The following is a 72089-nucleotide window of genomic DNA, read 5'->3' on the forward strand; positions in this document are numbered from 1 at the left end:
TCCAAAATTTATCTTCACATGCCTCATTGATAGTTAATGGTTCAATTTGAGAAATAAGACATACCTCTTCATTTTCCAATCTTCCTCTTGTCATAACTCCTTTAAATTTGCTTCCAATTATCTGATCTTCAGAATGATTCAGTCTTACATACCGGGGTGTCTTAGCCTGTTGTTGTTCTTCAATTACTGTGGAATCCTCTGATGATACCAGAGTAACTGGATCATCATTATGTACCGGTGGATTTATTGTAGGTTCATTTGTCATAATTTCTGTTTCCGGTTCAGAGTCTATATATCTTGAAGTTCCTCTGAATTGTTCATCAATCTTTACATTTGTACTCTCAACAATTTTCTGTAATCTTTTATTAAAACATCTATATGCCTTGCTCTTAGATGAATAACCAATAAATATTCCTTCATCACTTCTAGGATCAAACTTGCCAATATACTCATCTCTTCTAATATAACATTTACTTCCAAAATTTTTGAAGTACTTAAGAGTAGGAATATTACCAAACCATAGTTCATGAGGGGTCTTACTGCTTTCACCTTTGATGTGAACTTTGTTGAATGTATAGACAACAGTGCTTACTACCTCTCTCCAGTACACATGTGGTAGATTTGCTTCTGATAACATACTTCTTGCTGCATCCAAGATAGTTCTGTTTTTCCTTTCAACAACTCCATTCTGTTGTGGTGTTCGAGGTGTTGATAACTATCTTTTGATTCCATTCACTTCACAAAATGTATTAAAATCTTTAGATGTGAATTCTCCTCCTTGATTTGATCTTAAACATTTGATTTTCTTATGGGTTTCATTTTCAACCATTGCTTTGAATAGTTTGAACTTCTCAAGTGCTTCTGATTTTTCTTTGAGAAAAGTAACCCAACACATTCTAGAATAATCATCAATAATTAGCATGAAATATCTATCACCTTGTAAGCTTTTAGTTCTAGCTGGACCACATAAATCAGTGTGAATTAAATCAAGAGCATTATTGGATTTTTCTGGAATACTTTTGAAACTAGCTCTAACTTGTTTTCCAAATTGACATTCCTTGCAAACTGTATTATGAGGTTTCACAATTTTAGGTAGATCTCTAACTGCCTTATAAGTACTGATTTTTACCATGCAATCAAAATTTACATGACATAGTCTTTTATGCCATAACCAACTTTCATCTATATGTGCAATTAAGCATGCCTTTTCACTTTTATTCAAATGAAAGATATTACCTCTAGTCTGATTACCTGTTGCAATTTCGAAACCAATTCTATTCATGATTTTGCATTTTCCATTTTTGAATTGTAACTGAAAACCTTTCTCAACTAATTGGCCAACACTTAAAAGATTATGTTTTAATCCTTCAACATAGTAGACATTGTCAGTGTTATGCTTACCATCAAGAGATATTGAACCCTTACCTTTGATTGAACAGGCTTTGTCATCTCCAAATCTTACTAAACCTCCATTGTATTCTTGAAAGTTCAAGAATTTACCTTTGTCTCCAGTCATGTGATGTGAGCATCCTGAGTCAATAATCCATTCATCCTCTGATTCAACTTTAGCTACTAGGGCTTGTTCTACCGGTTGAACAATAGGTGCCGGTTGATCTTCTGTTATAGCAACAAAGACCCATCCATTGTGTACTGGATCCTCATCAGAATCATCAGTCACACCTTCATCAGCAATGTAACAAGATTTATCTTTGTTTTTCTTAAATCTGTATCTCTGATATTTAGGATTAGGTTTGTATGTTCTTCTGGCTTCTTCTCTTAGTCTAGCATGTCTATCAGGACATCTTGAAGCCATATGACCAATATTATTGCAGTTAAAACATTTAAAGGGTGCTTTACCTTCATACTTACTTCCAATTGGGCCTTTTGGCATTTTTCTTGCAAATAGTGCTTCAAGTTCTTCAAGCTCTTCATTCTCCTTCCTGGTTTCTTCAAGTTCTCTTGCATAAAAGGCTCTCCAGTCTGATTTGTCAAAAGATGGAGCAGATGATGTTGATGCTTTGAAGGCCAAATCAATTTTTATAGTAGCAACAAGACCAAATTCCTCAATTTCAAAAGTTGAAAGTTTTCCAATCAATGTATCCCTAGTTACTGATGTATTAGGCATTGTTCTCAACTCATTTATAGCAGTAACCTTCATTTTATATGTTGGTGGCAAACCTCTTAAATTTTTTGAAACAATCTCATCCTCACTCAAGGTTCCTCCACAACATTTGATACCCAAAACAATTTCATTTACTCTTTCCATAAAAGCAGAAATCCTTTCATCTTCTTCCATTTTTAGATGTTCATACCTGACTCAGAAGCTTTCAAGTTTTGCAATTTTGACTGTGGAATCTCCTTCATTCAGTGTTTCCAAATGATCCCAAATAGCTTTAGCAGTAGATCTATCTGATAATCCCATGATTTGTTGATCTGATAATGCGCTCAAGAGTGCTTCTCTTGCTTTGCAATCATTTTCTTCATCTTTAGCTAAAGTAGTTGGAGCAAGCTGACCAGCTACAACAATAGTATAACCATTCTTAGTAACTTCCCAGATGTCTTAACCAATGCAATTCAGATGTGTCTCCATTCTGATCTTCCATATCCCATAGTTGGTTCCATCAACTTTAGGACTATCCTTTCTGAAATAATTAGTAGACATTGGATCTCCTCAAGTTGTTAAACTTCTGCAAAAAGAGGACTAAGCTCTGATACCAATTGTTAGGTCCTGGAGACAACTGAGAGGGGGGGGGGGGGGGTGAATCAGTTGTCTAATAAATTCTAACCAAAAAATTATTAACCAACTTAATGCTTAATACCGGTAAACCAGTTAAGTATGCCGGTAGATAGTGTTAATAGTAAATTGCCATACCGGTAAGAATTAATGCATGAAACATAAACACAAAGTCATCCACAACATATGACACCAATATTTGTACGTGGAAACCCTGTAAGGGGAAAAACCATGGTGGGAAACCTTACCCACAATCAGATGATACTACTATAGATAGTAAGTGTACAAAGAGGGGTCTGCACATGCAGAAAGGCCAACAGCCTAGAGCTCACTGCTCAATCACAAATGGGAGTCACACTGACTACAGTTGGATGGTTAAATCCAATAAGAATGTACTGTACAAAATCGCATCTTCGTATGCTAAATTTAGTACTGGTGTAATGTTGATATGCTTCTACAAAAACCTAACTTCACCTTCAGATGATGTCTTTGTGTATGCCTCTGCTTGATCTCGCATATACCTTCACTCAAATCTTTTTCGTATTTCACACTTGATCTTACAAATAAGATCTTACATTTATACCATACCTTAAGACCAATTTTAGTAGGTCGACTCTACAAGATATTACAATAAAACATTTTACAAATAATATAATATCCGATGCAATAACTGATAAAACATGTCAGCTTAATGCATTTATAACAATAATAAATCATCTCCATAGCATGCCATGCTGATCTGGAAAGGATAAACCTGCCAGTGTAACCCTAGATAACCTGGACCTATTTGCCGGTAAAGGCAAATATGCAAATAAGAATATATCAATGATTAGTACTTCAAAATAAAGTGTCCACATGATGTCTTCGACATTACCAAGTGTCTTCCATATCATTCCAGGTACCGGTGAACATTATATCTTGCCGGTTGATCATATACCAGTAACTGTTGCACAGATTACTACTTGCCGGTGAATGTTGCTGGATCTCCAAAGTAGGTGTATTTAGTAGGTGTTGACATCAATGACAAAACCATACCAAAATACCAACAATATGGGAATAGAAAAGTAAGACACATGGCTGACTCAGAACTAAACCCGAAGGGGCTTCCAGGGCTAATGGCCAGATGCCATGTGGCATTTGTTAACCGATGAACTATGTAGTACTCGGATAAAGGTCCCATTTAAAAGGTGTTCATCTCAAGATCGATCCAACGCTTCTCATTGTTTTGTGGCCCAAAGATGGAAGTAGATTAACCCCTGTGAAATAGCGAAAACCATTAGCTATCAAGATGAGGCGCGGTTAGTGAAAAGGGTTGACGGTCCCGGTTGGAGTTAAAGGCCGGGTGGTTAGAGTTCCATCTAACACTTGGCATAGCTTCGCGAAAGAAAAATGGTCGAGGGTTAAAGCTTGGGAAGTGGCGAAAAGGAAATAGGGCCCGACACTAAGGTAAAGAGGTTAAACGGAGATAAAGAAAGATCAAGTTCCATCCGATTGGACGGCTAGCGCGGCTTCGCTGGGTTAAAGTGCACGTTGGCTACTCTCTGCGAAGTAGCGAAAGGATTTTTAGCTCATTGCTGGATGAGGAAAATAAAAGGGTAGAAGTAGTGCAAGTTTGATGTGATCTAACGGCTAGCATAGTTTCACTAGATGAACGTGCAAGGATGTTATGCTCTGCGAAATGGAAAAAGAGCGAAAAGGAAAAAGGAAAATACATAGGTGTGTTATGACCCGTTGGAGCAAAATTTTTGAATTCTTCTATGAATTCAATTATGAAGGGATGGCCGAAACATGTGGTATCAATGTCGCAGTTAAGAGTTTGACTACCATATATGATCTTGTATCAATTGAATGAAGAGATAATTTTGAAGAGTTGTTATAGAGGAGCGAGTGCAGAGTAGATTTTTTCAGGTGCAGAACAAAATTCTTTGAGCCAAGAACAGGTTCTCTTGTACTCTTGCTTAGCAATTACTTGATAGTTTGTTTCAATTGGGGTTTGAATTTGTTACAAGATTGTGTGGTTAGTAATTAAGTGCTTGCCTAGTAGTTTTAAGATGGCACCTAAAAGGGAGTTCTCAGGAAAGGTTAATTACCAGGAGAGGGCAATCTGTGATGATTTCCTAGAACAGTTGACCATGTCAACTAATGTGGCAGCTAGGGTAAAATAGTTAGTGCCAAGAGCTCCTCGCCTGAAAATAGGAGAAGGATTGTACGACAAAGGCAATTGGTTGAGAGACCCTCAGATAGGATTGTCTAGGTTGGGTCTTTTCAAGGTCGGTTTCGGCATGAGACACTCCCCGACCCCCATGAATAGTATTTGGGAGTTGGATGTAGGCAAATTGGTTGTCCCCGGAGTATTCATGGATATGGATCTCCTAACTCAGATTGCACACAACTATGAACCAATTACAAGGAGTGTTAGAGATATAAATGGAAAAACCCTCATTGAAATAAATAATGAGGAGTTCAGAAATGCTTTTGGGCTTAGTGAATTTTCCAATTTTTTAGAACCCATCAATTTTAAAACACTAGTTCAGGTTTACAGTGTATAGAGGAATCACCTTAGGGATGGGCCTCTTAAAGAATTCTTTGTGAAGATAGGTGGATTAACAGTTGTAGGACCCAACACTATGGAGCCTTTCTCCTTAAATCTATTCACCCTTAGAGCCAAGGGATTATACTGGTCACTCTGCCAAATTTTAGGAGAGGATGCTGAAGCAAACATGCCAACTCATTACATGTTAATGATTGCTCAAATTTTGAATCCTTCTCTGGCCGTGACCTTTGATTATGCTTCCTATGTTACTGATGCCATCCATGAAGGCTTGATAGGGATAAAGAATGGGAAAGTGGATAGACCTTTTGGATGGTATTCCCTCCTCATGCACTTATTTTTTTTCAAGGGTGGTGTCTATTTTGCAAATGGAATGGATCTTGTGAAAGAAAAGGTTGGAGAGAAGATGCCAGTTCAATTATGGAGTACAGTGCTTTCATGGGATAGAGAGGATGCTATTTACTTGAGATTTGATAAGTGCTTTGCATCCAAGATTAGGACTCTTATATGTTCAGAGAATACAAGAGTCCCTAAGGTTCTTTTGGAATTCATTAGGCCAAAAAAGTTTGCTGAAAACATTAAAATTATCCACAATTGGGGTGATATGTACTTATACCCTGTCTCCATAGTTTTCAGAGTCTATGGTTTCAGAGGCACTCCATTTTTGTTGCCATATCAGGTCCCTCTCAAAGTAGGAATTATAGAAGTTCTCAGGCAGATTGGTGGAGTGCAAGAGGCAGAGCTAACAGGTAGAGGTAAAGGGACCATTTTCCCTAAAATAACTATAGCACATCAATTTGTGATAACTAAAGGAGGTTGGAAGTGTTTTGAAGATTTCCTTCAACCCTACCACTTATCAACAACAGTATCAAGGTGTGCCGACCCTGAAGATTTCTTCAACGACATTTTCAGAAAGAGGGCAGTATGCAGAGGTAGACCTCACCAATTCCAATTCCCCAAAGACCTCATCAGGAATGAGTTTGATTTGGATGAGCAAGAGCTCAGGAAAGAAAAATGGGTGGCTTACAAAAAGGCCCTAGATTTTGTGCACCAATTTGACACTAGCTATGACCCTTTGTCCAGCTTTCACCCCTTTGAAGAAAAGGTAAAATTCTTAATTCTTTGTTTTGAAGATGTGATGCAGACATTAAAAGAGAAGAGGGAGGTTGTGATTAAGAACAACCCTTAGAAAGCAAGACTAGTTTTAACTAGGTCTGCAGCTACCAAAGCAATCCCTCCAAGTGATTACATGTTACATAAGAAGTCCAATTATAGTGTGTTGATGCCAACAACAGGGGAGCCTTCTACCTCAAAAGGGAAGAGGAAGATATAGGATGTCATTGACATTCAGGAGAGCCCAAAGAGGCAAAGAATGGGAAAGGAAGTACAATCTGATGAACCCTTGTATTCCCCATCTCAATCCCCTATTCATATAGGAGATGAACAGGCAGCGGTTGAGCAATTTTTACAATTAGGCAGTCTTGGAGAGATAGCCTACACCTATGATGAAGTAGAAGAGGGAATGTTAGAAGAGCCCCTTAATGCTGAAATGAATATAACTATTGATGAGTTCAAAGGCCAGGAGTTGGATCCTGAGATCAAGCAAGCCAGTGAGGATCTCTTGGCTGATAATAACTTTGTCACATCAGGAGGTTTCATGCAATTCATGTGGAAGTAGAATATTGATTAATTTAATGCTAGGTGTGAAAAGAGGAAAGGGGAACAACCCCACAAGGATCCAACTGTGGTGGAGGAAGGAATAAAGCAAGAAATGGTCACTGAGTTCAAGACCTTCACTCCTGAGCAAGGAAGAGACATGGTAGCAAAGGCTGGTGTACTCATTCTCCCTAGATGGGACATAACAGATGCCTTGGTTTTAGAGGTAGTAAGGAAGGAGACTAAACCTATGGAGGGAGTCACTTTCAGCAAGGATAATACTACCCTGGTCATGTGGTCTCTGAAAAGAGATGAAAATAGAGAGAATAAGGACACCCCAGGGTCAAGCTACCTTGGAGGTATGGTGGTGAAAAGAGTACAAAGCACTGGGGTGGTAGAAGATGCAAGCACAGTCCTAGAGACTGCAAAATTCAGTGTTGCAGTAGCAGAAAGAGAGGCAAAGGAAAGGGTAGATCTCCAAGCTAAGTTGGAGATAGTTCTAAAAGCTTATAACAGTGCCAAGGAAGAGGTAAGGGGTAAAGATAGCATCATTGCCAAGTTACAAAGCCAGTTGGCAGGACAATACCATCAACGTGAGTCCTCAACATTGATGATCTCCTCTTCTCCTGCAAGGACTCCACCTACCAGCCCCATTATTGAATTCCCACCATCTCCAGCACCTTCTAGTTGCCAGTTGATTGAAATCACTCCCCATGAATTGGAGAAGCTAAAACAAGCTCAGGCCCTGTATGCAAAGAAATATGAAGATAGAGTAAAGGCTACAATTTTGAGTTTTGCTGACACCATAGGGTCCTCACTAATGTACAATAACATGAATAAGATTTTGGAAATGTGGAATGAGCTAAATGGAGACAAGGCTGTTCTAATGCCTATTTTTGACAAATGGAAGCCCAGAGAGCAGGATATAGAGCTTATTTGTGTATCCTATGATGAGGCAAGGGCTGACCCCATTATTAAATCTACCAATGATATGACAAAGGATTTAGTAAAGTTGGTAGAAGAAGTTGATAATGCAGATAGAAAGATCAATTTGTACAAGAAAGAGTATACTGATCAAGTTTTTGAATTACTCCCAGGGGGTTTTACCAGTCCAACACAATTAAAGGACAAACAAATATGGCTTAAGGAATTAGAAGCCAAATTGTCATTGAGAATAAAAGGAATTATTAATTCAGAGGATGCCTCCATATTTATCAAAACCATTGAGGAGATTGAGAAAAACAAATCTCATTATGGTTTTTTTAAACTCAGAGGTCAACAAAATGAGGAACTCTTGGAAAAGATTAGCCAAGACAAAAGGAAAAGTGTTTAACTTCTCGTGGCCTACTGATGATGTATACCAGGAATGGACAAGAAAATATGCGGTATTGGATGTGGAACAGTTAGAAGATGTTGCAAAAGAACAACAACTAGAAGAAGCTGCGGATGTTGAAAAAGACTTGTAACCACATTTGGAAAAGGTTTTGTAACTACTTCTTAAGAGAAGTAATGATTGTAACAAACTCTCCTAGGAAAGTCCGAAGCTTTGTATGCATCCATGTTATTATAAATGGATACTAGGACTAGTAAAAGAGGGATCACAAGGAATTGTAAGAAAACGCGGCAGAAATTTATCTAAGCTTTTTTCTAAGTCTTAATGGAGAATATTCAAATGTTTTTGTAATACTTTCTGAAATAATATCAATACACAGACCAAGGGTTTTGAGCTTAAACTTTGTGTTGTCTTCAAGTATGTTTGCAAGTATTTACTGTTTCATTCTGAGTAATCTAGGGTTATTCCTTTTGAATATGGGTTGTAAGGCGACTTCAAGTAGATGTGCTTTTTAGCTTTTCTCTTCAGGAGGGGAATTAAATACGTGGGAATCACTTCTACCAGTAAATTCTTTGTGGGATACTTTGAATTTGATAAATGCAATTTAGTTTTGGTATGAATAAATTCTTATGTATGTCAAGCATATGTGGGGATCTACAAAAGCCAAGCTAAATAGGATGTGTGGGGATATTTGATTGTGGGAGTATTGTTTAAACTAAGATGACTCTGTGGCCTGGATAAGGCACTGGTATTAATTGTGGTTATCTTTTTACATAGCTTGTAGGTCAATACTGAACATGAGTACAAGTTTTATTTCTTTATTTCAGTTGGTTTTAAGGTGATAAGATCCACTGGTTTTTGGACTGGTTTACTGTGGATTTGTCTTTTAAAAGTGTGAATTCAGTTCACAAAAGGTATACCCACCTGAACTTTGGACAAGTTTGAAGTGTAGAAGGTTAATCAAACCTTGTCATATGTTGTTCTGGAATTTCTTTCTCCTTGTTCTCTCTCTCACACACAGAGTTATTATTTTATTACCAAGGGACTAAAAAGGGAATCAGATTTTGAGAACAAAAGTTACTACATAGGAAATTGCATTTTAAAGATTTTGTATGATTTTAAGGAAGAATATCCAATGAAATAACTTCTATATTTATTCATTCAATAAAACATGTTTGTATGATCGAAGCATGAACAGATCATCATCTCAGAGATCTATATAAACAAAATGATTTGAGTACATGAACATAAGGTGACATGTAAGGTCAATCAAGAGTAGAGAGATGAAGGAATGATTAAGTCAAGCATGAAGGAATAAGATTGACAAAGATAATCACAGGTTACCGAAAAGGTTTCAGAGAACAGTTTTAGGAACAGAGAATACAGAAGTGGTTACCGAGTTGATTTATCAATTACCAAGGAATGCTATGAGAAAGGTAATTCTATATTGAGCACATAGAATCTGCTATAACATTTCAGATGTGAAGTTGCAGATATTTTGTAAAGATTTTGATTGAAATATTAAGTTGTAATAGAAACCTTTAACAGGGTGAAAGACTCTAATAAAGTCTATAAATTGTAAAGCCTTTAACCAGGTACAACATTTTGTAGAAGTGTTTGTAAAATCCTTTAGCAAGGTAGATCTAAAGATCTTTATACTCCTAACAGGGTAAGCTATCATAAATGGCTAAACATGTAGCTCTAACCGGGCAATCTTGATTACTACAGTAGTGAAGTTGTGGGTGCCATCCCCACCGTAGTTTTTCTCTCTAACCAAGAGTTTCTGCGTGACCAAAAATTATTTTGTTATGGAGTGATATTTTGATGCATGTTATCTTTATGATTATGTTTCAGTATTTCATATCTTTGAGATCAACAATACACAATTTGTGTTTATCAGTAAAATTGTTTTTCAAGAAAATTTTTGCAGTACTGATTCACCCCTCCCCTCTCAGTACATCAGCCTTCCAAGTAAGACCTAACAACACTGTAGGAACAACTACACCCAAGGCTATAGCTTTTGCTCTCACCTGATTTCTATAGCGGCTCGAAGGTTTTACCACCCAAGGTCGTCCCAAGACTGACATGTCTCTTGGCAGGCCTCTCTTAAAAATAGAAAATTTACAGCATTACTAACACTTTTCTCTTGCACCTAGGACCACGAGAGCCAAGGGAGAGGATAGTGTGTGTTAGAACTGGGACAACTCTACAAATTTGCACTAGCCTGCCAAACACAAAAGACACCTTTTCTTTTTAACCTTTTTATTGCAATGTGATGTATTTGCTATTTGGAGATGTTGTTGCAACAGATATGGTATTTTTTTATCCCACAAAGCAATTTGTTTGTTTAACTAGGAATGAAAATCCGGGTCAACAAAATGAAAGCACGTTGCATGAAAGTAAATCACTTTGTAAGTAAATGGACAAGTTGATTGTTCTTTTTATAGCCCAAACTTGAAGTGTGAACCTAACTTAAATGTGGAAGTTGTTGTAAATTTTAGTTTTGCAAGTGATATTTTTTTGAGCCCAAAAGACAAGTTTTGATTTGTTTTAAAGCACCAAAACTAAATTGTGAGGTTCTTTTTACCAAAAAAAGAGGAAATATGAATTCTTTTTAACCAATCTATTTAAAAAAACTAAAAGGAAATCAAAATCCTAAATTTGACTCCTCCAACCTGCAAGAAATTGTTAGAAACCTGCAAAGAAAGAGATTAGTGAAAATCTAAAACCTTATGTGGGCTTCCACAAGCCTAAATTCAGTTTTTTGGTTACAATATTGAACTCTCTGGAACAAAAGCGCTACTCTATGAGAAAAAATAAGTGCTAATTTTGACAGCAACGCCAAAGTATTAAATAAAATACAATACTATTAACAAAAGTGCTATATTATTAACAAAAGCGCTATAATATTAACAAAAGCACTATAATAATTTTTTTAGACAGAATTAAAACTGACATATAGGAAAACAAAAGTGCCACATCGGTGCAAAAGCAATAAATAATATGTAAAAGTGCTAAATCCTTAAGCAAAGTGCCAAAACTGTCAGACAAAGGTGCCAAACTACGGAACAAAAGTGCTAAAGCGCAACCTGTGCGTGAAAATTCTGGAAAATCACCCAAAAAGTGACCAGAAGGTTGCATGTTCGATTCACGTTGGGCTCACCAAATGATGCAAGGAAAGAGGGGCACAAGGCACAAACACAAGTTCAAACGTTAATAGATTAGTTCCAACCAAAACTAAACACAAATGAACTCAAAAACCTTAAGATGCATACCAAGAGAGATATAAAGCAAACAATGAAAAGCATACACAAATGAAAGAGAGAAAGAAGACTCCCCAAGATGCTCCCAAAGAGGCTCATAGATGTTTCTCCCTTGTTATTCTCCTCTCCAAGATCCAAATGGGTGATTGTAAGTAGCTCTCATCTTTTAGCACAAAACCATGGATGACATGAAGATTTGAAAGTGGTTGAAAGATGATCTAAAATCTATTATTATGCAAATGAATAAGATTGCTATGAAAAATCCCTATGAACGTACAAGTATAATAACAATGCAAAATGATTCCTCCTTTTCTTGAGAAATGAGGTCCTTTTATAGGGAAAAATATTGATTGATTAGTCCAGATTGAGTGAGCTTGTGAAGGGCTAGGATTGATGGGTTTGTGATCCATGTGATGGCTTTCAACCCAATCCCATGATGGAAAATGTCAACATGAGATCGCTTGAGAGGAGAGGTAAGAAGCATTAAATGCTTGAGATGACATGAGGATTACCCTAGGAGGGTTTGGTTAGTCTTGAGTTAGTGGATAAAGCTATTATCCAAGGGTAATGCTTTTATTCAATGGATAAACTCTTGTGCAAGAGTTAATGGAGATAACCATGGTCAAAGAAATGAATGCTTGAAGAGACCCACGAGTTAAATAAGGGTTGAGTTAGAGGGAAAGTCTCTAACCATGTGGGTAAGTTGAGTTAACCATTAATGGTTATGTAAGAGCCATAAAGGCTTTGAAAGACTTTGGGGGTTAACTTGTTGAAGAATAAAAACCTTTAATGCATTTCAAAGGCTTTGAGGCATTTTTGAGAAGTGACCTTTGTTTGGGAATGTGTAAATGATTAGAGAGGGGGATTAGGCTAATAAGAGGGGGGTTAGAAGAATTTAGAAGGAAGTTAGTGGGCAAGTGGGTTTGGTGGGTGAGAGAAAATACGATTTTATTTAGAAATAAAATCTATTTATTGGTGCAACTTGTATTTGCAGGAAAATGCAAGTGGGGTGGGATTTAAATAAATATTGATTTATTTAAAAAGGGAATTTGTTTTGTGTTTTTAAATAAATGTTTATTTATTTAAATAAGAGGAATGAGGGAAATTAAATAAATTAGATGTATTTAATAACTGGGTTATAGATAGGGATTTTAATTTAAACAAACTTATGTAATTTATTTAATTAAAATAGCAGAATGAGGGTTGAATGAATTAATTAAATGTGAATTTAATTAATAGAGGAATATTATGTTCGGTGTGGAGCCTGATCAGTCTCCAAGTGGGAGATTGTTGAAATGTGGCGACTGATCAGCAAAGTACTGTACACTCAGCACGTATCCTCAGCGGGGTCCGGGGCCGGGCCCCGGGCAGGGGTTCGGGGGCGGTAGCCCCCAAGAAAGCGGGGGTTCAGGGGCGGCAGCCCCCGAGAAAATTTTTTTTTGCCGTTTTTTTGTTGATAAAAACCGACATTGTAATAAAACCCTAAAAAAGGCCGACTTTGTTTGTTGCCCTAAAAACACATGTTATAAGCGGCTGGGATGCTTAAGGCATGGTAAGGTTGATGTACTGTTTTTGCTGGATAATAAGAAAGATTGGACGGCTGTGTATGGTGGACGTAACCCATTATGGGTGAACCACGTTAAATCTCTGTGTTATCTGTGTCCTGTTTTATTTCTTTATCTTTTGTATTTAAATCTGCATATAATTGTTAGTTCATATTTGCTTCGGATCTGCTTGAAACCCTAACAATTAGTATCAGAGCGAGGTTTTCTATAAATTGGCAGGACTTTCAGATTTGAGTGGGAGCAATGGAGGATTCCAAATTCAAGGTCGAAAAGTTTAATGGCCATAATTATCAGTTATGGAAAATGCAGATGGAGGATTACCTGTATCAAAAGGATTTGTGGCGGCCATTGGAAGGAAAGGCAAAGAAACCGACCACAATATCAGATGAAGAGTGGGACATTTTAGATAGAAAGGCACTGGGATCCATTCGATTGTGCCTTGCGGCGTCTGTAGCATTCAATATAACAGAAGCAAAAATGACTATAGATTTGATGGCAACATTGGCTAAGCTGTATGAGAAACCCTCGGCTTCGAATAAGGTATTTCTTATGAAGCGTTTGTTTAATTTGAAAATGAGTGAGGGAGGATCTATAGCGGAGCACTTAAATGAATTTAATACAATTACCAGTCAATTGTCTTCGGTAAAAATTACCTTTGTAGAAGAGGTTAGGGCTCTCTTGATTTTATGTTCTTTGCCAGAAAGCTAGAATAGCTTGGTTATGGCTGTAAGTAACTCTGTCTCTGGTAAAAATACTTTGGTATTTGATGATATTGTTGGTGTTATCCTAAGCGAGGAAATGCGAAGGAAAAGCACAGGTGAGACTCCAACATCATCGGGTAGTGTTTTGAATGTGGAGAACAGAGGAAGATCAAAGGAAAGAGGAAAAGGCCCTGGGAATGAGAAGTCATGAGGGAAGTCAAAGAAAGGACGCTCTCAATCTAGAGGAAAGAAAGATTGCTAGTACTGCGGAAAGCTTGGTCATCTAAAGAAAGACTGTTGGTCTCGGAAAAACAAAGAAGGAGACAAAAATGAAAATGACAGTAAGGAAGCTAATATTGCAAGTAATACTTTACAAGATGCTTTAATCTTATGTTTGGACAATGTTAATGATTCCTGGGTAATAGATTCTGGGGCTTCATTTCATGCTACACCCCATAGAAAATATTTTCTAGATTATGTTCAAGGTGATTTTGGACAAGTATATTTGGGTGATGATGAGCCCTGTCAAATTGTTGGAAAAGGAAAGATAAAGATCAAGTTGTAGAATGGTAATGACTGGTTTCTGCAGGAGGTAAGACATGTTCCTAATTTAAGAAGAAATTTAATTTCTGCAGGGCAACTAGGTAGTGAAGGTTGCATAGTTACCTTCTCAGACAGTATGTGGAAGGTCACTAAAGAATCATTAGTAGTAGCTAAAGGTGCGAAGGTAGGCACATTATATCTGTGTACTGGTAACACTTACTCTACCTTAGCTGCTACAGATAAAGTTACTGCAGGGACAACAACAATAAATGTTGCAAGAACAGATTCGATAATGTGGCACCATAGGCTTGGGCACATGAGTGAGAAAGGGATGAAAATCCTTCACTCCAAAAATCTATTTCTAGGACTAAAGAAGATTGATTTAGAGTTCTATGAAAACTGTGTTTATGGTAAATAGAAAAGAGTCAGATTTCTCAAGGTTGGGAAAGAGAAGAAGAGTGAGAAGTTAGAGCTTGTACATTCAGATGTATGGGGACCGGCTCAGGTATCATCTCTTGGTGGCTCTTGTTATTATGTTATTTTTATTGATGACTCAACTAGAAAAACATGGGTATATTTCCTAAAACAAAAATCAGATGTTTTTGAAACTTTTAAGAAATGGAAAGCTTTGGTTGAGAATGAGACAGGAAAAAAGTTGAAGTGTCTCAGATCGGGTAATGGAGGTGAGTATTGCAGCAAAGCATTTGAAGATTATTGTTCCTTAAATGGGATTCGAAAGCAGAAGACAGTTCCAGGAACTCCACAGGAAAATGGTGTGTCAGAGAGAATGAATAGGACCATCATGGAATGTGCGAGGAGCATGAGATTGCATGCTGGATTGCCCTTACATTTTTGGGCAGATGCTATACATACTGCTGTCTATTTGATAAATAGAGGACCTTCAACCCTTTTGGATGGTGGTATTCCAGAGAAGGCATGGACTGGTAAAAAGGTAAATTATTCTTTTCTAAAAACTTTTGGTTGCGAAGCTTTTGTCCATGTTGATAAAGAAAACAGAACCAAGCTTGATGCTAAATCTCAGAAATGTACCTTCATTGGATATGGGATAGATGAATATGGCGACCGGTTATGGGATTTTGAAAATAAGAAAATAATTAGAAGTAGAGATGTTATATTCAATGAGAAGGTTATGTATAAATAACAGATGCAGGAAAAGAAGCATGAACAGGACAAACAAGAATATGTGGTGTTGGATGAGATTCCTGAAAATGAAATGCCACAGGTACCTGATGCTCAGCAACAACAGATTGTCCCACAAACTCCTGCAAGTGTTAGACGTTCTACGAGGACAAGTAGACCCCCTGAAAGATTTTCTCCTTCTTTGTATTCTATTTTATTAACAGATTCTGGTGAACTAGAAGAATATGAAGAAGCAATGCAGGTGGATGCCAAACAACAGTGGCAGCTAGGCATGAAAGAGGAGATGGACTCCCTGATGAAAAATAAGACTTGGGACTTAGTTCCTTTACCTGCAGAAAAAAGAGCCTTGCCTAACAAATGGGTTTATCGACTGAAGGAGGAGGAAGGAGGTCAGAAAAGATATAAGGCCAGACTTGTGGTAAAAGGTTTTGCACAGAAAAAGGGTATAGATTATGATGAAATATTTTCTCCAGTTGTAAAAATGACTTCAATTAGAATTGTACTTAGTCTTGTGGCTACAGATGATTTACATCTTGAACAATTAGATGTCAAAACAGCTTTTCTCCATGGAGATTTGGAGGAGGAAATTTACATGTTGCAACCACAGGGATATGAGGTCAAAGGTAAGGAGAACTTGGTGTGCAAGTTGAAGAAAAGTTTGTATGGCCTAAAGCAAGCACCTCGACAATGGTATTTAAAATTTGATAGTTTCATGGCTGAACACTGTTATCATAGATGTCATTCTGATCATTGTGTATATTTTAAGAGATTTGATAATGGCAGTTATATTATCCTGTTGCTTTATGTTGATGACATGCTTGTTGCTGGGTCTAACATGCAACATATAAATGATCTTAAACAGAAATTAGCCAAGTCATTTGCTATGAAGGATTTGGGTGCAGCTAAGCAAATTCTCGGTATGAGGATTACACGGGACAGGAAAAATAGAACCTTGAATTTGTCCCAAAGTGAGTATATAAAGAAGGTGTTGAAAAGATTTAACATGCAGGATGCAAAAGCAGTTAGTACACCTTTGGCTAGTCATTTCAAATTGACTAAGGAGATGTGCCCAAAGGCATAGGAAGAGGTTAATAAAATGTCTAACATCCCGTATTCATCAGCTGTTGGTAGTCTGATGTATGCAATGGTATGCACAAGGCCAGATATTGCACATCCAGTGGGAGTTGTGAGCAGGTTTATGAGTAATCCGGGTATGGAACATTGGAATGCTGTGAAATGGATTCTTCGGTATTTGAAAGGAACTACTACGAAGGCATTATGTTTCAAAGGATCTAATGCTGCTTTAAGTGGATTTGTTGACTCTGATCTGGCAGGTGATATTGATTCACGGAGGAGTACTATAGGGTATGTTTTTACTATAGGGGGAACTGCAGTCAGTTGGATTTCTAGGCTGCAAAACGTTGTTGCACTTTCAACCACTGAAGCTGAGTATGTTGCTGCTACAGAAGCCAGCAAAGAGATGATTTGGTTGCAATGTTTTCTGAAGGAATTGGGTCAGACACAAGAGGATAGCCCATTGTATACTGATAGCCAAAGTGCCATTCATCTTGCGAAGAACTCTGCTTTTCATTCAAGGACAAAGCACATTCAGCTCAGGTACCACTTCATCCAGACTATTTTGGAGGAGGGTCAGTTACGGCTTGAGAAGATTCACACAAGTGAGAATCCTGCCGATATGTTCACAAAGGCAGTTCCACAGGAGAAACTGATTTCTTCATCAGTTTCTATTGGTCTTCTTGATTGATAATTGTGGAATTTATACCAGTCAAGTCCTAGTGTTTTATCCAGCGGATGTTGCATGTACAGTGGTGTCGTGTAGTATCAGTCTCCAAGTGGGAGATTGTTGAAATGTGGCGACTGATCAGCAAAGTACTGTACACTCAGCACGTATCCTTGCTGGGGTCTGGGGCCGGGCCGGGCCTTGGGCAGGGGTTCGGGGGCGGCAGCCCCCGAGAAAGCGGGGGTTCAGGGGTGGCAGCCCCCGAGAAAATTTTTTTTTGCCATTTTTTTGTTGATGAAAACCGACATTGTAATAAAACCCTAAAAAAGGCCGACTTTGTTTGTTGCCCTAAAAACACATGTTATAAGCGGCTGGGATGCTTAAGGCATGGTAAGGTTGATGTACTATTTTTGCTGGATAATAAGAAAGATTGGACGGCTGTGTATGGTGGACGTAACCCATTCTGGGTGAACCACGTTAAATCTTTGTGTTATCTGTGTCCTGTTTTATTTCTTTATCTTTTGTATTTAAATCTGCATATAATTGTTAGTTCATATTTGCTTCGGATCTGCTTGAAACCCTAACATATTAGTGTATCAATTAAATATTAAATATTTATTTAATTTAGTGGACAAATTTATGTGTCTACAGTTATCATCAACAAAGACTCCAACTATAAATATGTCATCATCAATGATCTTATAGTATAAGTTACTGTCAGTGTTACCTTTAGTGAAACCAAGCTTCAAAAGATATATTTTTTCCAATCTAGCATACCAAGCTCTAGGGGCTTGTTTCAATTCATATAAAGCTTTCCTTAACCTGCAAACCATGTTTTTGTCATCTAAAAGTGAAAATCCATCAGGTTGCTCAATATAAACTCCCTCTTCAAGATCTCCATTAAAAAATGCACACATGACATCCATTTGATAAACCTTGTATTTCTTATGTGCAACATAAGCAAGAAATAATCACATAGCTTCAATGCTAGCTACCAGAGAAAAAGTCTCATCATAAAAAAATTCCTTCCTTCTGAGAATATCCTTTACATACCAATCTAGCTTTGTTCCTCACAACTTGTCCATCCTCATTCAATTTATTCCTAAGGATCCATTTAGTTCCAATAACATTATTATTTTTAGGCTGGGGAACTAAAGTCCATGTGTTGTTGTTTTCTATTTGATATAATTCCTCTTCCATATTTCTCATCCAACATTCATCTTTACAAGCTTCAATAATTGATGCCACTTCAACTTGAGAAATTAAACATACCTCATCAACTACCAACCTTCTTCTTTTCATTACTCCTTTGTTTTTGTCTCCAATGATTTGATCTACTGAATGATTTAACCTTACATACCTAGGAGTCTTCTGACTTTCTGTTTCTCTACTTTGATCTTCAGTTAATGTTGAATTTTCTAATACTACTGAGGTAACTCATTCAACATTCTTTTTTGGTACAGGTGCTACCGGTTCAGTTATGATCATCTGCACTTCATAAGTTCTGATTTGACATTTGTACTACTCATCCACCTTGGCATTATCACTCTCCACAATTCTCTGCAATCTTTTGTTGTAACATCTATATGATTTGATTTCATTAGAATAACCAAGAAATATCCCTTCATCACATCTATGATCAAACTTTCCAATGGAATAATCTCTTTTGATATAGCATTTACTACCAAAGATTCTGAAATACCTAACTATAGGTGTATGACCAAACCATAACTCATAAGGTGTCTTATCGATGTCTCCTTTGATATGAACTGTATTGAATGTATATACCATCGTGCTCACAACTTCTCTCTAGTAGATATGAGGTAGATTAGCTTCCAACACCATAGTTTTAGCTGCATCCAAGATAGTTATGTTCTTTCTTTCCACAACACCATCCCGCTGAGGTGTTCAGGGTGAAGACAACTATCTCCTTATCCCATACTTCTCACAATAACTGTTAAATTCACTGGATGTGAATTCAGTACCTTGATCTGATCTTAAGCATTTAATCTTTAACCCTGTCTTTGTTTCAACTTTAGCTTTAAAGATCTTAAACTTTTCAAAGGCTTCAAATTTCTCCCTTAGAAAAGTAACCCACATCATTCTAGAATAGTCATTAATGATTAGCATGAAATATCTATCACCCTGAAAACTTTCTATTCTAGTAGGATCACACAAATCAGTATGAATAAGATCAAGAACATCATTACATTTTTCTTGTATACTCTTAAAAGAATTTTTGACCTTCTTTCCCATTTGACATTCCTTACATATCGAATTATAGGGCTTCACAATATTAGGTATATCTCTAACAACCATAGTTTAATGGATCTTTACAATGCAATCAAAATTCATACGACACACCCTATTATGCCATATCCAACTCTCATCAATTTGTGAAATCAAACATGTCTTCTCACCAGAGTTCAAATGAAAGATGTTACCTTTTGTCTGAGTACCGTTGCAACCTCCAATTCAGATCTGTTGATGATTTTTCATTTTCTATCCTTGAACTATAATTGAAATCCCTTATCCACCAACTGTCCTACACTCAAAATATTATGCCTTAAACCTTCAACATAATAAAAATTATCAGTATTATGATTACCATCCAATGATATAGTTCCTCTTCCTCTGATCATGCATGCTTTGTCATCTCCAAATCTAACTAAACCACCATCAAATTATTGCAAAGATAAAAACTTCCTTTTATCTCCAGTCATATGATGTGAACATCCACTATCTATCACCCATTCATCCTTGTCGTAAACTTTAGCAGTAAGGGCCTTTTCCTCATTTTGAATGACAGGTTCAGGAGCATCTTCTTTGATAGCCAAAAATACCCATTCCTTTCCACTACCGAATCCACTAGCCGAATCTTGTGCCGGTTCATCATCAGGATCACTCACACCTTCCTCATCTACATAGTAATATGATTTGTCTTTGTTCCTCCTGTACTTATGCTTGTTTTGATAATCATGGTTAGGCCTAAAATATCTTCTAATTTTCTCCTCAAATCTCAAATTCCTCTCAGGACATCTAGATGCAAAATGACCTATCTTATTACATGCAAAATATTTATAAGGTGATTTTCCTTCATACTTACTTCCTGTCAGACCTTTAGGTACTCTTCTAGAAAACAGGGCTTCAAGTTTCTCAAACTCTTCATGTTCTTTCTTCATTTCCTCCAGTTCCTTAACATGTAAATATTTCCAATCACTCTTGTCGGTTGATGATGTAGATGCATGAAAATCAGATTTAGTCTTTGCATCTCCTTGAGGACCAAATTCTTCAAGCTCAAAGGCAGATAACTTTCCAACCAAGGTATCTCTGTTAATACAAGTGTTAGACATTGTTCTCAGCTCATTAATTGTAGTAGCCTTCATCTTGTAAGATAGTGGCAAAGCTCTCAGTACTTTAGAAACAATCTCATCTTCGCTCAGAGATCCACCACAACACTGAATTCCCATAATAATTTCATTAACTCTTTCCATAAAAGCAGTAATCCTTTCATCTTCCTCCATCTTCAGGTTCTCATACCTCACCAGGTAACCATCAAGTTTAACAATTTTAACAGTAGGGTCACCTTCATTCAGAGTCTCCAACTTATCCCATATAGCCTTTGCAGATGATTTATTAGTTAATCCCATTACTTGCTGATTAGAAAGTGCACTCAAGAGGGCTTCTCTAGCTCTACAATCATTATTAATATTCTTATCCAAGTCTGCCAGAGGAGGATTGCCAGATGTCAGATTATAAGGGGTATAACCTTTTTCAGTGATCTCCCAAATCTCTTTCCCAATACATCTCAAATGATTCTCCATCTGAATCTTCCATACTCTGTAATTTGTTGAATCAAGCTTAGGGGTTTCTCTCGGGAAAACAAGTACATATGAACTATTAGATGCAATAGGATCTTCCTCAATTGGTTAAGCTTCTGCAGAGAGGACTAGGCTCTGATACCAATTGTTAGGATAACCGGTGGACAACTGAGAGGGGGGTGAATCAGTTGTCAACAGATTATGAAACTTTAAGCACACAAAACCTTTTACCAGAATGTATAAACCAAATACCGTAATAGTAGATATAATAATTAAGCACACACAAAAATCATAGAACAATTATCATCCATCCACAACACATAACACCGAGATTTGTAGGTGGAAAACTTGGTAAAAGAAAAAATCACGGTGGGAAGCCTACCCATAATCAGATAATACTTTTGCAGTAAGTATGTGATTACAATAAGAGGGGCCTACACATGCAGGAAGACACACTGCCTAGAGTGCAATGTTCATCACAAAAGGAGCCCCACTGACTACAAAAGAAATCCAGACTACAATCTAGAAATATGAATCAACTGCAAGAATCACATCTCCTATGCCTGAGTACAATTTTGATTATGCTCAATACCGTAGGTCTTAAACCTCTTACAAAAACCCAATTTGATCACCTATGATCGACTAAAACCTCTGCATATGATTACAACTTTATTCGCACAAAGATAATCCCATATCCATCTGTAACTATCACATATGATCTACAAAGAGATCATACATTGTATATATATCAACCTGAGACCTAAAAAATTAAGTCGGCCACCTAAAAGATAATACAATAAATCTGTTACATAATCCTGCTAACCAATGATAAACCAAGCCATCCTAAGACTAAAACAACATAATTCAATCAATAAATCCAACTGGTAACGCATCGAGAGCATCAACCAATACGTTACATAAATCGGTCCATAACCTAACATAATAGAACTTGACCTAAAATAGGTCACCAAAAGCCAAATGTAACACCACCGATCAACTGGAATATGAACATGAACATGATAACCATCAACATCCTGATAACCTTCTAGAAGCCTCACCAACACCACTTATTGGATTCATCAAAAGATCTTCAACAAAGCTCTGCCAGTAAAACCCTTACCGATAACAAAAAGTCTTACTAGAACAAATGATTTCTTCCGGATTATCAAATCCCAAACCAACTAAATGTGATATGCATTAGGAACACATGAATAACCAATCCAAACCAATTCCACAAACCAAATCATACCAGAGAAGATCTCTAGATCAACATCATAATCCAAACACTCTTCCAGAACCCGGTAGACAACACAACAACTAGTGTTGACATCAATGCAATACATAATCAATTCCTCCAAATTGCCAACAATTAGATTTGTTTTTATGGTTAAGTTTGTAGATCCAGTAAAAATTGATTCACCCCCCTCTCAGTTTTCCCTCCATTGTTGTTGCTAACAGCTCCTCGGGTTACTTTTTGCCTTCGAGATTGTAGAATTAGATGACATCAAGAAGGAAAAGAAGGACGTAACATTCAAAGTCACAAAGAAGTTTGAAGAAGAACTAGAAGAGAACTAAGACTTAGATGAGATTGAGACAATATTTATCAGAAGATTGAGGAGAGGAATTGACAAGTGCAAAGGTATGTTTCCCCTAAAATGTTCCAATTGTTGAAGAATAGGACATTATGCTTCTAGATGTATGTATAAGAAAGATTATGGTGGAAGAGATAATGATGATAACAAAGGAAAGGAAAACTACAAAGGGATTATCAAGGATATCAAAAGAGATGATAAAGACAAGCAGAAGAGGAGTTTTTGTTCAATGAAGGCCTACTCATTTGAATAAGACTTGATGAAGAATACTTGTTCCTAGCTTTAGAAGAAAAGAATGATGGATGGTCTAGAAATTTAGAAAACAAATCTGCTCTACATGCTAAAGTGGAACCAAAGGCATGGATCATAGACTCTAGATGTTAAAATCATATGACTTGTGATAGAGAAAACTTTATTAATGTTGAAAAATATGATGGTGGATCAGTCAAGTTTGCAGGAGAGGAAGTTGCACCAATTTGTGGAAAAGGAAGCATCTTTATTGATGGTAAGCATAAAACTGGCGATGTTTATTATGTTAAAGGTTTGAGACATAACCTATTAAGTGTGAGTCAAATGTGTAGCAAAGGGTATATAGTAATATTTTGTGGGACTTGATGTGAAATAAGAAAGGGAAGCTCTAGAAGATTGGTTGTAGAAGGTGTAAGAACTAATGACAATTTTTACTAAGTAAAAGACAATAATGAAGGTAATTTTTTACTAGCACAAGTTTTTAATCAAATTGAGGATGTAACTAATACTGTGGCTACTCTTACTACTGTAATAAAAATGAATATATTGAAAGATAAAAGTTAGGAAAAGATGGTAGAAGAGGAACTTAATCAAATAGAGGAAAGCAAGACAGTGGAACCGGTGCATAAAATTGTTGACAAGAACCTGGCAGAGGACAACCAAGAGTTCAAACAAAATGAAGCTGGTAGAGAAAAAGTCATGAGTGAAGCAAGGAACCCTAATCAAAATGTTCCCTCAGATCTAGAACAAAGATGTGTCTAGGAGGTCTCATACTCAAATCAGGTACTCATCAACTTTTAATGGTAATTGTTTTTCATGCAATATGCTTGGAAATAGAGCTAGTGAATGTAGAAATAAAATTAGATCTCAATTTTTTAATGGTTAGTATTACATTTGTAACAAAGTTGGTCATAAGGCTAATAAGTGTAGCAGTGGAATGATGTAGAAATGTTTAGACTTTCAATGGACATTGTTATACTTGTAAAAATTTGAGTCATAAAGTTATCGAGTGCTGAAGAGTTATCAAAAGAAGTGAAAGAATCAGAAGAGATAGAAATGCTATAACAAATAAAAGTGTTTATCAAAAAAGTTTGGTATGTTACAATTGTAAAAATCTTGGACACATTGGCAAATTTTGTAGAAAAAGAAATGGGAAGGATGGTCCAGTAAATAAGATTGATATCAATATAGAAAAAAAGAAGATGCAAAAGATGTGGGTGAAGAAATTAGAAGAAAAGGTGGAGTAAAAATGTGAGGATGGGTCCACGGCCTATGGTGGTGCTCATTATTCTTACTATAACTAGATAATATGCATTGTTTGAGAGGGAGAAAAAAATGAAAATAATACAACCCCTCTTGTGGTTTGTTGTTGAAGATGTTTTCAACATGGCAGAGATTCTTGTGTTTACCTCTTAATTTGGGAGGTTTCGAAAGTCTACAAAGAATAGTTCATACATATAGATGGAGAATTTATTTGGGCTCCTTGATGTTGCTAGGCTGGAGTTGGTCCAAAAGCCAATGCATGTATGACGAAGGAAGAAATAACTAAAGATAATGTTCCTAGGAAGACATAAGTTTTGATGACAAAAAGGTATAATTTTTTGTGCATCCTTGTCAAGGGGAGTACCGTAGTCTCTTGTGATATTTTTTAGTTTGTTGTCTTATATGTTGCTGAGTAGATCTATTAAAGATTATTATTCATTGTCCTTGATGTCAAAGAGGGAGAATATTCAGTATAGCACCCTTTGTCCTTTATATCAGAAGCATGAGAGATAGACATGTTGAGTTCAGTTGGATTTACTATTGGTGGTACACATGTGTTTCCATTAATAACAAAGGGGGATAATGTCAGCAACTTAAGTTGTGGTGCTATGTTGTCATTTATGTCAATCGGTCTTGTGTTCTCATTGATGTCAACCTGTCTTAAGTTGTCATAGATGTTGAATTAAAGATGATATAGTGGAAGTTACAATATGTAAGAAAGGGTACTTATGGGTTCTAGTATGATGATAAAGTAAAGGTGATATAGTTGAAGTTCCAATATGCAAGAAAGACTATTTATGTGTTTAGGTACCATTGAATTATCTGGTGCAGATGCTAATGTACTTATAGAAGGGTGGTATAGTAGAAGTCTCTATATGCAAGAAATAATATTTAATATCTTTCTGGAAGAATATCTTGTATTCCTTCGACATTTGAAGATCATATGATATGGTTCTACATATGAAGCATATGCTTTGTATACATTGTACTATCTATTTTTCAAGTGCTTTACTGCTTAGTTGGCAAAGTTGGTTACTGTTGCTTTTGACAATAAGGCTATTTGTCAAAATAGGTCTGGAGTATTCTTGGTGGCTTCTAAATATGTGGATTCAAATTTTTTTATTTTTAGGATTTGTTCATGTGATCTATGTAGTGTTTCACTTTAGTTTTTAGGTGGTAACTTGATCGACAAGTGAAGTTATGATGTTCTGAGTTCTGGGTGTCAACTATTATAGTCTCTTGCTGACTATGATGTTGCATTCTACTTCAATCATATTCATTTGGTTTGGATATCCCTTAATGGTTGAGTTTGGATTTTGATATGGGTCTTCATGGTGTGTGTAGATCTGTATTGAGTTTCATACATTGGAGAATATTTTTAGGTTGATTGGTTGGCATTCTTCATTGTTCATCTACATGTTTCATTTTACGCCGACCTTGAAGGATGTGCTAGTGTGTGTGGCTCATTGGAATCATTTGGAAATGTATTGTAATTTTTTGGGTCCTCTCTATCTCCTAGAGTGGACCACATTTGATATTTTAGGTTTGGGTGGCTAAATTTATGTAATAATGTATATTTTATCTATGGATGACCTAGTTAAGGGTTTTGATGATTAATCTTATATATAAAGAAGTATGAATGTATTAGTGAGTATGGAATGGGTGTGAAATGATTTGCCAAAGGTGTGGAGATTTGCAAAACATTGTTGTGAAGAGATTTAATGATGATATTCTCAACGCAATAGAGTTTAGAGATTGTATTATGAAATCAGGAGAGTTTGTTATGATATTGATATTTTGAACAATAGTTCAAGATCAATTTCATGATCAATAGATCTTGTTCTTTCCAATTCAGCTATTTGTTTCTCTGCCAAAAGACAATGAGTTTCTTGGTAGATTTATGTATCTGTCCCTACAATAATGAATTTTAGTCTTGCAAGTTATTTGTATCTTTCCCTAAAGTTGTGCACCTTAGTTCTACAAGTCTTCTCAAGAGAAAGGTCTTCCAGAGGCAACATTGTAACATATTATATTTATATTGTGTTTGATTCTCACCATAGTTTTTCCTCGATTGGGTTTTCCATGTAAACCTAGTGTTCATGTGTTTGTTGTGCTTCACACTTTCATGATTTGTTTCTAATAAGTTTGTATGCTCTCGGTTTAAAGTTTGAAGGTCTAGATTGATTCACCTCCTCTCTTTATCACATGGTGTGTTCAACAACCTCTATAATTCAACATGAATCAGCTAACATTATTGACAATCATTATTTCCACACTTCTTATGATGAAGATGACTCCCTAACATGTGTGTCTCCTACCCAAGTATTAAATCTTGTCCATGATTTGGAAAATATTGAACATTGGATGGGTCAAGAACACTCAAATAGTGAGCCAATCTCCTTGATTGAAGGTTTGAGGAGGATGGTTCAAAATGATAAACATGGTGTGGATTTGTTGCGTGGTATATCTCATAATGTCCATAATATTTGTATGATAATAAAAAGTTGTGTTGAGGTTCTTGACTTCTCTAATCCTCCTAATAATATTGAAAATCCCATTCCTATTCCAAAAACATTGCCTAATGTGCCTACTTATATTCCACCTATCATGGCTACATCTATGCAAAATGTCAATCATACACATGTTAGTCTTTGAGGAATTCCTATTATACCACCTCATGTGATTGTTCCATGTATTTCCCAACCATCTCCCATACCTACTTATGACAATGTACCACTTTCATATTCCAATGCTCCATCCATTTCCCATAACATTCCAAATCCTTCATTATCCAACATTTCTAAAACCAACTTATCCACCAAATAAACTATTAATAATCTATTCTAAAGTCTTTCCTCCTTACGATAATAATTAGCTTCTTTAACCCAATCCAAGTTCAAAGTTCTAACATATGATGTTGCAAGCCCACTTTCCAATGATGTGGTTTGTGTCGTTCCTCCTAAAGCTATTGAAATTAACCACTTGGAGTTATACAATGGAAAATATGATCCCTTGACTCATGTGAGAACATTTCAAACATTGTGTAGTGACTTCTCAAATGATCATAGACTTATGGCTAAATTGTTTGCTGGAACAATTAGAGATAAGGCCTTGCAATGGTTTTATTTTGTCTCCTTATTCCATTGATTCTTTTCAAAAATTGGCTAATGATTTAATTCAACAATTTCAAAATAATATTGCTCTTCAAATTTCTTTGACTAATTTGAGTCATTGTAATCAAGGCGTTGAGGAAAAAGTGACTGATTTTATTCATAGATTTAAATATTTGCATGCTCAAATATTTTATCTTGTACCTGATATGGATGTTCAAAGCATTTTCATTTCTAATTTACAAAAAAACATTAGAGATAAGTTTTTATTCTCTGAGTTTACTTCTTTCAAGTAATTATGTGCAATGCTTCATAATTATCACTTCAAGTGAGCCAATTTGAGTCATCCACTTCAATTGCTCTGGTTGATAAGAATGATGTTTCTTAGAAATATTTCCAAAAGTTTCAAAAACCAAACAAAGGATTCATTAAGATCAATCATTCCTTAAACAATGTTGATGCACAAGTGGCAGCTGCAACACCAGGTGCAGCTCCTTTGTCATCCATTTTAACCAGCTAATAATTTTATACCTCTTTTTGAATCTTTGCATCAAGTTATATTGAAGTTGATTAATGTTAATATTTTTAAACTTCCTCCCATCAAGCCACATGACCCTTCCAAACCATTTCCAGCTTCCCATGATTCCAAAACCTTTTTCCAACATCATTGTCAACCTAGCCATGATACTGAGAGTGTTATAGGGTGAAACATATTGTCCAAGACCTCATTGATTCCAATACCATAACTATTGAGGGTGTTAATGACAAAGGAAACAATCTATTTCACCCCCTAACCAAAATTTATAAATTGATACCAATCCCTTTCCTTCTCATTCTACAAATACCATTGAGCCTACCAACTGATTACCTTCCTCTTCCACCAATATTGTCGTGCCTAGAAACCCTACTACCATAAATATGGATGATATTAGTGTTGAGGCCAACAATGTTGCTAATCTTATTGACCAACCCAAACCTAAACCCAAACTTAAGCCCAAAATTTGCATTACCTTCAATCCTAAGGAGATTATTAAGGCACCTTATAGACCCCTCTACATTTCAACTAAGATTAGTGGTAAGTTCTCTCAAGGTGTGCCAGTTGATCTCATGTGTATGGAGAATGTTATAATTGAAGAACATCTCCTTACAAGGAAATTTCATGACAAATTTGATGTGATTATTAAGACTCATGATGGTTTTACTTGTCCTACCCATAATTATATTACTCTTCCAATTGACGTTGGTAAGAAATATGTAGATGTCACATTTGAAGTTATCCCAACCTCTGACCAATTCCAAGTGAGACTAGGACTTCCTTGGCTTACTTCTATGAAAGCCATTGCTTCTCCTATCCATAAGTGTTTGAAGTTGCCTTGTGCAAAAATTATCATGATCAATCATATAATTTATAAGCCTTTAGCGAGTCATGGAAACTTGACCCTTGAATTCATTTGACCTCAAACACCTCAACCATTACAACCTAGTTAGGACATTTTATTCATCTCTCACCAAAAATACAAACATGAAATGATTTCCAATATGAGAAAAGATAAGGATGTTCCACCTCCTCATCCTAGACCTAGACTGATTCCTACACCTTCCATTCCTCCTATCTATGCTTCAGTTCCACCTCTTATATCATACAAATGTCCAACATTGTCTATCTCTCATCCTAGTGAGGTTCCTTCCATTCCTCCTTCTACAAAGGAAGAAAAGGAGTTGATGTTGGTTGATTCCAATTCTTCTCAAATTCCAAGTTGAACCAAGAGAAACCATAGTGCTCGAGACCAATGATGAAGACATGCCAAGGCCTGTGAACTTGCTTCCCAAACTAATTCCTCCCCTAAGACACCTACTAATGCTTTGATCTCATTTCAACAAACTATGACTAGCTCAAGGAAGAAAGAAAATCTTTTTTTTTGGTCGGTAATCACTTTTGACTGGATCTGTGAACCAATGGGGTCACATTGGGGGACCCCATCCTTGTGGTGATTTTTTCTTTTGGAGGCATTAACACCTCCTTGATTTTTTTGTTGTAGTTATTTCTTAGTTTTTTCTCCATTCTCCATGTTCTTACTCCTTTCTCCTTATCTTCCTCGTCTACCTTATCACTCCATTCTCTTTGCTGCTCCATGCTCATGCAACCCTTATCTCTCCATTCTCATTGCTAATCCATGCTCGTGTAACCCTTATCTCTCCATATCTCCTTATGCCTCTACTCTAGCAAAAACATCTTATCTCCCCATCCCTTATCACTCCTAGTTCCTCATCCTTATACCTCCTGCTAACTCCCCACCTACGCCCCTCCTTGTTTCTTTGATATTCTTATCTCTCTAGTCACATCCCCTTATCTCTCCATTGTTTCCACCTTATCACTCCATACTTTTATTTATCTCTCCTTACGCTATCCTCCATCAACTGCGATGGGTATGATCACCTTGGGAAATAAGGCCTTAACAGCTCTTAAATCATGTTGTATCTCAAACAAATTCCACTTACCAATTTGTACCTCTGGATACCACTACCAACACCTAGTCCACATGAAAATCTCTCAGGATGCAAGAGTAACCCCAGCTTAGCCTCGATACCATCACTATTATCTACACGATCATTGCTAAAGTCACTGAACCACGTTCATCCACCAAGCAAATTGGAGGGTATTTGGGACTCGAACAAAAGACCTAGTAGCTGTTGGAACCTCTAAAAAAATTGTGTTTCTTAGTTGTAGTGACCTTAAATTATTTTCCTACTACTGTCCCTATAAATAGTTAATCCAAACAATCAAAATTTGTAGGTGTACATAATTAAATCTCCTTTTGTCATAATTAAGTGTGTTTTCTAGCCAATAAAACCCAGAAGTCAAATACAAAATCCTTAAATAAATCAAATGTTTGACCCATTAAGAAACCCTAAAAGAATTATGTCCTTGTTATAAAACATTTATTTGTTAATCAAGGAGTCCATATTCTCCACCATTTCTCTAAAAAATGTCTATGTACCTCACCTATCATTTCATTTGGACCATGTAATATAGTAATACCATGGATTATCGCTATTTCACAGGATCCTTATCCTATTATATTAAACAGTCTGCGAAATAGTGACAAAGAAAATAAAGCTTATCAAGATATCGCTATTTCACAAGACTTATGTCCTATTATATTAAGCAGTTTGCAAAATAGCGATAAAGAAGACAATTATTATAAAAGTATTGCTATTTCGGAAGACCCATATCTTATTCTATTAAGAAGAATTCAAAATAGCGACAAAAAGATTTAAGTTCATAAAATTCAACACATTGCAAAAGGGGTTTAATGTTGAAGTGGAGACACTGCAATATAGCAATAAAAAAAGGTGTTGTTGCGGTATCACTAAAGGGACTTAATAAAGGAATCATGAAATTATGATATAGCGATGGCTTAATAGACTATCACCAAATTGGAGGATGGAGGTAATTAATGTAAATTGAAGTTGTAGTAGTGGCGAGACCACATGCCATTATATTGCAGGAAGCAAGGATATGGGAAAGACAAGTGTTGCGATACAATGATAACTAGTGTCACCATTTTGCAACAAGGGAACAAGACTGTTAAAATGGGTTTGTGATACGATGAAAATAGAAGTCGAGCCAAGTTGAGAGTGATGTCAGCATGTCATAACTTAGATTTTTGAAAAGGTGGCAGAGCTATTAATGACATGCATGAAGTAAATGAGAAAAGACCCTCGCAAGCCGCCATTAATAATTGAAAGTTTTTCTTGAAAATTTAATTCTAAACAAAGAAAATACACAATGCAACCTCTGCGACAAGGAAGAATAGGCCAGAATCATCTCCAAAATTACAAGTACTCCATCATTCCTTGAGCTGAAAAATTTACAGAATCCACTTGAATTTCAAGAAAAATCATTAATTTAAAATGCCTAAGAAAGGGGAAGGGTCTAAGTAGGCAAAATCTCTGAAAAGGGTAAGGGTTCTGAGAAAAAACCTTGGTTGTCTTGTTACAAGTGCGATTGTTGTTGCACAAAAGATCAACATGTTAATGATCAATACAACCAATAGACTTATAGAATCCACAAGAGGTGGTTAAGTCATGTCACAAACTCGAGCATTGCATTGCACAACACAAGGAGACCAAGGGTACACACCTTGCAACAATCCCTCACCAGTGCAAGAGAGGGGTTTGAACCTATGAACAAGCTTTGATACTACTTGTTACAAGTGCGGTTGTCATTACACCAAAAAATTGACTTGTTAATGCCCGATATGACCACTAGACTTATAGAATCTACAAGAGGCAATTAAGCCCTGTCAGAAACATGAGTGTTGCACTGTACAACACAAGGAGACCAAGGGTGCACACCATGCAACACATCTAACCCAAAAGATAAGAAGAGGCCACTACAAAAATCCTTACTAGATGTCTTACTTGGGTTAGAGGACACTTGAGTCAAAAATGTGTTTAAAGATAGGCTCGAGGGATGTAGGGATGCCTCAATTCCCATAGCAGGAAGGGATTTGTTTTGGTACTTTTATAAAAAAATAGAAGATGGAAAGGTCCCAGTGTCGAATCCTTGGACTTTGGATGTGGCAAATTTTCTCCACTAAGGTATGAGGAAGGAGTACATGGCTATGAAGCTCAGGTGGAAGAAGGGGTAGAGCCAGTAAATGATGTGGATGAAAGGGTAGCTATGTCACTTTGGTTCATAGAGGACGATGAATTCATTAATACTCCTAAGTTCAAACACTTTTGGATGAAAATGAAAATGAAAAATTTGAGGAGAGGAAACAAATGAACCTGAAGGGTGTGGATGAATCCAAACATGATGAAGTAGTTGCACAAACTTTCAGGGAAGTAAAATTTGATGAAATACACATTACTCCTACATAAGCAAGAGAAATAGTTATGAAAAGTAATATGCTAGTTGTTCTAGGAATGACAAAAAAATAAAATAAAATTTGTTAGATCAAATGAGGCAACAAGAGGACCCCATGTTAGTAGCAGAATTTGATTATGAAGAGGGAGTAATCGGTACTGGGTATAACCCAAAGATTGAGATTATAGCTACATGGGTGAACTTCAAGAGCACCAATAAGCCAAAGCTGGTAGATATGGTGAAGTAAACACAAAGAACAACCATTCTAAAAACCCTGAAAGATACCTCCCCATTCGAGGTGGCCACATTAACTATGCATTCTTCTATGTTCACCAGAGATGCAATGAAGTATATGCAACAAAAAATAATTGAACTTGAAGAAAGACAAGTGGAAATGAATGATGAAATTAATAGACTGTATGTTGAAAATGCTATGTTAAAAGATAAGAAAAAAGGACAATCGTATAGCCAAATAAATTCCTTGTCTTGCATAAACATGATACACCTAGGCCAATAGAAAGTGCTAAAGATAATAAGGGATGGCATGAAGAAAAGAAAAAATATGAAAAAGAAATCAAAGAGTTAAGAATGACCAATGAAGAAATTTTGCAGAAGATACCACATCAGATATATAGCACTTTTGAGTAGATACTGGCACACAGGGTGAAACTTGTCATTGAGAAGCTAGATGATGTTTATAGGGGCTATGAGTCTTTGTTGAAGATGTTGAGAATGTTTTAAGAAAAAAAACCTAGTCTAGAAGCTTTGTCAAAGCGGTGGCAACCAACATCTTACTCTTGCAATCTTGTGCAAGGTAACACAAAGGGATCTGCATGATCCTCCTGCCATAAAAGAAATTGAGAAAATAATAAGAATAATCACTGAAGAACTTAGGTATGTTTCCAACAAAGAACATAAATTAAGAGAAAAAATAGATTCCTTTCATACATTCCAACACTAGACTATACCTCATATTATGGACAAGGACAAGCACATCAAAGATTTTAGTGATTGGAAGATTGAATTTTGTCAAATGGTCCTGGAATATTTGAGATTTTGGTGATTGGAAGAAATGAGAGACAAGGTGGAATATTTGAGATTGGTAGCACAAAAAGATCTTAGTCAAACGTAAGTAAACATGAAGCAGCAAGGTGTGGAAAAAGGGAAGCTAACTTAGTCAGACGTAAGTAAATATGATCACAATATCAACTTGCCATCATTTGATATAACTCAAGCTTTATCACAAATAAAAATACCAATACCCTTGTTGAAAATGATGAGAATAGAAGAGTACAAAAATAGTGTTGTTAAGTTAATTTTGAATGTTTCCAACAAATTTGAAACTTCTTTGGATGAAGTGGGCAGTAAGGAAGAAAATAAAAAGGACAAAAATGAAAGAGAAATAATGAAAACTCTTGAAGTTTATTTAGGAGATACTCTAAAATAGAACCCTTCACAAATTGATCATTTTTATACTACCTTCCTGATAAATAATAAGTTGGTTGGGAATTGCATGATATAATTGGGAATAGCAATAAATATTATGTCATTTGCAGTAATGAAATAATTAGGGTTGTGGGTAGATACTACCTATGGAAAATGTTATGCCGTGGAAAACCGATATGTTCTATTTATTGGAATAATGTGGGATGTAGAGCTCAAGCTAGCATCATACCTTGAAGCCTCATATAAAACTGATGTTAAAGTGGTCGACTTCTATAGTAGGAGAATGTCCAATTAGATTTATCATATACGACAATACATGTCAATGGAAAAGATGTCAAGTTGTACAGGGAACCTAAAGTTGAACATGTGATTGAGCACATTGATCCTAACCAAATGAATTTCTTTTGTGATATTGATTTAGGTAGTTTCAGGATTGAGCCTTCATAACCACAACTTAAGAACACACATCCAATTGATAAAGAAATACAATTGGATAAAGAGGGTGTTTAGCAGATGTATTTCGATGGGGCTTGCAGTAAGGAGGGCAATGGAGCAGGTGTGGTTTTTATTGCACCAAGTCATAAAACATTCAAATATTCTTTCTTGTTATCATTTGAATGCACTAACAATGTAGCCAAATATGAAGCACTAATATTGGGGTTGAATTTGGCCTTTAAACATGGCATTAAATTGCTAAGTGTTTTTGGGGATTCAGAATTGATAGTGTCATAAGTTAGATCCAAATACTCATCCAAAAATATGAGGCTAAATCAATATAAACATGCAATATGGGATTCAATGGAACTATTTAACGCCTTCTCAATTGATTGGGTTGACAGATCAAAAAAAATAATGGCAGTCTTCTTGGCAATATTGCTCTAAGACAAAATGATTTAATTCTTGCTAGCATAATTGAGGTGGAAGTCAAAACAAGGCCTTTAGTACTACACAATGTATATCATTGGTAGGTTTTTAATGATGATGAGGAGCTATTAAAGTTCCTACATTGTATGAATCAATATGAATCTCAAGAAATAGATTGCAATGCCCTAGTCCAAGTGGTGAATGGAAAGGAAACAATTTTTGGAAATGAGATCATGCAGTTAAAAATAAATAAAATACCCAAGGGATTGGTGGCCTTAGAGAGGATATTTGATAGAAATGATAATTTGAATGCCAAAGTCATCCCTACTAATAATGAGGACTTGGAGGAGTTAAATTTTAGGAACAAACAATGCTCCAAAAAAGGTGTACACTGACAGAAAAATCAGTCCATAAATTAGATAAATGATTATAGATCTGCTGAGAAAATATAAACATGTGTTTTCTTGGTCATATGATGATCTTAAGGCTTATAGATAATATTTATTTCAACATGAAATCCCATTGATACCCGATGCTAATCCATTTAGAAAAAAGAAAAGACCCATCAACCCTACGTTGGCTCCGAAAATGCAAGAAGAATTGCAAAAGCTCAGAGATGGTAGTATAATCAAACCAATTAGATATTCATCCTGGGTATCAAATCTAGTTCATGTGAGAAAGAAAAATTGAGACATAAGGTTATGTGTAGATTTTAGGAACTTGACTATATCATCTTTAAAGGACAATTATCCTTTGCCAAACATGGAAGCCTTATTACAAAATGTGTTTGGATGCGAATTGTTATCTATGATGGATGGATTTTCAAGGTACATTAAAGTTAAAGTCAAGGAGTTTGAAAAATACAAAACAACATTCACTACCCCTTGGGGAACTTATGTTTATGCTCAAATGCCATTTGGTTTGACTAATGTTGGTGCAACATTTCAAAGAGCGATGGACGTGGCTTTTGTTGAATTGATAGATATCATCATGGTTGCATACTAGGATGACTTGAATATGTATTCAAGGAAAGCTGAGGATCATTGTATGCATTTAGAAAAAATATTCATTAAAGTGCTCGAATATGGCATTTCACTAAACCCTAAGAAATACCACTTTGCAGTTGCTGAAGGTAAATTATTGGGGAACATAGTGTCTAAAGAAGGAGTCATGATTGATCCTGAAAGAGTTGAGGCTATAGATAAGATTCCCATCCCTAAAATGGTGAAGGCTACTCAGTATTTCTTTGGTCAGATTAATTTTGTTAAGAGATTCATTTCTAAATTTGTAGAAATTGTCAAGCCAATATAAAAGATCTTAAAGAAAGGAGCAAAACTTGACTAGACATCTGAAGCAATAGATGCCTTTACATCCATAAAGAGAGCCATTAAGGAAACCCCTATGTTGAAGTCACCAGATTTTAGCAAGCCTTTTCAGTTATTTTCATTTACTTGTTTTCATACTATCATTGTTGTCATGTTGCAGAAAAATAATGGACATGAGAAACGAATTTCATTTTTTAGAAAATCATTACAAGTGGCTAAGTTGAAATATGATATCACTAAGAAACAAGCATATGATTTGGTGAAGGCTGTGAAAAATGTTAGGTCATATTTTGTTGGAGTACAAATAGCAACTTATGTACCAAATGAAATAATAAAAGATGCATTTACTCATATAGAGGTCACACGTAGAAGATGCAGATGGATAACTAGAATCCATGAGTTCAACATTGATCTCCAATTCAACAAATAGGTAAGAGGGCAAGGTCTAACAAAGTTGATGGCTGAATCAAACTTTGAAGCAACAAAAGTAAATAATGTATATACTAGAGATGATATTGTTTACAACATAGAACATACCCCATGGTACACTAATATAGTATACTTTCTTAGAACACAAAAATACCCTGATGATATGAATGATAATCATAAAAGAGCCTTAAAGCTTCAAGCTTTTAAATATGTTCTTATAAAAGGTGATTTATTTAGGAAAAATAAAGATGGCATTTTGTTGTTGTGCTTGGATGAGGGACAAGCTAGTATCATCTTGAGGGCAATGTATGAAGGAGTGTGCAGAGGACATTTCTCTTCAAACACTATAGCCCACAAAATATTAATGGTAGGATACTATTGGCCAACAATATTTAAATATTCTCACCTATATGTTAGAAAGTGTGAAGCTTGCTAGAAGTTCTCTAGAAAATTGAAATGCCAAGGTACATTTCCTTTGAGATTTGTCCAAGTAGAAGCACCGTTCCATTAATGGGGATTTGATTTCATAGAAGAAATATCTAATAAGTCCAGTGGAGGACACAGATGGATTCTAGTAGCTAAGGATTACTTCACCAAGTGGGTAGAGGTCATTCCCACAAAACAGGCTACTAGTAAGGTGGTTATAAAATTCTTAATGGCAAATATCATTACATGTTTTGGGGTTCCTGTCGAGCTTATCATGGACAATGGAATGTATTTTAGATCTGAGGAATTCAAGGAGTTTTATAAATCATACGACATAACACTTTCATATTATTCACCTTACTACCCTCAAGGGAATGGACAAGTTGAATCCAACCACAAAAGTATATTAAAGATAATTAGAAGGATGCTTGAAAACAATAAGAAATATTGGGACTCAAATCTAAGATTAGTTGTATGGGCTGATAGAATAACAACAAAGAAGGCAATTGACAATCTCCATTTGAATTAGTATATGGGGAACAGGCTAGGATGCCTGTACATAACATATTACCAGTGTACAAATTCATTTTACAAGATGATATAGATATACCTAGGCCTATGGAGGAAAAAATGGAACAACTGGTAGAATTAGATGAAATCAAAATGGAGGCCCAAAAACAAAATATCAAAACACAACAATAGGTTAGGTATCTGCATGATAAGAAGGCCAAGTAGAGGAAATTTCATTAAACACATAAATACACTGAGAAGGGGGGGGGGTTGAATCAGTGTATTTTAAAACTACTTTTCAGTTCTTACTAGAAATTAAACATATAATGAAAAAGAATGAAAAGATCAATAACATATCACATAACACCAGGTTATACGTGGAAAACCCAAGATGGGAAAAACCATGGTGAGCAATTGCTGCTTGGAGCTACTGTCCAAATCCAACCTCACAAATGAATCAAATGTTTACAATTATTTTGAAGGCACCAAAATTTAGGAGATATCAATCCCCTATACTTTTATGGACACCAATCCAAAGGAGCACCAACCCCTACAATTTACTTTTGAAGCTGGGACACCAATCCCTTTACAATCGCTAGATTTGAATGCACCAACCTTCTAGAGAAACCAATCCCCTACACTATCATGCAAGACTACAATCTTGATGTAAAAAAATAAGTAAATATGAACTTGCTATTGTTCTGCTCTGCTTGTTCAAAAATAAGGTTCACTTTTTCAGCTCTCTGCTTGATCCAATATTCCTCAACATTCACCAACCTACATTCATCAACATGCTACAACCTTCACACACATACTCCACACCTTTGTCGACTTGCATACTCTTTATATATTCAACATACACCTCCATAAGGTCGGCCATATCATACATCATCACAGACATTTTGCATCATTTTTATAAACCATGATCCATACAATTTTCTATGTTGCGCTAGAATCATCCATTTAGTCGGTTTTCATATTGTTCTTATCATCTCCAATTTGTAACCGTGAAAAATAGATTTAACAATTGGCAATTCAATTTTCAAAAATCTCTATTAACGTGCCAACCTGAATTCTTCAATAACTTTAAATATGGACCATTGCTCTTTTTAGCAACCTGACTAACATGAGGAATTATATGCATTGTCTTTGCGTGTTATGTGCACTTCCTTACATCTCTAGTAGTTGAAAAAACACAACACAGTATGTGCACCATGATTCTGCAAGTGTCTTGGCAGTCCTTTGACCATTAATTGTGGAGTTACGAAAGCTACTTACCTTCTACCCACAGATCTGCAAATGACTTGGCGGTCTTTTTTAGTAGACCTGCAGAGCTACAAATGAGTTATTCCTTATTGCTCCAAAGTTTCTAGCTTTCTCGAAGTGGGGTCCACCCTTCAAATTGATGGCTACCATCGTGTCGTGGCCACTTGGTCTTTTGATACATACTCCCCATAGATGAACACCTGCCATTATATTTTCTACCATCCAATGTGGCCTATATGGGGTCCACCTACTTCTGCACAACCATTTACCAGCTCGATTGAAGTAGGGTTCATTCTTCTAATCAACTACCATCATTGTATCATGGTCTCCTTGTCCTTGACAGTTAATCTTCCCTAAGACACATGGCCACCATTAGATCTGATGTCGATGGAGTCAAAGTAGGATCCACCCTCGTGGATATGCAGAGACTGATGATCAACAACTATGGTTGCACTGTGGCAATTCTCTCTCTGACAAAGATTATCCCCATGGATGCACGCCCATCATTAGATCTAATGCCGATGAAATCTTACCTTGTAGATGTGAGGAGATCGTAACAATAGTGACAATGTGATGTGTTATGCTATCGCTATAATTGTGCATGACTAATATGACATGAGCGGTAACACAATGTGTTATGTTATACCTATAACTATGTGCAACTAACATAGTGTGTTATAGGTGATTGCAACTGCACCTTTTCAAGTCTTCATTATTTTCCCAATGGTTTACCACTCTATGGCCTATTTTTCAATAGCATGTTCACATTCAACTTGCACACATACAATAAACTCTTCTCACATTTGCTAATTTGGGACAACACCATTATTATCCAGCGCATCTGCTCAACATTGACATCAATGAAATTCTAATGGCAATAATCTCCCCCTTTGGCATTGATGACAACTACACATATCTTCTCCCGCTTTGACAATAATGGAAAAGGGTGGGGAAACCATTGTTAACTGCACATTTTCTCCCCCTTTGACCCTCTTCATCCAACTGAAAAATACATGTCACGCTCTCTGTGATAACTGCACTATATATGTGCTAGATAACATGCACCTTCTCTTATTTTGCTGACCTGGTTCAACAATAGTCTCCCCCTGAGAACCATAACCATTATGCTCCATCACCTTGGGAACACATACGAGTTCAAGGATGTTTAATTTGCAGCAGTGAACTCCCCCTGAACCATAGGCCTCTATACCTATTTAAGTGTTGAAAGAGAGAGGGACAACACCCAACCTTAGTCTCAAATATTCAAAAGTATCCTTAGGCAAAAATTTTGTAAGATATCAGCCACTTGTTATTGGCAATTGACACTCTATTGTTTGGTTTCAGTATGTTGTCATTGATGGTAACATGATTTTGGGTTCCGGATTCATATGGTATACTGGTAGGCACCTCAAAGATTCTACATCGGCACCGGTACCGGCAGGACAAAGAGATTTCTTTGGTCACCGACAATATAGGCCAACATGGTATAGTAAAGGTTACCGGTATTTGAGGCCGACTTATCTTGGATCTGGCATCGACAACTTGTTTTAATGTTTATACATTTGTGATATCTGGTCGACATGTAATCTGATATTGTGTATATCTTTGTAAGTTGATATAAGTCATAAATTTGTATAGGGTATATAGGGCAGATTGATTAGATCATTTTGATATGATAGGGATGTAATGTAATGGATATGTAAATATAAAATGATGCAAAATATATCAGAGGGATTTTGTATGTGAGGAATTTATTGTAAGGGTTATTCCAGTAAAGGGGTTTAGGGTTTCAACTGGAACAAACAAAGCGTAAACCAGAACTATATTCTGGCATAGAAGATGCTATCTTAGCAGTTCACATTTCTCCGGATTGTTGTCTGGAATTTTATGTAGTCAGTCAGGCTCCTATTGTGATTGATAAGTGTTCTCTAGGCTATAAGCCTTCTTGCAAGTGTAGGCCCATCATATATTGTAATATCTATTCATATGGCCAGTGAATTGATATTGTGGGTCACAAATCCCACCGTGGTTTTTCCTTATTGAGTTTTTCCACGTATAAATCTGCATGTTATGGTTCTCATTTATGTGTTTGTCTTATTGGTTGCTTTACTTCTTTCAATTCTATTTATACCGGTATACCAGTTGGTGCATGAATTTTTTGTTAAGGCTAAAATCTACTATTCTGGTATAACACTGATTCACCCCCTCCCTCTCAGTGTTATTGGATTCCAACAATTGGTATCAGAGCCTTGTGCCTCAGAGGAAGTTTAACAGCTTGAGGAAGATCTTGAAACTGAAATCATTGAATATGGCTTTAGAGAAGCAACTTGAGATGGCGCTTGAAAATTATGATGCTGAAAGATTGAAGAACTTAAAGCTACAAGATGAGTTGAATTCTGCTAAAGAATTCATTCCTTTCCTACAAGAGATGCTATCATCTGTTCAAGCTAGGAGGAAGGAACTTTTGCAAAATCAAGATGATGAAGAGAAAAATGAACTTAAGGAACAATGTCAGAAATTGAGTCAGGAGAACATGGTTATGAAGAATGAAATGCAAGTTATAACTATGAGGATGTCTAAGGAGATTGAGGACATAAAGAAAAAGGAAGAAAATCTTGTTGTATCCCTGAAAAACAAGTTTGAAGAATGTGGTAGGTGTTGGCATTATAACAAACAATAAGAGATTGTTGGCATTTCAATTAGGATATTGAGAAGGTTGTTGATAATCATGGATATAACTGATTAAGGATGTTTACTGTCTTCACAATATTATTTTGTCATTGATGTCAAGAAATTGATTTTCTGATTTAGTAGGATGTTTCCATATCTTAAGAAGTATGCTTGTGATGAATAAGGGGAGGAATAAGTTATTCAATGGGCAACTATTACCAAGTTAGACAATGATGAGATCATGTTGTTTAGATTGTTTCGATATCCTACATATGCTATTCTTTGTAAGGTTAATACTATACTATGTTACTGAGCAAGGAACCTAGTCGGTAAAACCTAAGGAACCTAGTCGGTAAACCCTAAGGTTATCGCTATCAGTTAATGAAGGCGGAATGTCTACCGAGTGAAGTTTAGTATTTACCGAGTTGCAACCGAGTAATAATAGAATGCATTGGATGTATACACGTGTTATTTAATGATGGAAGTTGATGAGCTGGTTATGATTAAATGATTGATACAACATGTATGAAGTTTGTTAAGGATCTATGGAAATGGAAGATCAGTAGGAAGATCTACAACTCAGATTAAACTGCAATACCCTAGCACAAGTTCCAAGAAATATATTCAAGTTCCAAGGTGAGGTAAAACATTTTTTGATCGAAGGATACATTGAACCTGGTCAAGATTGAAGATCTGATGGCTATGATTGATCATGGGAAATGTGATCAAAGAGATTAAGCAGTTAGCAAATTGTTTATAAATAAGGAACTGTTAATAAACAATGTATGCGGGCAAGTGTAAGCACAAGGATGCTACATAGTGATTATCGAGCACAGAAGCTTGAAGACCTGTTTGAATAACAGAGTAAAGAGCCCAACAGAGGGATAAGATAAGTCCTATGACTAGATTGTATTGAGAAAATAAGAATCTGCTTTAGCATTTTAGATGCAAAGTTGCAGACATACTCATTACTGTTGTTTATTTGTAAGTGACAGAAAATCTCTTAACCAAGTGGACTTAACAGTCTTATTTGTAAATCCTCTAGCAAGGTGACATTCTGATTGAGTGTTTGAAACACTTTAACAAGGTCACCTCTAACAAGGTGAAGATCCTAACAGATCTGAGGGAAATCCCTTAACCGGGTCACATCTAGCAATGTGTTTGTAATCTTTAACATGATTTGCTTTTAACCGAGCATACTCTAGAAGAGTATATTTCTTAGTGGGTCCGAAATCCCACAGTGGTTTTTCCCTATTTGGGTTTCCACATTAAATCTGGTGTTATGAGTGTTGTTATGATTATGTGTTCTTAAGGTTGCATGTTTTACAATTTTGATTACATATATCTGTTTAAGCTACCGAGGTTGAATCTGTTGAATATATTGAAAATTAAGTTTGTATGATTCACCCCCCCTCTCTCATCTTGTTAGCTTGGCATCTGTACTTAACAATTAGTATCAGAACTATCAGTAGGTTGGTTCATGAAAATGATATGTTGAGAACTGATTTGGTACAATCCTAGAGCAATGAGAAAGAGCTTGAGAGACAAATGATAATACTAAGAGAATATTTAACTACTGCAAGTGAGTACAAAGAAAAATTCAAGATCATCTCATCACAACTTGATGAGTTATTGAAGAGACAAATGTAGATTGGAGATTTTAGTGGACTTGGATTTGAGCAAGGACATAGTTTCGATACTGCCAATGAAGATCAAAACCACAAGGCACTAGTAAGACAATTCAATGCTTATAGATTCAATGGTAGATGTTTTGTTTGCAATAGATTTGGTCACATGGCTAGGCAATGTAGAAACAGAGAAAATCAAAACCTTGATTTTGCTCCCGGTAAATGTTCTAAATGCAATGAAATTGGTCATAAGATAGAAGACTGTAGAATGAATGTAAAATGCTATGCTTGTGGAAAATTTGGACATATGGCTAATTAGTGCAGGTCAAGAAATTTCACAGGTTTTAGCAAAGCAATTCAGAAGAACAATGTTACATGTTATGCATGTAATTAAATTGGACATATTGCTAAGTTTTGTAGAAGCAGAAATCCACCGGTTAGTAATGGAGAATAAAATGAAAAAGGAAAAGAGAAGGTTAGTGAAATCCGACATGATCACACTTAGAGATGGGTTAGGAAGAGTGAAGAACAATCATCAGATGGGAATGATTCAGTTACCTATTCGACAGAAGAGGTTGCTCTTGCACCGATAGTGAGCTCATCTGGTAACTAAGGAAGATGCCTTAGGGGTAGGCAAAATTCTTGAAGATGCTGGATATGCCCCAGGAAGAGGTTCTAGAAGATGTTCTAGATATTGGAAAGGATTATCTGGCATGGATATATTCTGAGCAAGATCCGGTATCTTTCACCTCTAGTCATTTATGTCAATGGAAGATTAGGGTTTTTGTTGAAGGATAAAAGGTTGAATACACTTCATTCTTAATGACCCTGCATTCAGAGCAATTTTAGAATGATTCAGAGCGACTAAGTGTGATCAGAGGCTATTCAAAGAAAATCGGATTTCTTCTTAAGCGACTTCACTGGTGTGTGGAAGAACTTGTTGAACGTTTTCACCGAGAGCGATCAGAAGTTATTTTTCTTGAAACATGGTAGTGGGATCATCTTTTGTTCCTATTTTTGTTGCAAATCCAGCTGTAGTGGAGGTTAAGGACTGCCTCGGGCCAATTTTAAAGCGGTATCCACATGTGGCTACCAAGAAAGATTCGATTGGAGCATTTTCTCATGTTCTGGAGGGAGTGGTGTATGTAGAAGATGTTAGGGAATGCATTCACTGTCATATAGAGGACTTAGGAACTTCAAAGATCAAGGGGATGTATAAGAATGAACTAATGGGAGAATCTAGAAAGATTAATCTGGCATATCAACAAATTGAAGATCTAGGGTTTATAGATATTCTGGATATTTTAGAGTTTGAGGATGAAATAATCAGAAATTTACTAAGAAGAGTACATGGGGAATTCATATGGTTGGACAAACCTTATAAAATCACTAAGGAACTCATCTAGGCAATTACTAGTTTGCCATCGATAGGGCAACATCCAGAGAAAGGGAGAAAGAGGGAGGATCTGGTAGTTCATATTGAACCTGTTACTACAGATTCTGAATCAGAGGATAACACACCATTAGCTTTCAAGAGGGTTGTTAGGAAGAAATTAGAAGAACCTAAGGTAGAAACAAAGAAGCAACCAGTTAGAAAGGTCACAATCAAGTTACCGTCTCAGAAGCAAGCACCTAAGGCTACACATACAACTGCGTCCGGTACTGCCAAGAGGAGAAAGAAGAGTGACATTGATTTGGCACTTGAAACTGGTAATGTAACTATCATACCACCTAAAACTTGTGCAAAAATTATTGATGAAATAAAAAAAAGATGGCATGCTGAAGAATGTTAATTTTTATTATGACAAATTAGAGGTTGATGAACAGAGAGAGGTAGACAAAGCAGTCCTATTATACTTACATATTTACAAGAAAGCCTTAATAGAGATAGAAAATCAAATACCGACTGAGTTATATAGCATGTTAGATGCTAGAAGATTATCTTGCTATGCAAGAGGATAAACACATTAAAATGCAATAGCTATCTGTGTTACTATAACTCCAAATGAAATGGATAAGACAATTGAGGCTGCAGATAAAAGGTTTTCAATAGCAAACTGTAATGCACAAACTTTTGGGCAAAAAACACAACAACAATTTTTTTTTTGAACACTTAATTACTTGCAACCTATACTTAATTAGATGTGACTACTTAACAAGTTGTCCCAAACAAAATCTTAATTGATATTAAAATGGGTTTCTAAAGTGAGCGATAATTTATTTAATTTAATTAAGAGACTTAAGATTTATCTCAACCTCCTAAATAGTTAGTTACGATCTAGAATTTTAACTTGCTTAATATTTACAATAATAGTCGTTACTAAAACTGGTTTACTAATTAATTTGCCCAAGATAATCCTCCAATTATAAATAACACTATGGGTTATTATTGATCCCATACAATATTTAAATGACTCCAACTTCCACTATTAATGACACTAATACAATTTCTTTAATCAATAATTATTTATCAAATATCAAGTTTCCCCCAATCATTGATATTATAATCTCTTCATTTATAACTTAATTAATTCTCAAATCTATTAATTCAATATTAACACGATTTCAATGTATTATTATTAATTAATTGAGCAAATAAAATTAAGTGCCAAACGTTATTATAATAATTAAATTATTTAATAAAAGGTTCCACTAGGGTTAAATAAGTATGCAAGAACAAGTCCATTAACTTATTTTAGAAAAGCATATTACTCCACCACAATACCCTCTTACAAATAACATTTAGCAACCTTTATTAAATTATTCCATTTAATTATAAATATCATTAAAATCTCTAAAATGTATTTATATAACTTAAATCAAATTGTTATATATTACTCCTCCAAACATTAAATATTAAATATTTAATAATCAACATTTAAATTACCTCTTGGTTTAAATTTAATCATTAAACTATATAAAATTTTCATTAATAAACCTCTTTAATAAATTTACTCAAAATGAGTTTATCATTTTTCTATAAATAATCAATCCCCAATTTTAGTTATAATCTCATTAAAGAGTCTACCAAATTTAATATTAACATAATAAGTGGGAATCTCCCCAATTAAAGAACCAACTAGATAATAATAATACAAATTAAATGGGCAATTCCTATTTCAAATTTTAAAAGAAGACTCCCCCCATTTTATTATAATTTTAATCCCTAACCCTAACTAGGTTTTTTTTTTCTTTTTCTTTTTAAAACTATAACACTCATATCTTTCTTTCTTTCTATTTGTCTTTACCTTAACCCAAAATTGGGTTAGGGTTTCTTTTTCTTTTGTGTGTGTGTGTGTGTGTGCAGGTGGGAGATGGCTCAAGACTGAAGGAGGCAGGTTGTAGAGGGCCGAAGGGAAAATGGAGAGAGGGGTCATGTTTACAAAAGGAGAGCCTAGCTCGGGGATGGCAGCCATTGTGGGGCTACCCACAGGATGACCAAGGTCGTGCCTGTGGGTCGCGGCCCACAGTGGCGGCCGAGGTCACCATTGTGGTACGCAGCCCACAAAGCGGCCATAGTCGCCTGTGGGTCATGACCCACAGTGGTGGCCGAAGCCGCCATTGTGGGTCGTGACCCACAGTGCGACCTGAGCCGCCTGTGGGTTCACACCTCACAGGGAGGGAGCTGGGGGCTCCTTCCCAGAATGTATACTTTGTGATACTTTTTTTGTATTTATTTTCTTTAAAAATAAAGAATACTATATATATATATAAAAGGTAAACATATATTTCAGGGTATATTCGAATACATATATATTATATATATGTTTAAATATATACATTTATATCCTATATATATTCATGCTTAAATATATATATTCTATTTATATTTACTTTTAAGTAATCGGTTCTTGTAATGCAGAATATAAAGTTATAAATATTTCTGTACAGTTTTAAATGATGCTATCATTTTAGTCAAAATATTAAATGCATGAATCCTGGTTTAAATGTAAATGAAATCTTCCTTTTTTTTTGACTACATGCAACACATATCTATTAAATTTCCCTTTAACAACAAATTAGATTGGCATATATAAATACTTAAATCTGCACTATTTGTTTCCTTTACACTATCTTATAATAGGTATGATAAATGAGCATCATGTCTTTCTTTTATTATTTTTATTTTCTACTTAAATAAGGATGCATAAATTTAAACTGTCCCTCTAACTGAGCATTATCAGAAAATAGAGTTTAACAGAAATAATTTATTTACAACTGCAACTAATTCTTCCATATTTCTTATTGTTCAATAAAGCAGCAAAATGATCAATAAAGCAACAAAATGAAAATCTAAAAGAAGATTTAAACTAACACCTTATAGTGTTTTTCCTACATTTCTTTTTAAAAACTATAGACAGAAATAATCTTTCCTCTTTCATTTAATATTGCATTTCTAGTACTTATTTTTGCAGAATGATAAATATAACAGAATGAACCCACTTAAATATACAACTACTTTTCTCTTTCATTTTCAATATGTTTGTCCTTTACTAATTAAATAAAACAGAAACAAATTTTTCTTTCAACTTTTTCAAGCAATAAACAAATATAAAAGAATAACTCAAATACTTTTCTTTATTTATTTATTTATTTTTATTTCTTTGAATGAACTTGTCAAATTAAATACATTTTCTTCTTTATCATTTCCTTTACACAAATAGGAAAGTTACAAAAAAATCAAGCCTCTTCATTTTTACCAATTGAGGACTTAGCCATTACATTTAATTTTTCAACTAAATACATTAGGAGGATCATCTCAAAGCCTTCCCTTCCAAATCTTTTCCCAAGCAACCTACAATAAAAACTTTAGGTTTGTGACCATGGAGGCTCACCTCCCAACCTAGGCTTACAAGAACCCACCCTCAAGCTAGGAGAACCAAGGATAGACAGGAAACACACATTCCAACACATACAAGCAAGAAAACTTCACAACATTCACACTCCCAACCCAAGGCTAAACAACATCACATATGTGACTTTTCAAGTAGGGGTGAAGGTGGACTAAGTACCTCAAGGAGAATTCTGCAAGTAGAGAACATCATGCCATAGCAAGGCTACAAATAAACACATCCACAAGTTCCAAACTTGTCCCTACAATCCCTTATGTCCCCCAAGGCATACAAGCCAACAAACTCCCCTTATGACCCCCATTTTATAAACAAAATCACTATGCAGCAAGGGTCACAAAATCCCTTGTGAATCACTCTCTTCCAAAGAGAGCCTCTCACTCATAGACTGTCAAACAACCCTTTACCCCAAGGCCACTCTACCCTCCCAAGGGTGAGTTTGGCCTTGAAAACTCTCAAAACAATAACATAAAAGAAAATTCAACTAAAAACACATAAGGAAGAACTCAACATCTTCCTACACATAAAAAAAACAACGATGGAAAAACAAATACAACAATCTTTTCAAAAACAACAACATACATGAGATAGGAGTTCAACCAACCTTAAATCTCCCAAAAGGATGAAAAGAAGTTGTAGGAGAGCTGCCCAAATCCACAACCTTTTTTTCCTTCTCAAGACTTAGGCAAATTTTATATATCAAAATTCCAAACTTCTCAAAATTCTAAGTCTCCAAAAATGGAGAGTGAGTGATTAAACTTCTCCCTCCCAAACTATTCCCTATGAAGACACTCCTCACTCTTTCCAACCCACTTGGAAAGGGTGAAGGATGCTCATTGGTTGGTCTTCCCAATACCTTACAAACTCTCTAGCCAAGACACCTCAAAAAGGTAAAAGGAATGGGGAAGAGCAATGTCACTCATGAGGAGGGTTATCTAACCTAGGAAGGCTCCTCTAAAGTTGAAATTTGGCCAACTTGGGAAACTCAATTTTTGGGGAGGCTAAATGGGCCCTAGGGAGTGGACACATGGCTAAATTTGGCCTTCATCCATAGATACATCATATGGCCCACTGAAAATGCCCCTAACTTGACCCTAGGAGTTAGTTTAACCCCCTAAAAAGTCACCCAAAGTTTACCTATAGGTCCACCCTGAGTTGACCTTTCTAATGGCTCCCTATCCAAGGATTTCTTGGGACCATTCTAGGATAATTGAAAAATATGCATTGGTAAAATAAATTTTCTCAAAAGAGACATGTCATTTCCAACTCATCTTACAACACATGTGTCAAGTGACACCACAAAAAAAATTACACATCACTAAAATACACATGGCAAATGTCCCTTTTTTTGGAATTTATAAATTAAACAATTTCCACATTAAACACACGTCCAAGCATAACATTTACAAATTAAAACACATTTACAAATGAGGTGTTGTCTCTCCAAATAGACAACCCTTGGTTTCACAAACGTACATGGGCCTAGGCTTGATTCTCCGAATAGTTTCCATGGTCACATGGAATAATTTTCCTACACGTCTCATTTTGCACAATTGTAATTCCAAAAATCACATTTAATATCAACATATGAAAATAATATGATTCAGACACTTTGCATACAATTTCAATCATAACGATCAATTTATCATTTATCCAATAAAATCCACATAAAGCAATTTACTCAAAAGGCATCCTCATAATCCTCATGAAACTCAATCATTAATACGTCATGCGTCCATGTTTTCAAATATAAAAAATAAGTACTGCAAATTTTGAGATAGTTGACATACATCATATCAAGATTATCAAATCAGTGGATCATATAGGATTTAAATCCATAACACATCAAAATTTGCACCGCAAGGTAAAATGATTCGATAACCTGGTTCAATTATTTTTCCCACTAATCTATTTGTCTAACATAGCCCATCCAATTGAATTATAACATTTATTAATACAATCAACCATGGTCAACTAAGTTAACTAGAGCTTGATCGGGGATGGGCTCTACATCCTCCCCCCCTGGAGTTTGACTTGCTCCTGGAAGTCGCATGACTAGGATATAAAATATAACATTTCTCACAATTTCACTAAATTACTCTAAATCTTATCTTGCCTACTAGAAAGATGCAATACTAAAATCATCCTTCCTTTGTAATAGCTTATTTCCTCCATAAGGTACTTATCTAGCATTTTTATTACATTTCCCCTCAACCTCGGGTAGGTGTTTACAAATTCTATCTTACACATTCCTTACTTTACATTAATGCACCATCCAAATCATATCAATACCACACATCAACTCCCATGATCTAGGTTACACATATTAGTTTAGTTATTAAATTTCTAGGAGTCATACTTTGTTAAGGATTTGTTTAAAACATGTTTATCCCCCTACAATTTTCATCCATTGCATATTACCAAAGATAATTGACATCAAAACTTACTTTATCCAAAGTGAATCTGCTTATTTTACATCAAGGTGCCTCATAAGGGTGTTAATTACATATTTGTTGAACCACCCTAGGTGCATGATTTCTTTCCACATCATAAGGCAACAAGGTATATCCAAGTTTAAGTTCTTCCAATTTGCCCATAAATAGGGTAGTTTTCTACCTCAAGGCTTACAATGTTTAGACTTCTAGGAACCAAGGTTTAAGTCACATGGGTTACATTAATCGCAGGCCCAAATATTAAGGTATATAACAATCCCCTTCTAAGGGAGTAATGAAAAATAATTATACTTAATTTAGATATCATCCACGCAGTCATCTCCATACACATGCCAAATTAGCAGGTATGCAATTATCAACACTCACAATTTATTAGGTCTAGATCACACTTTTGTTATTAATTTTCTCGCTTAGATTACTCACAAAAGATTTTCATTTAAGAGGATATTCCTTCCTTCATCTTAATTTTATATAATACTCTCTATTTGTTCCTTGTTCCTAATTTCACTCCTTGCGGTATTCTCCCTTGACACACTATCAGTGGTTCAACGAATATGATAGACATTACACAAGTCACATCACTAGGGCTAGCTATATCAACATTCAAAATGGCCACTTGACACTTTGAAAGATCAAAATAAAAGTTACCTTTGCCAAGTCCAATCAAAATAAGAAAAATGTCGGCAATTGAAAAAGTTTTAAAATTAGCAACATGGCAAGCGCCATAGCTCCAATGAAAAGAAACATAAATTTAGTGGTCCTTCCATCATTAAAAAAAAATTATAAAAGAAAGTACTAGCCCCAAGGTCACAATATACTATTCAAAGAAAGTCGAAAACACTGTTGAATCAAAACTCAAAACAAGGTGATCATTTTAGCCACACTATAGGGAGTAACCACAACACATCACCCAAGATCACATGTCCTTAGTGCGTTAGGGAGTGATTATTAGACTCTTAAGGTATTTAGATTGTTTATATTCCTTTATTATTACAAAATATCTTATACACAAGAGATTGCAACCATTTTATAGATCATGTTCCATTTAACCTTCACATGATTACTATTACAAGCAACACTTTCCAATATAATCCGCTATCCATTTAGGGTTATTAACATCCATAATTATATTCTAATAGGTGATTGCACTAACTCTACCACTTTTCATCAATTCTACTTGGGTTTCCATTAAATATCTTAATATGTTAATTCTTGGTTCAATGATACATGGTAACTCATGCATCGACACTTTTATGTCTCTCTTACTAGTGGGATTGATAGTTGGGTACAAAAGCGATACTTGTATACTTAGAACCACTTAGGATTCATATAATGCAATCATATAATTTCACTAGGGACTTCATCTGTTCTCTTAGCACCTTTTGCTAACTCTTTGTATTTTAATTTCTAATCATCCATTTGTTCTGATCAAGTAGGAGCATGTTGCCAAATTACTAACACTTATGGTTAAGAACCATTAGGGGTGGAATAATTGTCAAGTAAAATCAATAACGCTTGACAGCTAATTCCTACCCACACATTCCATGACATATTTCAAATAACGCGGAGAGTTGACTTATTCTCTCCTACTCCACTTATGCAACTATGAAAACAAGGGGGTGTGCACTCGAGAAGTGACCAACACCTCCCCTCTTAATTTTAAATTTGATAAAATGAAATTATCATTTTTTATATTACTTATTTTATATTTACTTGCTAGCCGATTCTGACATATCTCAACTTTCGATATTCTTCCATCCAAATTAACCACCTTATCATCATAATATCAAGTTACCCAATTACGGCATAGCATAAAGATGTCCAATAATTATCAATGTCTTAAGACTCCCATAATTTCCAAGTTCTCCCTTAGCTAACTACATAATTTGAATCCTTATCATCATTCTCATTAAACATTTTATACTGCCAACTAATTCTCATTAAAACTTTGGTATTATAATATTGCTTATGCTATCCTTCCATAAGCCTTATCCAATTGCATGTTGTCCCATCCATACTTAATGTTTCGCATACTTCCACACTTGAGTGCCATAATTTTTTTTTTAAACCTATTTTGGTTGCCAAGTAGTTTAATTGTGTTCCATATTGCCTTGTATCTAGCTACTAGTCATGATTGAGTTGCACTTTTCTCCTTAGGTTCTGAACGGATATAAGTTAATCACTCCTTGGTTATTAGATCATGATTCTTCTACACTCTTTGTACTTTAATAGGGATTTTGCATGGTTCCCAAATCATCTCTACCCTTTTCGCCATTTACTTAGTCCTTTCAAAATTATCTTCCCATAAAGGAACTAGTTGTGACTATACTTTTCTTGTTTCCCCAATTATCTAACTTATGGAAGAACTTAGGGTTTATTGCAATTACATGTTTTAACCCAAGAGGTTCATGTCTCCTTTCTTCTTATCTCAATTCATCTATAGTATTACTAGGGTTCACTTATCAAGGAGATTGTCATTCACCATTTCAGTCCTTATCTTCAAGGTTATCCAACACTAGCTTCTTGCATTGGTACGAGAATTCCCTAACAATGTTCTTAATAAGCAACCTAGCATGACCACACGCTTAAGGTACCTATTCATTAGGATAGGTTAATGCTTCTTTCCGAGATTTGCAAGAGTACCTCTTAAATCTTCTTCATTGGTGCCTCAAATGGCGGTCCTGGTTCTCGAACCACCGTAATTTTGCATAGCTTAAAAATTTAACTTGAGTTGTCTCTATCTCAATTATCTTGTTTATTGCGCCTTCATCTCATGTCTATCTAGCTTGCTTGACTTGCCATGTCACGAACATATCCCGATGAATGGTATTGCCTTAGTTACCATAAGAGGTATTTTATCATAGAATTAACTCCTCATACTTGATTTGTTTAGGGAAATTGTTGCAATTAGGTTCCAATTGAATGGAAACCTCATATGTACTAATGATCTAAATTCCGTTATTAAACATCAAAAATATTTTCATATATATATATATATATTTGAAATTTTCGTAGCCTTTGGGGTCTCATTATGCCATAACCATTATGACTAATAAGTTTCAAATTTCAAGGCTTTTGCTAACCCTTGGAACCGCTTGAATTGATATATGTTGATCCTTTGGTTTTTTAAAAAGAATTTTCACTTATGTTTCACTTTGTTATTTCGCAAGTTTCCACCTATGTGTTATACTCCGAAGTCGTAGTTCAGTTCAACTAAGTTATGAATGTAGCCCATGTTCACCAGTGTATGAACCTAGGGCTCTGATACCAAAATGTCATGCCCAAAATTTTAGGCAAAAAACACAACAATTTGTTTTTTTTTGAACACTTAATTATTTGCGACCTATGCTTAATTAGATGCGATGACTTAACAAGTTATCCCAAATGAAATCTTAATTGATATTAAAACGGGCTTCTAAAGTGAACGATAATTTATTTAATTTAATTAGGAGACATAAGATTTATTTCAACCTCCTAAATAGTTAGTTACGATCTATAATTTTAACTTACTTAATATTTACAATATTAGTCGTTACTAAAACTGGTTTACTAATTAATTTGCCCAAGCTAATCCTCCAATTATTAATAACACTATGGGTTATTATTGATCCCATACAATATTTAAATGACTCCAACTTCCACTATTAATGACACTAATATAATTTCTTGAATCAATAATTATTTATCAAATATCAAGTTTCCCCCAATCATTGATATTATAATCTCTTCATTTATAACTTAATTAATTCTTAAATCTATTAATTCAATATTAAGACGATTTCAATGTATTATTATTAATTAATTGAGCAAATAAAATTAAGTGCCAAACGTTATTATAATAATTAAATTATTTAATAAAAGGTTCCACTAGGGTTAAATAAGCATGCAAGAAAAAGTCCATTAACTTATTTTAGAAAAGTATATTACTCCACCACAATACCCTCTTACAAATAACATTTAGCAACCTTTATTAAATTATTCCATTTAATTATAAATATCATTAAAATCTCTAAAATGTATTTATATAACTTAAATCAAGTTGTTATATATTACTCCTCCAAACATTAAATATTTAATAATTAATAATCAACATTTAAATTACCTCTTGGTTTAAATTTAATCATTAAACTATATAAAATTTCCATTAATAAACCTCTTTAATAAATTTACTCAAAATGAGTTTATCATTTTTCTATAAATAATCAATCCCCAATTTTAATTATAATCTCATTAAAGAGTACCAAATTTAATATTAACATAATAAGTGGGAATCTCCCCAATTAAAGAACCAACTAGATAATAATAATACAAATTAAATGGGCAATTCCTATTTCAAATTTTAAAAGAAGACTCCCCCCCATTTTATTATAATTTTAATCCCTAACCCTAACTAGGTTTTTTTTTTTTTCTTTTTTCTTTTTAAAACTATAACACTCATATCTTTCTTTCTTTCTATTTGTCTTTACCCTAACCCAAAATTGGGTTAGGGTTTCTTTTTCTTTTGTGTGTGTGTGTGCAGGTTGGAGATGGCTCAAGGCTAAAGGAGGAGAGTTGCAGAGGGCCGAAGGGCAAATGGAGAGAGGGGTCGTGTTTACAAAAGGGGAGCCAAGCTCGGGGATGACGATCGAGGTCGTGCCTATGGGTCACAACCCATAGTGGTGGTCGAGGTCACCACTGTGCTACGCGGCCCACAGAGTGGCCACTGTCTCTTGTGGGTTGTGGGCCACAGTGGCGACCGAAGCCAACCTTGTGGGTCGCGGCCCACAGTGCGGCCCGAGCAGCCTGTGGGTTCGCACCCCACAGGGAGGGAGCCAGGGGCTCCTTCCCAAAATGTATACTTTGAGATATTTTTTTTGTATTTATTTTCTTTAAAAAGAAAGAATATGCAAGTATATATATATATATATATATATATATATATATATATATATATATATATATATATATCTGTGTGTGTGTGTGTGTGTGTGTGTGTGTGTGTGTGTGTGTGTGTGTGTGTACACACACACACACACACACACACACACACACACACACACATATATATATAGCAATAAGGTAAATATATATTTCAGGGTATATTCGAATACATTTATATTATATATATGTTTAATATATATATATATATATATATATATATATATATATATATATATATATATATATATATATATATATATATATATATATATATATTCTGTTTTATTTTTACTTTTAAGTAATTGGTTCTTGTAATGCAGAATATAAAGTAATACCATATACTTGCACATATATAAATCTTTTTTTTTTTAATATTAAATGTTACTAATATATCTGTACAGATTAAATAATCTATACTTTTAATCAGTATACTAGATGTTATAATCATGTTTGCACAGGTTAAATAATCTATACTTTTAATCATAATACTAAATTTTCTAAATATTTTTGTACAGTTTTAAATGATGCTATCATTTTAGTCAAAGTATTAAATGCATGAATCCTGGTTTAAATGTAAATGAAATCTTCCTTCTTTTTTTTGACTACATGCAACACATATCTATTAAATTTCCCTTTAATAGTAGATTAGATTGGCATATATAAATACATAAATATGCACTATTTGTTTCCTTTACACTATCTTAGAATAGGTATGATAAATGAGCATCATGTCTTTCTTTTATTATTTTTATTTTTCTACTTAAATAAGGATGCATAAATTTAAAATGTCCCTCTAACTGAGCATTGTCAGAAAATAGAGTTTAACAGAAATAATTTATTTACAGCTACAACCAATTCTTCCATATTTCTTATTGTTCAATAAAGCAGCAAAATGAAAATCTAAAAGAGGATTTAAACTAACACCTTAAAGTGTTTTTCCTACATTTCTTTTTAAAAACTATAGACAGAAATAACCTTTCCTCTTTCATTTAAAATTGCATTTCTAGTACTTATTTTTGCAGAATGATAAATATAACAGAATGAACCCACTTAAATATACAACTACTTTTTTCTTCCATTTTCAATATGTTTGTCCTTTACTTTAATTAAACAAAATAGAAACAGATTTTTCTTTCAACTTTTTCAAGCAATAAACAAATATAAAAGAATAACTCAAATACTTTTCTTTATTTTTTAATTTTTATTTCATTGAATCAACTAGTCAAATTAAATACATTTGCTTCTTTATCATTTCCTTTACACAAATAGGAAAGTTACAAAAAAATCAAGCCTCTTCATTTCTACCAATTGAGGACTTATCCATTACATTTATTTTTGCAACTAAATACATTAGGAAATAGGATCATCTCAAAGCTTTCCCTTCCAAATCTTTTACTTGAGCCAAATCTTTTCCCAAGCAACCTGTAATAAAAACTTTAGGGTTGTGATCATAGAGGCTCACCTCCCAACCTAGGCTTACAAGAAGCCACCCCTGATCTAGGAGAACCAAGGCTAGACGGGAAACACACATTCAAACACATACAAGAAAGAAAACTTCACAACATTCACACTCCCAACCCAAGGCTAAATAAAATCACATATGTGACTTTTCAAGTGGGGTGAAGGTGGACTAAGTACCTCGAAGAGAATTCTGCAAGTAGAGAACATCATGCCATAGCAAGGCTACAAATAAACACATCCACAAGTTCCAAACTTGTCCCTACAATCCCTTATGTCCCCCAAGGCATACAAGCCAACAAACTCCCCTTATGACCCCCATTTCATAAACAAAATCACTCTGTAGCAAGGGTCACAAAATCCCTTGTGAATCACTCTCTTCCAAAGAGAGCCTCTCACTCATAGGATGTCAAACAACTCTTCACCCCAAGGCCACTCTACCCTCCCAAGGGTGAGTTTGGCCTTGAAAACTCCCAAAACAATAACATAAAAAAAAACCCAACCAAAAATACATAAGGAAGAAATCAACATCTTTCTACACATATAAAAAAAATAACAATGGAAAAACAAATACAACAACAATCTTTTCAAAAACAACAACATACATGATATAGGAGTTCAACCAGGCTTAAATCTGTCAAAAGGGTGAAAAGAAGTTGTAGGAGAGCTACCCAAATCTGCAACCTTTTTTTCCTTCTCAAGACTTAGGCAAATTTTCTATTTCAAAATTCCAAACTTCTCAATATTCTAAGTATCCAAAACTGGAGAGTGGGTGATTAAAATTCTTCCTCCCAAACTATTCCCTATGAAGACACTCCTCACTCTTTCCAACCCACTTTGGAAGGGTGAAGGATGCTCATTGGTTGGTCTTCCCAATACCTTACAAACTCTCTAGCCAAGACACCTCAAAAAGGTAAAAGGAATGGGGAAGAGCAATGTCATTCATGAGGAGGGTTATGTAACCTAGGAAGACTCCTCTAAAGTTGAAATTAGGCCAACTTGGGAAACTCAATTTTTGGGGAGGCTAAACAAGCCCTAGGGAGTGGACACATTGCTAAATTTGGCCTTCATCCATAGGTACATCATATGGCCCACTAAAAATGCACTTAACTTGACCCTAGTAGTTAGTTTAATTCCTTATAAAGTCACCCAAAGTTTACCTACGGGTCAACCTTGAGTTGACCTTTCTAATGGCTCCCTATCCAAGGCTTTCTTGGGACCATTCTAGGATAATTGAAAAATATGCATTGGTAAAATAAATTTCCTCAAAAGAGACATATCATTGCCAACTCATCTTACAACACACATGTCAAGTGACACCACAAAAAGAATTACACATCACTAAAATACACATGGCAAATGTCCCTTTTTTTGGAATTTATAAATTAAACAATTTACACATTAAACACACATCCAAGCATAACATTTACAAATTAAAACTTATTTGCAAACGAGGTGTTGTCTCTCCAAATAAACAACCCTTGGCTTCACAAACACACATAGGCCTAGGCTTGATTCTCCAAATAGTTTCCATGGTCACATGGAATAATTTTCCTGCACATCTCATTTTGCACATTAGTAATTCCAAAAATCACATTTAATATAAACATATGAAAAGAATACAATTCAGACACCTTGCATACAATTTCAATCATAATGATCAATTTATCATTTATCCAATAAAATCCACATAAAGCAATTTACTCAAAAGGCATCCTCATAAACCTCATGAAACTCAATCATTAATATGTCATGCGTCCATGTTTTCAAATATCAAAAATAAGTATTGCAAATTCTGAGATAGCTGACATACGTCATATCTCGATTATCAAATCAGTGGATCATATGGGATCTAAATCCATAACACATCAAAATGTGCACCACAAGGTAAAATGATTCCATAACCTGGTTCAATTATTTTTGCCACTAATCTATCCGTCTAACATAACCCATCCTATTGAATTATAACATTTATTAATATGGTCAACCATGGTCAACTAAGTTAATCAGAGCTTGATCAGGGAGGGGCCCTACACAAACATAAGATAACTAGCCTGATGATAGGGAGAATGAATGAAGTAATAAAGGAAACTCAAAAAGCTTGGATTAAATTTTTGGGAGAACACAGAGGATTCTTTAGTTCACCGAAGACCAAGACCGACACTGTAGATACCTTAGTTGAAGGGAAAGGAAAAGGGATTATGGGTACTGCAGCCTTAGTTTTGAAAAATATCAAGATAGTGGAAATTGAGCCACTTATAAACACAAATGTATAGACAAATACTGAAACACTGGTTAATACTAAGAACATTATACAAGATACTAACATTAAGGATAATTTTCCTCTGGATACTAATGTATAGGTTGAGGATATTGTTCCTAGAGAGGAACCGACAGTTACACAGACTGCACCAAGTGGCGAAGCCACTGGTGCAAGTGAGGAGGTAATAAAAGATAAATCATCAGAGAAAATAGGGGAATCCAGTAGGGTACCAGTTGTTGGCACATCATTATTGACAATTGACACTTATCTAGTAGAAAAGAAAACCATCATAGAGATGAGTCCCATAAAACTAATGATGATGGCTGCTCAGAAACTGATGAAGGAGGGATCCACAGATAAGGGGATTATATATCAATCAATCATTGTTCTACACAGATTGAAAATGAAGTGAGCCCTTCCGGCAAGCTTAAGGTAATCACTGAGCACATATCAAAAGACTTTCAATCCTTACAATAGATCTCTAACCGGCAAGCACTTGAAAGATTCACTCAGGCTAAGAGAGCCACTTTTGATCAGATCAATGATACAGAGAAGAAAAATATTGAGGAGAAGTTAATTCTAATTGAAAATTATTTGAATAAATGTGCAAACAAATACAGGGTATGTTGCACTACTGATATACTTACAACAAATGTAGAGAAAAAGATACAAGAGAATTTCTAGTATTGCTAACTCTTTTGATGGATTAATTTCATTGACAACATCAAATGATGGTCAAATTTTGACTTTGAAGAACCAAATTTCTGCTCTTGAAAAGGAAAGAGATAAAATCATTCAGAGAGCTAGAAGTCTGAGAGGTTTAGTGAGTCCAAGATTGGATTCACTCTGCGTACATAAGAAGGAATGCATGGATATGATGGGAAATCCCACACCGGCATAGGTAAATGAGAAAGAATATTTTGTATATTTATTGAGTGGACTTGTATCTATCTCTAGCACATTCAAAATCGGTTGGGATACTTATGTGGAATTATTGGAGAAAGCTTATCTGGAAATCTTGAAACTGGTCAAGTTCTAGTAAGAAATTTTTGGAGGTATTCAATGTACAATACTTATTCTTTGACATATTTTTTTTGGGCATTGATGTCAAAGGGGGAGTAGTATAGATGTGAAAAAGGATAAAAGGGCTGCATACATTAGGGGGAGGTAGAGAGTTTTTGTAATTTTGAAGATATGGAGTATTTTGCATATTCATTTTCGGGGGAGCAGGGCAGGATGAATCCGATAGATGAAATTATGACCATTTTTCACACGAGTGTTTCCATCAATTCCAAAGGGGGATATTGTTGGCAATTGACACTCTATTGGTTGGTTTCACTATGTTGTCATTGATGGCAACATGATTTTGGGTTTTGGCTTCATATGGTTATATGTTAGGTCCCGGAGACAACTGAGAGGGGGGGGGATGAATTAGTTGTCTAACAAATTCAAACCAAAAACAACTTTACCTACCTAATGCTTAATACCGGTTGTATATGGTGAAAATGGATAACAACAATAATAATATTAAAAGGCTAAATGAATTCAACCACAAAACCCTAGCCTAACAACAACAAAGATCCACCATAACATATGAAGAATACCTAAGACAATGCAAATCAAATGAAATCACAAAGATTATACCATCATATGTCCAATAGGGTTTGGATCTCCATTCTTCCTATCTCCATTGATCTTTCTTGATATATTTGCTCTCAGATTTTATGTGCACAAGAGCTCAACAAAGAACGGAATGTGGTTGCAAGTAGGATCACATATGAAAAGCGTAGTGTAGTCAAGTAGTCGGGTAGTCAAGGTTTGATAATGAAGGAAGCATCTCCTTATATAGAAGACACAATATGAAATGGAGGGATAAGATTGAGAGGTGTAAAAGGAGGTCGGCTATGATTAGAGGGTAGGTAGAGAAAATAATAAAATAATGAAAGGGTAGGTAGTGTAGGAATTAAGAGATGAATGACATGTGTCATGGGTAGAAAAGGTTAATGAATTAATTAAATAAATAAAGATTTATTTAATTAATAGTAGAAGTGGGATTAATTAAATAAATAAGATATTTATTTAATTTAGGAAAATGATAATTTAAATAAATGTATTTATTTAAATGAGAAATAAGGCTAGAAGAGGATAAATGAATTAATTAAATAAATAAAGATTTATTTAATTAATAGAAGAATTAGGCTAAAATAATTAAATAAATAAATATATTTATTTAATTAGACTGGACAATTTTAGGTGTCTACATTTTGCCCCTCTTTGAGATAATGTGGCTTGTCGCGTTGTTTCAAAGAAGATAAGATGAACTGATACAGAGTTGCCTCAAGATGGGAATGATATGCCCCCTCGAGAGATTGGATGAAAAAATGCCTGAAAAGATCACAGACAATCTCTCGATAAGAAAGAAAGGCTAGAATGGACTGACTGGATAAAGCGACAGAGTCACGGGATAAAGAAGACTGACTCGGGAGATGAGGGCTAGGGCTAGGGTAGTCTATAAAATAGACCACGAGGGAAATACATCCTCATTGTCATCCACACATCCACGAGATCAGAGTGCAGAGCGAAATAGAGCAGCAGAAGTCAGCAACGATGGCATTGGTTCATAGATTTGATCGCGTTCACCGATATCAGAGGGTAGCAGAGGCAGGAGAGCCGGTAAGTACCACAAAACCTCCTTGTACTTTGTTGCATTTATTGTTGTCATTAATGCATGCTAGATAGGGTAATAAATGCACTCTAGGATAGGGTCCAAAAAATGTAAAAAACGTCCAGGCGCGTTTGCGTTGGTGTTAGGCGCGTCTGTGTTGGCTGGGCGCGTCTGTGTTTGTGCCAGGCACATCTATGCTGGAAAAGGCGTCTGTGCAGAATGTGGTCGCATCTGCGCTATGCAGGCCCGTCTGTGCTAGGCAGACACGTTTGTGTCTTCCAAGTGTGTCTATGCAGAGCATAGGCACGTCTGTGTGTTTCAGGCGCGTCTATGTAAAATAGGCACGTTTATGCAGTCTCTAAGCGTGTTTATGTCAGGAAAGCGCGTTTATGTCTTCAAGGTCAAATTGGCAGTTCTGTGATGAACATACGCTGTCGATTGGATAAGATACTGAGAGGATACACTCAAGCAGGTCCTCTAGGGAAGACTAGAATAGTAAATAGGGCTAGGATTGACAATTCTATGATAAAACATACGTTGCCAATTAGGAAACTACTCAAGAGGATTCACTCAAGCAAAGGCCCTAGGATAGGATAGATCAAGGCACTTTGTGATGAACAATGAGTACCAAGACATAGTACTTTGTGATGAATAGTGAGTACCAAAATATGAGCAGCACTTTGTGATGAACAGTGAGTGCAAGTGTGAGGAGCACTTTGTGATGAACAGGGAGTGCAAATGTGAGCAACACTTTGTGATGAACAAGGAGTGAAAAACACGTAGTACTTTGTGATGAACAAGGAGTACCACTAGGATAGAAGCAACACTTTGTGATGAACAGTGAGTGTCACTAGGATAGAAGCAACACTTTGTGACGAATAGTGAGTGTTACTAGGATAGAGTACCATATGCACTTAGATAAAAGGTAGCATTTTGTGATGAATAGTGAATGCCACTATGACTGACATGATTGATTTGCTTGACTACAGGAGTATTTGCCTATGCTGGAGTCACGGGAGAGATTCCCATCGACGCAGAGGTTGTGACCTGAGTTGACAGCCGAGGACCGAGTTGTGATTGAGGCAATGGGATTGAGACATATTCTGTATGTGCCTGAGTTTCGAGCAAACATGGGATTACTGACTGCACTGGCAAAGAGGTGGCACTTTGAGACTTGCACTTTTCATTTGCCGATGGGGGAGATGACAGTCACCCTGGAGGATGTATACTAGATTCTGAGGATACCGATTAATGGGGAGCTGATACTCTATGATCGAGATGGAGACAGGGATGCCCTAAGATGAGTGTTTCGAGATCCAAGACTGGAGATGAGGGCAGGGCATGTGGCACTACCGGCAGTGGTAGGAGGAGTGATCAGTGGGTTCTTGTGTCCGGATAGAGCGACAGGAGGGTTGGCTGTGGGCTGGGGGAGCACATTGGAGACACTAGTGACACAACACACCGGATATGCCTGGGGACCATGCGTGGTAGCACACCTATATTATGAGCTTCATTAGTTTGTGTACCATGGATTAGTGGGATTGGGCTACGGGGTCACATTGTTACAGGTGTGGGCCTATGAGCATCTACTGGTGACATGACCTATACATTTCAGGGGTAGAGGTCACAGACGCAGTTTGGTGCATTTGTATGATATGATCACCTCGCAGCCACGGATTGGCAGGTTGGAGTACTAGTGGCGGGCTATAGATGAGATTGATATGGTTATATGGAGGCCGTACCTGGGATGCGAGTAGTGGGAGGATGATGTAGTAGAGCTACCCTACACCTTCCGGAGCAGGTATCTAATTGGGTAGATGCCCTATGTACTAGAGAGGCAGCTAGTTGACAGGGTGGGCAGACAATTTGGCAAGATCCAGCGGATGCCACGGGGTTCAGGCATGAATGTGCAGACGGTCAGGGATCAGGCGCACTTTGGGCCGTTGCTATCATGTGATTAGGCTGTTACATAGCTAGTGGAGATGATGCCCCTACCCTGGGATATATGGCCAGAGATCGAGGATGCCGACATGGATGCAGAGTACACAGCGTATTGGGTCGAGCATCCATTCCCATGCCTGATAGATCTAGGAGAGCCGCTAGATGGAGATGGTGGCGGGGATGGTGATGATGATGGAGATGATGGGGGTAGAGGCTGATGGAGGAGGCAGGGTGCAGTTGGAGAGAGGAGGGTGGCGCCGTGGAGGGAGGGTGGAGAGGACAGACAGGTTCAGATTGTGAGGGGTCGCAGTGGATTACCGCTACAGGTGCCAACAGCACAAGGTCCCATATAGGTGCAAGGACAGGGATAGAGGTAGGTATAGGTATAGGTATAGCCACGAGTACAGGCACAGGGATAGGAACTCATACAGGGGGAGCCATAGGCAGAGGTACAGGGGGCCGAGGCGGAGGAGGATGAGCTGATTGAGCTGAGCGAGATCTGCCAGGGATAGGTAGATGAGATTCAGGACCTGGAGAGGGAGAGGGATAGACTTAGGTGGCAACTCAGAGATACTGAGTGAGAGAGAGACCAGGCTATTCATCGCTACATAGAGGCTGAGACAGCACTAAGGGATGGGAGGCAGGCGACAGAGGATACAGGGGCTAGATATGCCTATGTCCTGCGGGCAGGGGAGGAGATTGCCTACTAGCGGGGTCATTATTATGGTGCAATGCTAGCTGATCAGCGAGCAAGGAGCTTCCATAGGCCATTGTGGACAGACGACTACGGGAGGGAGCTAGAGGCGACAGGCATCCAACGGTGGGATTATGGGTCCTCCACCACCACCAGATAGAGGGGATAGGAGGGATGATCCAAGGGCGGGTCCTTCAAGGGCTTAGATTCCATTGAGGCCAAGCGGCTCCGAGGGAGGGAGTTCATCATAGCCATAGAGGGCTCCCTATGTATCAGTATTGTACCATTTTGTATGATGATGTAGACACCTTCAGGTGATTGTAGCCATATGATTTTGACATCATTGTATCATGACACTTTATATATATATGAGATGATTCATCTTTTGCAGCAGCTATATGCATGTGTACCTATGTGATGAGATGTTTAATGATGTATGTTTTATGTGATGCTTATGATATGGATGCAAATATGTACATAATGAAATGCCATATTTTTGTTCTTTTATGTTTTATATGTTATGCAAATGCAAAATATGAATGTGAATGTATGAAATGCAGATGAATGTGATAATGCAAATGTAAATTGTGCTAACATGTGTTGTGTGCAAGATGCGATGCAATTGTGATATCTATATGTATGTATGAAATGCTTATATGTGGTAATGCAGGTGGAAACTACATGAAATGCAAATATTTTTGGCGTGTCATTATACTCAATCATGTGATAGCAGGCTACACAGACTTGAGAAGGACGATGGAAGTCAATCAAGAAAGGGGGATGGAAGATAGAAGATATGAAAGTGAAAGAGCTTCTTGTGCGTTATCATCATTGAGCTTTATTATGGCAAAATAGTTTATGACAATCGAGGCATATGTTCGACCCAGAAAGTCATTGTACCTGTTTGCATGGAGATAAGACAGTTGCAAACAAGGAATGCCCCAGTTCACACTAGACTCTTAGTGTCCTCATATCCATGGACAAGTCATAGCATTACTAAAAGACAATCCGCAGACAACAAAAGAAAAATAGGTGACGATACCCCATCCTCACCTTTCTAGTCAAAGACATCCTGGAGATAGAATCTCTAGTCAGAGACATCCTGAAAAAGCTAAAAGACATGTCACCACAAAGATAAAATCAAAAGAAAACCAAGAATCGACACCAACATCCACTGTAGTCCTCAAGTTTAGTGTCTCTTGTCATTTGTATAAGTCTTATTTGATTGTGGTCACAATGTTTACTTTCACCAAAAAGGATAGATAGCACTGAACCATAATGTTGTCTAAGTCTATTGAAAGATTTGATTTGTTGAAGCCCATTGTTGCTGCTGTGTCTCATCTGAAACTGACTGAATCCATGAAACTGATACTTTATTGTGGAGAAGATGAAACTTTATTGTGGATTGATTGTGCAAATGTTGCTTTATTGTGGATTGTGCGCGAATAGACTGAAGAAAGCTGGAAAAAACTGTACTCCTTGAAACATGTGATGTTCTTAGTTCCACACCCATTACTAGATGTAGGATTAGCCTTAGCCACATATAGGATCTGATTTATTATGGATGGAAAGGGAGGTGAAAAGGGAGGTTTATTATGAATGGCTAACCAATCTTGGGTAGATCAATAACAAGCCATGATGGGAATGGGTAAGTTTATTATGAACGAATAGGTTGTGAGTGTGTGCAAAGTGAAAGGATGAAAGTGAATCCTGAAGGAGGGAGGAGCAATGTCTCTACACATGGCGCTGGTAACCCAGTTTTCACCATGGTACTTGCCCAGGGCGCCACCAAAGTGGTTTTCACCATTGGACGAAATTATTCTCTTTACTTTTTTCGATTTTTCAATGTTTTTTTGTGTCACAAGGCGCTTGTTTGCCAGGTTTTCACCAAGTAACAATTTTTATGTTTTATAATTTTTTGTATTTTTTGAATTTTTGATTTTTTTTTTGTATTTTTGAAATTAGGATACTCTGAAGAGCTATGTGTAAAACCTGCAAAGGTGCATGCTATTGATAGGATCCTCCAAAGGTTCACCTTCTGTAGTTGAGAGCTGATATGCCCCAGATCCATATGCTGCTGTAATGATGTAAGGACCAAGCCAGTTTGGTTTGAACTTGCCCTTCTTCTTTTGGTCTTGCTGATTTTTGGGGTTTTCTCTAAGAACCAAATCACCTACCTCAAATGTGAGAGGCTTGACCTTGTGATTGTAGCTGTGACTCATTCGTTGTTGATAAGCCTTGAGATGATTAAAAGCAGTTTGTCTTCGTTCATCCAATAGTTCAAGTTCTTGTAAGCGAGGGACCCTATAGTCTTCATCACTGATAATGTTTTGCAAAGAGACTCGTAAAGAGGGTAGCTCGACCTCAATAGGCAAGATGGCTTCAGCGCCATAGACAAGTGAATAGGGTGTAGCTCCTGTAGGCGTGCAGACACTTGTGCGGTATGCCCAAAGTGCAGGAATAAGTTGGATATGCCAATTACGGCCAGTGTTGTTGACTGTCTTTTTTAGGATTTTAAGGATTGTCTTATTAGACGCCTCAGCTTGACCGTTACCTTGGGGGTAATATGGTGTGGAGAAATGATGGGAAATATGGAAGCAGTCACAGAGTTCATGAACATCCTAATTTTTGAAGGGACACCCGTTATCAGTGATAATGGAAACAGGAATACCATATCGACAAATGATATAGTTGAGGATGAACATAGCAATCTATTTTCCAGTTACTTGTGTAAGAGGCACAACTTCAATCCATTTTGTGAAATACTCTGTAGTAGTGATAATGAATTTATGACCATTGGAAGAAGGAGGGTGAATCTTGCCTATCAGATCGAGTCCCCACTGACAAAAGGGCCAAGGAGATGCAATTGGTTGAAGTTCTTGCGCTAGCGCATGGATGAGGTCTCCATGAATTTGACATTGCTTACATTTCTTGACAAACTTATATGAGTCTTTTTCCATATTGGGCCAGTAATATCCAGTCCTGATGAGTTTCTTGGCTAAGGTAGGACCACTAGCATGTGGACCACATATCCCTTCATGTACTTCACGTAACATAATCTGAGCTTCATCACTTTCTAAACATCTAATAAGAGTGCCATCTAGACCTCATCGGTATAGGATATCAGCTAAAATGACGTATCGAGAAGATTGGCGAATGAAAGTGCGACGTTGGTTATTGGATAGATCAGGAGGTAGGGTATTGTCATGAAGGTATGTGAAAATGGAACCATATAACTGGGACTCATGACCGACAAAACATATCATCTCAGTAGGAGTGATTTCATATGAAGGAACCACAAGGTTATCCACCAAGAACTCATAGCGGGTCTCATTCAGAGGTGGATCGATCAGTGAAGCAATTGTAGCCATGGCATCTGCGACTCGATTCTGCTCTCTTGGTATCTGCTCAAAGTCTATCTTTGTGAAATGTTGTTTCAGGTCATCCACCATTTTTTTGTAAGGCATTAATTTTTCATCCTTTTTTTGGTAATCATTAGTTGCTTGACGGATTACAAGTTGAGAGTCACCAAAAACACGAAGTTCCTGGATCTTCCACTGAACTGCAATCCGTAATCCACTTGTTAATGCCTCATATTCCGCTATATTATTAGTGCAAGGAAATGATAAGTGGTATGATTTTGGTATAGAATCCCCTTGAGGAGTTATAAAGAGGATGCCAGATCCTACCCCATGCTATGTGTATGAGCTGTCGAAGTACAGTTGCCATGGCTTTGCATGTGACATTGTTAAAATGGATTCATCTGGAAATTCTGAACTTAGAGGAACATCATCGATCATGGGAGCATCTGCTAACTAATCTATGATAGCTTGTCCTTTTATTGTTTTTTTGTCCACATACTCGACGTCAAATTCACTCAGGATCATTACCCATTTGGCTATTCGCCCAGTAAGTGTTGCTTTATTGAGAAGGTATTTGAATGGATTAATCCTCGCAACCAACTTAGTCTTATGAGTTAGCATGTAATGTTGTAATTTCTGTGAAGCGAAGACCACAGCGAGACATGCACACTCAATTGGTGTGTAGTTTAGCTCATATCCCACCAATGTGCGACTGATATAGTGTATTGCTTTTTCTTTGCCCTCAGCAATTTGTTGTGCTAAGAGTGCCCCCAGTGCTGTTGGAGTAGCTGATATGTATAGTAACAGAGGCTGATTTGGAACTGGTGGCATCAAAACTGGCAGATTTAGAAGATAATCTTTGAGTGTCTGGAAAGCCTGTTGACAGTTATCATCCCATTTGAATTTGATGTTTTTATGTAGCAAGTGCTGAAAAGGATTACACTTATCTGCAAGTTGTGCTATGAATCTTCGTATGCACTGGAGTCTCCCTTGTAAAGACCGAAGTTGACTGATATTTCTTGGTGGTTGCATCTCTAGGATGGCCTTGACTTTTACTAGATCAGCTTCGATTCCTCTTTTTGATACAATGAATCTTAGGAGCTTCCCGGAGGTTACTCCAAAGACACATTTCTTGGGGTTTAATCTTACTTTGTATTTTTCCAACTGATCAAAGATGACTGAAAGTATGTCCAAATGTGTATTTCTATCTATTGATTTACCCAAGAGGTCGTCGACATAATCTTCCACAGTTACGTGCATGAGATCGTGAAAGATAGTAGTCATGGCTCTTTGATATGTAGCACCTGCATTTTTTAGCCCAAAGGGCATGATATTCCAACAGAAAGTTCCCCAAGGACAAGTGAATGATGTTTTGTGTTGATCCTTAGACATGATCTTTATTTGATTATAACTAGAGAATCCATCCATCAATGGTAACATTTCATGACCTGCTATGAGATCTACAATCAAATCTATGTTTGGTAATGGGAAGTCATCCTTAGGACAAGCTTTGTTGATGTCTCTAAAATCTGTACATTTTCTGATGTTGTGATCTGGTTTACTGACAGGCACTAAGTTGGAGATCCATTCAGGATAATCAATTGGGCGTATGAATCCAACATCCAATAATTTCTCAAGTTCTGCTTTGACTAGTAATGCCACTTGTGGATGCATCTTTCTTAATTTCTGTTTCACTGGTTTTGCCCCCGGTTTAACTATCAAATGATGCATTACCAAATCTGGATCTAATCCAGGCATATCAGCGTATGACCATGCAAAGTTGATTTGTTGTTCTTTGAAGAAACTTATGAATTTTGACCTTTCTGACTCTGTCAACGATTGAGCCAGGAACATGTTGTGTGGAACCTCTTCTGTACTAATGTTTGTTTTGATAGTCTCCTCTACCAACATGGATGACTTTTCCTCATATGATGCTAGGAGAATGTCGAGCCTTCCATCTTCGGGTGCCTCAGAGAGGTTTTCGCCCTCAGATATGTCCTTTCTTTTTACTTTTTTGGGGTCAGACAGCGCCACAGTGTGGTTTTTGCCATAAGACCCTTAGTTTGTTCTTATTTTCACATTTTTGCGACTGGAAGGTCCGACGCCCTCACCAAAATATGCCACGCTATTGAGTTCTATAGTGTATCTCGCTTTATGGTCCCCAGGGGGAAGATCATCTCGTATGCCAAGATAGTCAATAAAAGCTTCATCATTTTGGAATGTGTCAAACTATGCAGGTCCTTCATGATCCTAGTCAATGAGTTGGTGGTGAACAAGGGGAAGGCCTTTAATGTCTTCGAAGTTAGCGGGGATAAGAGTGAAGATGCAGTTATATTTGGGTATGTCAAGGTAATTATCGAGGTCATCGATGGCACTCTCCTCATCAGTCTTGATCATGAACGAATCCAAATTATCATCACTAGTAGTGCATTCTGGGATAGGTGTTCTCATCCTATGTGATTTCAACCTAGGACCTTGAGACAAGGACTGTGTGGAATCCTCATGGGTTGTTTCTTGACCAACTTTGAACCTTTTATAAAATTCCTCTTCTTCTGTGGGTTCATCTGGCTCTCTGAATGTCTCGGTGAGCTTGTAGTCACTAGAGGATTTGTTTGAACCCCATTCCCATTCGTTGGAGTCTATGGAATAGCGATCCTCTTGTTGAATTTTGGCAGATTTGATTTGTAGGGCTTCTTCTGTCCTTTGAGTGTGGACCTTGGAAGTCAGGAAACCAAGTCCCTTTGAGCGTTCCTATTTGAATGTCAATTCAGGTTGTAAAGGTTCAATGATGCGTTCCTTTCGTAACCCAAGAGGGCCTTTTCCATCATACCCGAATTTTTGTAGGATCTTGAAACCTTTGCCATATTTCTCACACGGTAGACTGATGTGATCTTGGTGTATCATCTTCAAGGTCTTTGTAGAGCATTTTGTATAAGTCTTCCTCTTCCAGTTCACCCCATCTTTGAAAGGTAGTAGGGTCCCATTTGAGTACAATGATGGATACTTGCTTGTTAGGGTGTGGTCTTCCATATTCTTTTGGTGAACTCATGACTTGTTGTAAGTACATGGTCTGATTTAAAGTGTATTCTCCCATGCCCTTGTCCTAAAATTTGCCTTTAGCTCACCTTGTTTTGATGTCAAAGGTTTTAATGACTCAGGATCAATGTATGCGGAAGAAGGAACAACTTCGCGATTACTGGGAATGATGGTCTCAGTTTTTGATCTCAGGTTATTGCAGTATATGAACGGATTAGGATCACCGTTAACTGTCACCTCAACTCCATTGTGAGGAAACTTAATGAATTGGTGATATGTAGATGGGACTGCCCTCATTTCATGAATCCAAGGATGCCCTAGCAATATGTTGTAAGTGAGATCTAGGTCTCGGACTTGACAAACCACATCCTTCATAACCGGCCCAACTTTGAGAGGTAAGGTGACTGTGCCCTTGGATGAACGCTCTTCATCATCATATGCCTTGATGGTGATTTTGTTTGTAGAATTCATATCTTTATCAGAATATCCCAATTGTTTAATTGTGCTCAATTTACAAATGTTTAGACCACCTCCTCCATCTATCAGGACTCATTTTATTCGATGTTTGTGTATGAAGGCTTCAATGTGTAGTGGTGCATTATGTGGTTGGCTCACGGAGACGTCGTCGGCTTCTGTGAATGTAAGAGAGTGCAGAATGGAAAGGTATCCCACCATGGCTTGAAACTAGTCCACGTTCAGATCAGTAGGAACGACAGTGTCTCTCAAGATTTTGTCAAGAATAGCTTTATGTGCGGGGGATATGCGTAAGAGCTCAAGGATGGAGATGAGCGCGGGTGTCTTCCCTAACTGTTCTACAAGGTCGTACTTAGGCTTGGTTGATGAAGAAGTGGTGTTTTTAGTTGGAGCACCTTGCAAAGTGATTTTACCTCGATGAGTTGTGACATGACATTCGGAGGTAGGTTCGGAAGAAGATCCAACACCTTTTAGGATAATCTTGGGTCTCTGGGTAGAATTCTCAGGGTTTTTGTCCTTGATGATAATGGTAGAGACATAATTGTCCATCAAAATGTGATTTATAGTTGAATCATAGTTATAGGTTGCTCTGGTATAGTTGGTTTGGTCTTCTGTGGCTTTAGCTTTTCCCTTGTCATGTTTTGGGAATGGTTCCTTAAACATCCCATGTTCTTGATTGGATGAGTGTCCTTCAATATCGATGCCACCTCTATCAATGAGATCTTGTATGATGTTCTTTAGTCGATGACAATTTCCTGTCTTATGACCCTTGCTCTTATGAAGTTCACAATACTCGTCATCATTCCACCAATTTGGTTTAACCTTTGGTTCATATGGAGGAAAATCTGGAATTGTGATTACTTTGTTTGCCACTAGCTTTTTGAAAACTGACTCAAGTGGTTCTCCCAATGGGGTATACTTTCTTCATGATCTAGAAGTTGTTTGAGTATTCACTTGATTGTTTGTAGAGCTTGATCTGGAAAAAACGAATTTGGGTCGCACTGTATTGGCATCAACAACACCATCATTGACTGTGTTCTTGTTTTTATTCCAAAATCTTGGCTTATCTTTTCCTTTAAAGTCATCTTTGTTTTCCTTGAATATCTTAATGACTCCTTGTTCAATTAGGACCTTTTCTGTCACTAAGCCTTTTTCAATGACGTCCTTGAAGGTGGACAAACAAGCTTTCCTTAGATCATAGCCAATTTCTTTGATAACATTCTGGGTGAACATCTCCACCATTTGTTTTTGTG

This window comes from Cryptomeria japonica, chromosome 8 (assembly GCF_030272615.1).
Source record: "Cryptomeria japonica chromosome 8, Sugi_1.0, whole genome shotgun sequence".
Lineage (NCBI taxonomy): Eukaryota > Viridiplantae > Streptophyta > Pinopsida > Cupressales > Cupressaceae > Cryptomeria > Cryptomeria japonica.